The sequence below is a fragment of the Jaculus jaculus genome, chromosome 7 (assembly GCF_020740685.1).
Source record: "Jaculus jaculus isolate mJacJac1 chromosome 7, mJacJac1.mat.Y.cur, whole genome shotgun sequence".
NCBI lineage: Eukaryota > Metazoa > Chordata > Mammalia > Rodentia > Dipodidae > Jaculus > Jaculus jaculus.
The window spans coordinates 35,938,412-36,010,107 of NC_059108.1; the positions used below are offsets into that span (position 1 = coordinate 35,938,412).

Below are 71,696 nucleotides of genomic sequence, written 5' to 3' on the forward strand. Positions count from 1 at the left end.
ACATGTTAAGCATGCACTATGAAACTGAGATAATAACTGATACCCACAGAAATGCTTTTTAAAAATCTCTCTCCCTTGTCCTCTGTCTCGTGTATGGTGTGTGTATGCATGTTTGAATGTCTGTTCAAGTATATAAGGTGTACGTACCAGAGGTCAACACTGTGTGCCTTTCTCGGTTGCTCTCTATCTTACTTTGAGACAGGATGTCTCACTGACCCTAGAGCTCCCTGATTCAGCTAGACTTCCTCACCAGCTTGCTTCACAGACTCCCTGTCTCTGCTTCCTCAGTGCCAGGAATACAGACATGCATCACCACACCTGGCATTTTACATGAGTGCTCAGGGTTTGAACTCAGGTCTTCGTGCTTATGTGACAAGTACTTTTTATCCACTGAACCATTTTTTCCAGTCTCAACACTTTTCTTTTTGTTTTTGTTTATTTATTTGACAAAGAGGGGAAGAGAGAGAGAGAGAATAGGCACTCCAGGCCTCCAGCCACTCAAATGAACTCCAGATGCGTGCACATCCTTGTGCATCTGGTTGACATGGATTCTGGGGAATCAAATACGGGTCCTTTGGCTTTGCAGGCAAACACCTTAACCACTAAGCCATCCCTCCAGCCCTCAACGCTTTTCTTTTTAAAAATGATGATTACGGGCTGGAGGGATGGCTTAGCGGTTAAGCTCTTGCCTGTGAAGCCTAAGGACCCCGGTTCGAGGCTCGGTTCCCCAGGTCCCATGTTAGCCAGATGCACAAGGGGCGCACACGTCTGGAATTCATTTGCAGTGGCTGGAAGCCCTGGCGCGCCCATTCTCTCTCTCTCCCTCTATCTGTCTTTCTCCCTATGTCTGTTGCTCTCAAATAAATAAATAAAAAATGAATAACAACAAAAAAAATTAAATAAATAAAATAAAATAAAAATGATAATTAGGCCAGGCATAGTAACACATGCCTTTAATCCCAGCACTTAGGAGGCAGAAGTAGGAGGATTGCCATGAGATCGAGGCCACCCTGAGACTACATAGTGGATTCCAGGTCAGCATGGGCCAGAGTGAGACCGTACCTCAAAAAACAAAATAAAAAGAACATTAAAGCCAGAGAGATGCTTCAGCAGTTAAAGTCCTTGCCTGCAAAGCCTAACAAACCAAGTTTATTTCCCCAGTGCCCATGTAAAGCCAGAGTAGCACATGTATCTGGAGTTTGTTTGCAGTGACTAAATGTCCTGGGCACCCATTCATATTCTCTATCTATCTATCTATCTATCTATCTATCTATCTATCTATCTATCTATCTGCCTATCTATCTCTCCATGCAAATAAATAAGTAAAATTTTGAAAAAAAAAGATTAAAATCTGTGCCTGGTGTGGCCTTTAATCCCAGTACCCTGGAGGCAGAAGTAAGAGGATAGCCATGAGTTCCAAGGCCACTAGTTCTAGATCAGCCTGGGCTAGAGCAAGACCCCAATCTTCAAACCTTTCAAAGTATATGACAACAACAAAAAAAGAGAGGATTGCCGGGCATGATGGCACACGCCTTTAATACCAGCAATCAGGAGGAAGAGGTAGGAGAATCACTGTGAGTTCAAGGCCACCCTGAGACTACATCGTGAATTCCAGGTCAGCCTGAGCTAGGGTGAAAAGGGTCTGAAAAACCAAAGAGAGAGAGAGAGAGAGAGAGAGATATGACTAGTACCTTTTAGCTCAACCCCAATCTTCAAACTTTTCAGAGTATTACCTGGAAAACAGCCCTGTAGATCAAGGTCCCCCAAACAAAAAGCCTGCCTGTAGCAGACAGCTTCAGGTTCGCTGAGTCCAGGCACAGTTATGGAGGAAGGGAATTTATTGAAGCCTACAGATCCAGGGGAAGTTCCATAAATGGCAGAAGAAGCTGGCCTGCCTTCACAGGACCAAGCAGAGAGAGAGAAGTACAAGCCTAAAGGCCAAAAGCTACAGCATACTTCAGGAACTCCAGCTAGGCACACTTTGCATATCTTTAGATTGAAATCTGAAACCCACCACCACACCTTAAGATATACCCAGCAACACTGCTTCCAGCCAGGTGGCTACAAATGCAAACTACAAACAATAAAAAAAAACTGAATATATTGGGGGCTAGCTATTCAAACTACCATACTGCCCTTTCTGCCTAAACTCATTGATGAGTTTCCACTTCTTTTTCAAAATATTCACTGGAGTCTTTTAACTTTTTAAAAAATATTTATTTATTTGTTTGTTTGTTTGTTTGTTTATTTACTTGAGAGAGAGAGAATGGGCATGTCAGGGCCCCCAGCCACTGTAAGTAAACTCAAGACACATGCGCCACCTTTTGCATCTGCCTTACATGGGTAGTGGGGAATTGAACCTGGGTCCTTGGGCTTTACCAGCAAGTGGCTTAATCACTAAGCCATCTCTCCAGCCAGCCCTGGAGTCTTTTTTTTTTTTTTTTTTGGTTTTATGAGGTAGGGTCACACTCTAACTCAGGCTGACCTCTCAGGATGGTCTTGAACTAACAGCAATCCTCCTACCTCTGCCCCCTCCCCAAGTGCTGAGATTAAAGGCATGTGCCACCATGCCTGGCTCCCTGGAGTCTTTTAAAAGAAATTTTTTTCTGGACTAGACTGAGACCCTACCTCAAAAAAACAAAAAAAAATTATTTTTATTTGGCTGGGCATGGTGGCACACGCCTTTAATCCCAGAACTTAGGAGGAAGAGGTTGAAGGATCACCTTGAGCTTGAGGCCAGCCTGGGAATATAGAGTGAGTTCCAGATAAGTCTGGGCTAGAATGAGACACTACCTTAAAAAGAAAAAATAATATTTATTTGCAAGCAGAGAGAGAGAGAGAAAAAAAGAGAGAATGAGAATAGACACATCAAGTCCTCTTGCCACTGTGAATGGACTCCGGATGCATGTGCCACTTTGTGCATTTGGCTTTATGTGGGTACTGGGGAATCAAATCCAGGCTGTCAAGCTTTCCAAGCAGGCACCTTTAACTGCTGAGCCATCTACTTTTGTGTTTGTTTGCTTATTTTGTTTGTTCAAGGTAAGGTCTCAGTCTAGCCCAGGATGACCTGGAATTCACTATGTAGTCCCAGGTTGGCCTCAAACTCACAGTGATCCTCCTTCCTCTGCCTCCCAAGTGCTGGGATTAAAGACATGCGCCATCATTATTAGCCCTGGCTGCTTTTAAAAATAAAAATTATTCAAGGTTGAGCACCAAGGTTCTGCACCAGGGTAGATACCTTTCCAGGGCGCCTGCCTAGGAGGGAAGAAACCAGCAGAAAATGGCAAATACAGGAGAACCAAGATCCATTGACAAGACAAGAAGATGGCCAACTGCCCACATCAGATGTGCCATCTCTACCACATCTACCAGAGCCCAGGAAAAAGTGCAGGGGAAGTGGTGACATGAATACTCATGCTACAGCTAGCCTGACAGCCAGTTACAGGGTGATGGTGACAGATGCAGTGATTAATCGAAACCTATCAAAGCAGAAATCCAGAGGCTACAGAGAACTCAACATTTTATCAGACTGCCAACAGGCCTGCCATGGCTCAGGAAGCATTGCAGAAGAGGGAGTGGAAAGATTGTAAGAGCCATAGCATGGGTAGGAATATCCTGAGGCATGGTCCCCCATACCCTACATGTACTTACTGTGGCCTTCATGACCCCACAATGAATACCATAACCCTACTGAAGAGGGCCCTGAGGGTATAGGAGCTGGGGTGAGGGGATAAGAGAGTATAACCTGTTATAATTTATATAAAATAAAAAACTAGCCGGGCATCGTGGCGCACGCCTTTAATCCCAGCACTCGGGAGGCAGAGGTAGGAGGATCACCGTGAGTTGGAGGCCACCCAGAGACTACAGAGTGAATTCCACGTCAGCCTGGGCTACAGTGAGACACTACCTCAAAAAACAAAAACAAAAAACAAAAATAAATAAGTAAATAAAAATAAAAAATAGGGGTTGGAGGGAGGCCACCCTGAGTCTACATAGTGAATTCCAGGTCAGCCTGGGCTAGAGTAAGACTCTGCCACAAAAAAAAAACAACTAACTAAACAAAAATTCAAAAAATCGTTTCAGGTTTTAGCTAAATTATCACATTAAATCTTCCCAGAAACCATGAGTGTTGCATGTGTATGTATGAGTGTATGTGTATGTGTGTGATCTGTATGTACGTGTGTGGTGTGTGTATATGTATGCGTAAGTATGGTTGTGAATGTGTGTGTGTGTGTGTCTGTGTTGCTGAGAGTCCTGCTAGGCATACGTTCTGCTACTAAGCTGTATCCCCAGCCATGAAAACTTTGTTAGTTAAAGTTGCCAAAGTCATTTTCCAGCCTTCTCACAATAGACTTCCCCAGCCTCGCTGGCCTGGCGCATGTCAGCGCTGTGCCTTGCTGATGTGATGTTCTGGTAATGCTCACAGTGGGGAGCGAGGCAGGAGGAGGATCTATACCGACTGCTTCTGTACTTCTCACCACCAAGGCAGGTAAGTGTAGACTGTGATCAGGTGTGAAGTGTGCACCTTCACCTCAACACATATTACAGCACATGGGTACTAGAGATAGGAAACCTGCACATAGCCCAACTTTTATCCCTTGTCTAGGTGGATGGAATCTAGTAAGGGCTTGAGTTTGTCGCACATACCTCCTTTTCATCATTTCTGGTCCCCTTTTTACTCGTCATGTATTTTCTGATACCGACTAGGTGAGCCACAGGGGGAGAGAGAGAGACAAAATCGTTATGCACAAGGTCTGGTGAAAATAAAGATACGAGTTGGTCTTGCTGCAGGAAAGAAGACAAAGTAGGGAAGTAGTCACAAGCTTTTGGCATTGCACAGGCCTGGGGCAGTTTCCTGCCACTTGTTCACAGTGTGACTCTGGGTGATATACTTAACATCTGTGAGTTAACATCTGTGGGTTACTATACCGTGGGATGGTAGTGTGTGCTCGACTGGGTTGCTACTAGATGAACGAGGCAGAGCATTGTGCTATCACAGGGTGCTGCTCAGGCCCTTGGAGCTTAAGGCTGTGTTCAACAGAACAGGCCCAGAGAATGATAGTCACTGGAGGTGAGGGATCATTTGGAGGTGAGGGAGAGTGTATGGTCCTACAACCACTCCGTCAAGCCATGCATAACGGAATTCCACAGACACATGCCTCATGCATGCATGCAAGCATCAGGTCACCTGGGAACAAGGGAGCCGAGGTGCTATTGCAGAGTTGTTCTCTAGGACCCCTGTCCCCTTTCCCGACCCAAATTGCTCTCAGTTGCTGCTCCCTGAAGGGAGCAGTGGGGACAGCATTCTCAGAGAGGAGCCCCTGGGAGGTGGCAGTGTGTTTACTTGTTCTATTAAAAGTGCTGTCTCTCCCTTCGTCCTTATGGCTCACTTCATGCAGCCGTCTGCAGTGTGGAAAGCAGACACCTCAGCAGGGCCGAGTGGAACGCAATGTGACCAGAACCAGCTGACCTTACATAGTCTTTGCACGTGGCCAAATATTAATAGAACGCCTGTGACATGCCAGGCCAGGAGTCCTGCCCTGCTCTACAAATCTGGCATCGACGGTACAGATGCCAAACAGTACGGGTGTCTTGAGAGAGCACACAGGATTTGGAGTGAGGAGAGAGAAGGCAGAGGAACCGCATCCCACTGAAGGGCCTGAGGATGCCCCATGAAGCAGGTGGCTGCTGGGTGGGGAATGGGAAGAGAGAGGGTGTAGATGTGTGTAGATCACAGAAACTGGCTTGCTTTTCATTCCATTTCTGTTTCCTTCCATTTATTTTTTTAAATGTTTTATTTATTTACTTGAGAGAGTGAGCGAGGGAAAGGAAGAGGCAGATAGAGAGAGAGAATTGATGTGCTAGGGCCTCCAGCCACTGCAAACAAACTAGACACTTGTGCTACCATGTGCATCTGGCTTACATGGGTACTGGGGAATTGAACCTGGGTCCTTAGGCTTCGCAGGCAAGCGCCTTAACTGCTAAGCCATCTCTCCAGCCCTCCTTTTATTTTTTGAGACAGGATCTCATGTATCATAGGCTGCAAACTCGTTATATAGTTGAAGATGACCCTGGACTTCTTTATTTTTCATTTATTTGTTTTTGTTTTTGTTTTTTTCCCTTGGTAGGGTCTCACTCTAGCCCATGCTACCTAAAACTCACTGTGTAGTCTCAGGGTGGCCTAGAACTCACAGTGATCCTCCTACCTCTGCCTCCCAAATGCTGGGATTAAAGGTGTGTATCACTATACCCAGCCCTAAAAATTTATCTATTCATTTATGTGTGTGTGTGTGTGTGTGTGTGTGTATGCGCACACACACACACATTCATGCAGTCGCAAGCACATGGTTGCCAGGGTCTTGTGCTGCTACAAATGAACACCCATCTGGCTCTACATGGATGGTTAGGGAATTGAACCCAGGCCAACTAATTGCCTTTAACCACTGAGTCATTTTACCAGTTTCTGACTTTGAAGTTCTAATCCTCCTGCCTCCACCTTTCCAATGCTGGGATTACAGACATGTACATTACTACATCTGGTTTATGTGATGCTGGGGACTGAATCCAGAGCTTTGTGCATGCTAGGCAAGCCCACTGAACCTCAGCTCCATTCCCAGCTCTTGTTTGTATGCGTGACAAGTTCTCACTGTGTAGCCCAGGCAGGTCTCAAACTGGAGATCCCCTTGCCTTAGACTCCTGAGTGCTGGGATTAGAGGTGTGTTCCACCAGGCTGTTATTAGAGACTACTTTTTATTTTTTATTTTTTAATCTTTTTGAGAGAGAGAGAGAAGGCAGAGAGAGGGAGAGAGTGGGCACCAGGACCTTTCAGCCACTGTGAATGAACTCCAAATGTGTGCAACCTCTTGGGTGCATGTGTGACATTGCACACTTGCATCCCTGTGTGTCTGGCTACGTGGGACCTGGAGAGTTGAACATGCATTCTTAGGCTTCACAGGCAAGAGCCTTAAACGCTAAGCCATCTCTCCAGCCCAAGACTACTTTTTTAAACAGTTTAGCAAATAAAAGACAGAAAAGGACGGCTGTAGCCAGGAGGGAACAAACTCGGAGGGGGCTTGTTTTAACAGAGGGAAATGGATGTTCATGAAGCTGAGAGAGAGAGCAGAGATGGCTGAAGGAGCAAGCTCCCATGGGTGCAGTGAGAGGGTGGGGTGGCCATGAGACATGGGAGAAAGGGGATGGGTTATAAGTGTGGACAACAAGGGAGCAAAAGCATGTTGCTTGGGTCCTCAGAGCTACAGTATTCAGTTTGCGCAGTGACATCGGGTGTCAGTTCCTCAGAGAAGGAGGGTGGGTTGCAGGGCTTGAGGAAAGCAGGGACCTGTGCAAGCTTTGCACGAGGGGTGTCTGATTTGCAGTGACCCAGCTGTGGTTGGAAACAGAGGTTTGAATGAGGTCCAAGTCTTCACAGGGTGTGGTTTCTTTAGAGAGTAATAGAAACCTGGGCTGGTTAAAAGCACTTGGCTTGCAAAGCCTGATGGTGCAGGTTCAATTCCCTAGTACCCCTGTAAAACCAAATGCACAAGGTGGTGCATGTATCTGGAGTTTATTTGTAGCAGCAGGAGGCCCTGTTATACCCTTTTCTTTTTCTCTTCCTCTCTGTCTCTCTCCCCTTGCAAATAACAAATAAATCATAAGTAAATATAAATCAATTTGTTTGTTTGTTTAGTCTTCCAAGGTAGGGTTTCACTCTAGCCCAGGTTGGAATTCACTATGTAGTCTCAGGGTGGCCTGGAACTCACAGTGATCCTTCTACCTCTGCCTCCCAAGTGCTGGAATTAAAGGTGTGCATCATGGGTTGAAAGGATGGCTTAGCAGTTAAGGCATTTGCCTGCAAAGGTAAAGGACCCAGATTCGATTCCCCAGGACCCACATTAGTCAGATGTGCAAGGGGGCACACACACCTGGAGTTCATTTGCAGTGGCTGGAGGCCCTGGCGCACCCATTCTCTCTCTCTCTCTCTGCCTCTTTCTCTCTCTCTCTGTCACTCTCAAATAGATAAATAAAAACAAACCAAAAAAATAAAAATAAAAAGGTGTGCATCACAATGCCTAGCAATATATATATGTATGTATGTATGTATGTATGTATGTATGTATTTATATTTTTTAAGAAAAATGATAGAGGCCAGGTGTGGTGATACACATCTTTAATCCCAGTGCTCGAGAAGCAGAGGTAGGAGGATGACCATGAGTTTGAGGCCAGCCTGGGACTACAGAAAAAGTTCCAAGTCAGCCTGTGCTAGAGTGAGACCCTACCCCCAAAAAACAAAATAAGGGCTGGAGAGATGGCTTTGCAGTTAAGTGCTTGCTTGTGAAGCCTAAGGACCCCAGTTCTAGGCTCGAATCCCCAGGACCCACGTTAGCCAGATATACAAGGGGGCACATGCGTCTGAAGTTCATTTGCAGTGGCTGGAGGCCCTTGCGCACCCATTCTCTCTCTATCTGTCTCTTTCTCTATGGCTGTTGCTCCCAAATAAATAAATAAAAATAAACAAAATAATAAAAATAAAACAGAAACAAAATAAATAAGTAATCAAGAATGTAGCCGGGCGTGGTGGCGCATGCCTTTAATCCCAGCACTCGGGAGGCAGAGGTAGGAGGATCGCCGTGAGTTCGAGGCCACTCTGAGAATACAGAGTGAATTCCAGGTCAGCCTGGGCTAGAGCGAGACCCTAACTCAAAAAAACAAAAACAAAAAAAAAAAAAAAAAGAAAAAAAAATGTAGAGACACAGAGAGGCAAGAATGCCACATACAGAGGTGGATATCAAAGCATCCCACAGTACTCTTTCATATATATGTATGTATGTGTATGTATGTATATATGTATGTGTGTGTGTGTGTATATATATATATATGAAATGTGATATATATATATATATCATCATTATATCTTAAAAGTAGGTAAAAAAAAAAAGCCAGGCATGATGGCACATACCTTTAATCCCAGCACTTGGGAAGTTAAGGTAGAAAGATCACTGAGTTTAAGCCAGTCTGGAACTACATGGTAAGTTCCAGGTCAGCTTGAGCTAGAGTGAGACCCTACCTTAAAAAAAGAGGAAGGACTGGAGAGATAGCTTAGTGATTAAGGCTCTTGCCTATAAAACCTAAGGATCCAGGTTCAATTCCCCAGTACCCACGAAAGCCAAATGCACAAAGTGGTACATGCATCTGTAGTTTGATTTCAGTGGCTAGAGGCCCTGATGTGCCCATTCTCTCTTTCTCTCAAATAAATAAATAAAATATAAAAAGAGGAGCTGGCTGGAGAGATGGCTTAGTGTTTAAGCACTTGCCTGTGAAGTCTAAAGACCCCTGGTTCAAGGCTCGATTCCCCAGTACCCACATAAGCCAGATGCACAAGGGGGCGCATGCATCTGGAGTTCGTTTGCAGTGGCTGGAGGCCCTGGTGTGCCCATTCTCTCTCTCTCTGCCTTTTTCTCTCTATATCTGTCACTCTCAAATAAATAAATTTAAAAAGAAAAAGAAGAAAGAGGGCTTGAGAGATGGCTTAGTGGTTAAGGTGCTTGCTTGTAAAGTGTAAGGACCCAGGTTCAATTCCCCAGTCCCCACATAAGCTAGATAGATGCACAACATGCACATGCATCTGGAGTTCCTTTGCAGTGGCTAGAGGCCCTGGTGCACTAATTCTCAGTCTCCCTCAAATAAGTAAAATATTTTAAGAAAGAAAAGTAGATAAGAAATTAATATTTTTTGCTAAAAACAAAAAGACAGGTAAATATTGGAATAAAACATCTATGTGAGTCAAACACTAAAAGATTGTCCACAGCTTCCTGAAACTAAGAGGAAAGTGTGGAATCTCAGGGTCCCCAGAAGGAACCAACTGAGCCCACACTCCGATTTGAGTCTTCTCTGCCCAGAACTGTGAGAGCAAGAAGAGAATACATGTCTGTTGTTCTAAGCTCTCAATTTGTGCCGGGTGTGGTGGCGCACGCCTTTAATCCCAGCACTTGGGAGGCAGAGGTATGAGGCTGTGAGTTCAAGGCCAGCCTGGGACTACATATTGAGTTCCAGGTCAGCCTGGGCTAGAGTGAGACTCTACCTCGAAAAAAACCAAAAAAAAAAAAAAAAAAAAAGTGCTAAATCTCATAAGCTCTCAATTTGTGGTGCTGTCTATTCCACCCTAGGAAAGGAAGAGTCATCAAAGAGGTGGCAGTTGGAGCGCTGAGGTTGAGGGCGGTGGTAGATTGTCTTGTGTGCTCTGAGGCTAGCAACGTGAGGACTCAGCGCCTGATGTGACACCAGGGCTGCTTGGGGAGGGGATGCACACACAAGGAGCAAAGATGACACCGAGGTTCCTCGCAACCGCAGAATGACAGGCCACCTGGCTCCTGGTTTCATGAGGGCACTCTCCCTGTCCCCAAGGAGGATTCAGTCAGAGTTGTTGCAATGCTTGTCTTCTTAGGAAGGGAGTGTAGGTAGGTAGCCACGCCAGTGTTTGTAGAGTAAACAGAGGTAGTTAGAGATGAACGTGTGGATGAGGGCCAGAAGGAGGCATGTTCTTTGTGTGCAGGTGTGGTTTAGCTGCTGAAGGGCAATCGCGGGCTCAAATGCTCTCAAGTTTTGCGATGTAATCCTGGTGATTACAGCCTTCTACCCGAGTCTTAAAAACTAACAGTGAAATACAAGTGGAAGGAGGCTCGAAGGAAGGGATGCATGCCTGTGTGTGTGAGACAGAGAGGTGGAGGTGGAGAGTACTTGGAAACTGTCTTAGGACAGGGTTATTGCATAGTGGTAGAGTGTGTGCTTACCCATGCACAAGGCTGAATTCAATCCCCAGAACCCCAAAGACACTGGGCAGCGCCCTTTGTGGCACTCCTGCCATGGTCTCTCCATGGTGGCTCCCATCCCTACTCCCCGTCTCTGGAAGTGTGACCGCAGAGGTTTGCCTTCAGAAAGTCTCAGACTGGGCTCTCCTCTGGTCAGCGGGGTCTGCAGCTGCAGGGAAGTGGATTAAGCATGCGAAGGGAACACCTGGTCTCCTGTCTCTAGCTCACCTCCATGCTGGGCTGGCTGACCCCAGCAGTAGTTTGTTATTGTTCTTTCTTTCTCGGTATGACCCTTTGGCCTCCACGCTTGGCACAGATGTAGCTGGCTAGTTTTAATGAAGCCCTGATGATCAAAGCCAGAGGATCAAGGCAAACAGCTCCCTTCCAAGAGCCTGAAAGGCATTTTCCTTCCCGCACAATTTTGATGTTCCGCCTCCTCTGTTTGTTCAGATAACCCCGAGCTGTAGCAGAACCCTCTTGCTCCAATTGCAGCCAAATGCAGAGAGACAATGCATGCTTATTTATTAACCTTTACAAAGACCAGGGTGAAAAAAGATTAACAGAATTAAATCAGAGGCTTGGATATTTTACCATCACCCACATAGCCCGGGTTTGCGGACTGAGAAAGGCGAAGAGAAAAAGATTGAAGGAGAGTGAGTAGGACCAGGGAAATGGTGAAAGGGAAGGAAGGCTTCTTGGCTGAAGCGCTTGTAGAGTCTGCGCTGTGCTGACAATCTTTAATGACATTAGAGCTCTGCAAGAGGATAGAAGAAATGCAGTTTTCTTTTTTTTAGCACTTGATGCATGGAGCATGTTGCAGTCAGCTTTGCGTTGCTGGCAGACAACACCCAATGAAGAGCACCTTGTGGGAGGAAAGGGTTGAATTTGGCTTATAGACTTGAGGGGAAACTCCATGATGGCAGGGGAAACAATGGCATGAGGAGGAGAGTGCAAATCACCTCCTGGGCAACACCAGGTGGTCTACAGCAGCAGCAGTGCGCCAAACACTGGCAAGGAGAAGCTGGCTGTGACACCCATAGGCCCGTGCTCCACAATACACTGCCTCCAGTTCCTAAATTGGCACCAGCTGGGGACCTAGCATTCGGAACACATAGGTTTAAGGGGGACACCTAAATCACAGCACTGCAGAGCACCTACTGACTGTGCAAGGAAGGCTGTGGGGATGTGCAGGAGAGTAGGGTACAATCCCAGCACTTGAGTAGTCAGCTCACACACAGGTTAAGGACAGAGGCCTGCACACAGCAGGAGCAAGCTGCAGACACCTGGGGAAGTGGGGGAGACTTCTGGTAACCCTGGGAAGGTGAGTAGGAGGTCATTAAGTGCGGAACACAGCATGCACAAAAGCTGGGCGCCCTAGAGAACATGCTGTTTGGGGATCATTAAGAAACTCAAGACCTGTATCCTCTGATCACTGGGATATAACCAGACTGGCAGGCTGGGAATAGACTGCCACACAACAACTTTGGATTTTATCATGCAAATGCAGCCTGGCTGCTCCATGTAGTTAAGTAGGTAGCTGCTTAATCATGTTTTCTTTGTAAGTAAATCGGACTAAAGGCTGAAGGCTGATGGGCACAGGGTATGTACAGGAGAGCTGCCAGAGCACAGGGAGGGAGTCAAGATGAGTATCAAGATCCCAGCTGGGTGGCTCAGTGGGCGGCAGCACCATTAAGAGACACGGTAAGTACAAGGAGAGCAGCAGGTGTGCCGGAGCAGCCACCGTTCTAGACAGTTTGATGTCCCTGGGGGCTCGCCAGCAGATGCCCAGCAGGCAGAGACTTTATTGCCAGGCAGTTCCAGCTTGTGTTCTCAGTGCTAGGGATGGATGGGAGCCAGAGACTCACCCACGCTGTTCAAGTGTGTTGTTCCCTGGCAGTGACGATAGAGGCACAGGTAGAGGGTAAGGAAGGACATCTAGCACAGGTGGGGACACACCCATACACGAGAGACAAAACCGACACTATCAAATACTACACATGAATAGGATTTGCTTTTTTCCTCCCGAGGTAGGGTCTCGCTCTAGCTCAGGCTGACCTGGAATTCACTATGTAGTCTCAAGGTAGCATCGAACTCAGTGATCCTCCTACCTCTGCCTCCCAAGTGCTGGGATTAAAGGTGTGCGTTACTACGCCTGGCGAATATGGAATTTTGAATGCCCTCCAGAAAAAAGTTAAAGTGGGCAACTGAAGAGACGGGAGCAGGGGGGACGGAGATATTTGAGCAGGCACACCTACTTCTCCCATATTGGGCACCCATGGGGAAAGTGAAGTCCTTCAGGTGGAAGGCAACTGTTCTCCTTCCTGGATGTTGCTGTTGGCCTCTGCTCATTTCTTACAGCCTCTTTTCTGATCCAGTTAAAACCCTCCCAGTGTCTGCATTCGTTCCCAATTGATGCAATCCAGCAAAGAAAGTGATGTCGTTCTTTTTTTTTTTTTTTACTATTACAAAATAAAATATATAAAAGGAAATTTGGAAATATATATTTTTAATATTTTTATTTGAGAGAGAAAGCAGAGAGAGCAGTAGATAATAGGCACACCCAGGCCTCCAGCCACTGCATATGAACTCCAGACACATGCGCCACCTTGTGCATCTGGCTTACATGGATGCTGGGGAATCAAACCTGGGTCCTCTGGCTTTGCGGGCAAGTGCTTTAACAATAAGCCATTTCTCCAGCCCAAAAATATTTTAAAAGGGGGAAAGAACAAAAGACCCAGACCTGGCAGTTTATATCTGTAATCCCAGTACTTGGGAGGCTGAGGCAAGATAGCCATGAATTTAAGAGCAGCTTGAACTATAGTGTGAGACCCTTTCTCAAAACAAAGAAACAAAACCTACCTATAGTCTTAGCAACCACTATTTGCCTTATGGTATATTGCTCATAAGCCATTGTACTATATGCCTAATTAGATTTATTGTTGTTACTTTTGTTGTACATACATAATGTATTAAGTTACATTATCTTGAGAGGTGGCTCAGCAGTTAAGAGCTCTTCCTGTGCAAGCACCAAGGCCTGAGAGACCATTCCAGTTTGATCCCCAGGTCCCACATGGTTGGCCATGACCATGCAGATCTGTAAACCAGTCCTGTGGGGAGCAGAGACCAGAGAATAACTGGGGCTTGTGAAAGAAGCAGCCAGCTCAAATAATAGGTGGAACAGCGATAGAGGGGGACACCTGAAGTTTCTCTCCCATGACCACAGGTGAGCACACATCACTGCAGGCAAACACACAGGCACCACATGGGCACATATATGTTGTATACATCACATACATATGCATGCACTCATGTGCAAAAAAATATATAATTACATGTTGTAGAAATACTACTTTTAGGGCTGGAGAGATGGCTTAGTGGTTAAGTGCTTGCCTGTGAAGCCTAAGGACTCCGGTTCAAGGCTTGGTTCCCCAGGTCCCACGTTAGCCAGATGCACAAGGGGGCGCACACGTCTGGAGTTTGTTTGCAGTGGCTGGAAGCCCTGGCTCGCCCATTCTCTCTCTCTCCCTCTATCTGTCTTTCTCTCTGTGTCTGTCACTCTCAAATAAATAAATAAAAATGAAATACTACTTTTAGGGGCACAGGCAGGTTATTGCATGTAAATGATTTTAAAAGTGCCAAATACCTAAGTACTCACGCAAAGCATCTTGTCTGGGTGTGCTGGCACACACCTGTGCTTTCAGAAGCTGCACACTGATGCAGGAAGATCATCTGAGCCCAGGAACCTTGCCTATATAGCAAGACTCGATTTCAAAAAAGAGGGGGTGCTGGAGAGATGGTTTAGTGGTTAAGGCACTTGCCTGAGAAGCTGAAGGACCTAAATTCAAGTCCCCCAGAACCCCACAAGCCAGATGCACAGGGTGGCACATGCATCTGGAGTTCATTTGCAGGGGCTGGAGGCCCTGGTGTGCCCATTCTCTCCCTCCCCTACTATCTGCCTCTTTCTCTCTCAAATAATTAAAAAAAAAAAAGGAAAAAAGCAAACATTTCCCATTCCCTGCCTCCCTTCTACCTAGCTCTCAAGCATTGTACTTCATGGTTTCCAGGCTGCTGGTCTATTTGCTGTTCCAGATATATTCTGTTTATAAACGTGCAAATATTCTGCTTTCTCCCCCTACTGGTAGCAATGGCACATACTTCTGCACCTTGTTTGTTTTTTTGCCAATATAATTGTTTCTTGGAGCTTATTCCATATTGCCAAATCCATGCTACTGCCTTTTTTAAGCTTTTTATTTGTTTTAATAATGAATTCTGCAAGAACTGAAGGGAAAGTCTAACCTCAAGGCTAGAAGACCTGTACCATCCTATCTGATCACATTTACATATCCAATTTAGTTTATGTATTGACAGAGGCAGATGGAGAAATGGATACACCGGGGCCTTCAGCAAACGAAATCCAGAAACATCTGCCACTTTGTGCATCTGGCTTTATGTGGGTACCAGGGAATCAAACCCAGGTCTCAGGCTTTTCAGGCAAGCCACTTAACAGTTGAGCCATCTCTCCAGGCCCCTATTTTGTTTCATTTTTATTTTTTATTCATTTGTTTATTTGAGAGCAACAAAGAGGCAGAGAGAGAGAATGGGTACACCAGGACCTCTAGCCACAGCGAATGAACTCCAGATACACGTGCCACCTTGTGCATCTGGCTTGCGAAGTACTGGGGATTTGAGCCTCAAACCAGGGTTCTCAGGCTTCACAAGCAAGCGCTTAACCACTAAGCCATCTCTCCAGCCTGAGGCCCCTACTTTACATATTTATTTATTTGCTAAAGAGAGATAGAAAGAGGCAGAGAGAAGAGAGAATAGGCACGTCAGGGCCTCTAGTCACTGAGAACTCCAGAAGCATGTGTGCTACCTTGAGAAACAGAGATAGACACACAGAGGGAGAGAGAGAATGGACATGGAAAAGGCCCTTTGCCACTGCAAACACACTTCTGACACATGTGTCACGTTGTGCATCTGGGTTTACCTGAGTACTGGGAAACAACCTGGCTAGCAGGCTTTGCAAACAAGCACCTGTAATTTCTTAGCCATCTTCCCAGCTCCAGATATTTGAAAAAAGAAAGAGAAAAAAAAACAAAAAAAAAAAAAAACAAAACAAAACAAAAAAAAAAAACAACCCTGGGCCAGACACGATGGCATAAACCTTTAATTTCAGCACTTGAGAGACAGAGCGAGGTCAACCTCCATGAGTTCAAGGCTAGCCTGGACTAAAAACCAAGTTCCAAGGTCTTCCTGGGCTAGAATGGAACTTGCCTGAAATAAAATAAATCCCAGCACTCGGGAGGCAGAGGTAGGAGGATCGCTGTGAGCTCAAGGCCACCATGAGACTACACGAATTCCAGGTCAGCCTGAGCTACAGCAAGACCCTACCTTGAAACAAACAAACAAACAAACAAAAGAATAATAAAAAAAAAAAATCCCAATTGTTGTGGAAGTCCCCCACTCTCAGTCATCCAATGAAGAGGAGGTGACACCCCCCTGGCAAGGAGGATCCCATCATGAAGAAAACAGTGCAAAGATTCAACACAGCAGTCAAAATGCTGCTTTAAACTAAATACTAGTTCACTATCATCCATAACAATACGTGATAAATTACATTATGACATATAACCTGGCTGTGGCACACTCCTGTACTACTAGCACTTCGAAAGCTGATGCAGGAGGATTCTTCCAAAATTGAAGTCACTGTGGGCTAGTGAATCCTAGACCAGCCTGGGTTACAATGTTGTATACCCTATCTTAACAGCCAGCCCCACCTTAAAAAGCACAAACAAAAAAAGTAAGATCCTATAAGTAATTTACAGATCAGCAATTCCCTCATGTAAACAGACCACAATAAAACTGCAATTGTTAGCTAAGCTCCATTTTTTTTTTTCCAGGTAGGGGTCTTGCTATAACCCAGGCTGACCTGGATTTAACTCTGTAGTCTCAGGCTGGCCTCAAACACACAGCGATCCTCCTACCTCTGCCTCCTGAGTGCTGAGATTAAAGGCGTGGGCCACCGCACCTGCCCTCCCCTCATTAATTTTTTTTAATTCTCTTAGACGTCTCCTTGTCTTCTGTCTTCTCCGCAGGCCGCTTCTTTAATCCCTTCATTTTCCTCGTTTGTAATTTGCTCAGGTCTTGCTTCTGCATGTGGATTCGTCCATAAGTTGTACCAAAAGTATCCTGAGAGATGTTCTTCTTCTTCTTTGGCTGTAAAACAAGAGGGAAATGTATTTGTGTGTGTATGTATGATTAAAAAAAAAAGATTTTATTATTATTTGTTTTTGAGAGAGAGAATGGGTGTGCCAGGGCCTCCAGGCACTGCAAATGAACTCCAGACACATGCACCAATGTGTATCTGGCTTATGTGTGTACTGGAGAATCAAACCTAGGTCTTTAGGCTTCGCAGGGAAGCACCTTAACAACTAAGCCATTTATTTCTCCAGCCCTGTATGTATGATTTTGTTTTAAAAAATGACCTCGGGCTGAAGAGATGGCTTAGTGGTTAAACGCTTGCCTGTGAAGCCTAAGGACCCCGGTTCGAGGCTTGATTCTCCAGGTCCCACATTAGCCAGATGCACAAGGGGCGCATGCGTCTGGATTTTGTTTGCAGTGGCTGGAGGCCCTGGCGCACCCATTCTCTCTATCTCTATCTGCCTCTTTCTTTCTCTATCACTCTCAAATAAATAAATAAAAAAATGAACAAAATAAATTTAAAAAAAATGATCTCTTACTATCAAGAACTGGTGAAAACCTGACATACAACTCTCAAATTTCCATAGTGAGGATTTCCTCAATGACATGAAGTGGACAGCCTTATAAACATATCTTTCTTCTCACGATGCATGCCAATCCCTAAGAACCTCGTTAAAGCAGATTCTGAAAGGGGGTGGGAGGGCACTATTACTGCTCTATACTGGTAACAATTCTCAGGTAAATTGTCACACCACTGGGGAGAAGCAAGACTACATTAACCACTGTCATGTATCAAAAGAATTTCCTGTGCTGAGCTTAGCTTAGCTTCAAGAACTGTCCTCACTTCAAGCTCTACTAGCACTGCAGAGTTAACATCTCTACTAGTTTTTAAAAACCACTTAAGAGCTAGAGAGAAAGCTTAGCAGTTAAGGCGTTTGCCTGCAAAGACTAAGACACCAGGTTCGATTCCCCAGTACCTACATAAGCCAGATGCATAAGGCGATGCATGCATCTGGAGTTGGTTTACAGTGGTTAGAGGCCCAGCGTGCCCATTCTCTATGTCACAAATAAATTAATAAATTTTTGTCGTTGTTTTTTCAAGATAGTCTCACTCTAGTCTAGGCTGACGCAGAATTCATTATGCAGTCTCAGGGTTGCCTTGAACTCATGACAATCTTCCTACCTCTGCCTCCCAAGTGCTGGGATTAAAGGCGTGCACCAACACACCTGGCTTTAATATAATTGTTTTTGGGTTGGAGAGATAGTTCAGTGATTAAGGCACTTGCATGCGAAGCCTAAAGACCCATGTTCGCCAGGCATGGTAGCACACACCTTTAATCCCAGCACCTTGGAGGCAGAGAGAGGAGGACTGCCGTGAGTTTGAAGGCAACCTGAGATTACACAGAGAGGATGCAAATAAATCATATGAAATCCTCCAGTTTTGGACAATGGAACACTCAGGAGCCATAGATTGTTGTTAGAAAAGTTTCAGTGCCAGGGATGGGACACCTACAGTGAGTTGTTGGCAAAGAGGTCCCTGATGTCCCCAAAACATTATAGGCCATTGTCAAGGCCCTTGGTTTCCCACCAGGAATAGATGGTAAGACCCTATTGCTGAAGACTCCACATACTTGGATTGCAACGCCACTGAGAAATCCTGCTGGAACTAAGCTGAAAACCTCCTCCATGTAGACCAGCTGACTGACAGATGGAAGAAGCCATTCTACATGTAGTTCAATGGGAGAAAGAGATACTACCAGTGAAGATACTCAACAGTGGACACTGCAAGCCTTATAATTGGCCAGCCAGGCCAAATAAGCCAACGGGTGCAATAGTGGCACTTCTGTCATGGTGGAAACCAACTGCCTTCCAATTGGACTGGAGGCCCACTCCATGGGGGGGGAATACATCCCTGATACTGAAAACTTAAAACGGGTAGTCATGAGCCCTACAGGTGTAACATCTGCTGATGTCTGGAAAAATGTATATACTATGCTTATCAAACTGCCCATTAAGCACTTTTCTTAATATTCATACCCTTAAATTAACGCTACTGTCACTTTGAGTAGAGAATCTTCTCTTTTCAGATGACAATAACCTTGGGATGACTCAGAAGGTATCATAGTGCTGGAAAGAAGTGACTGGAGTACTGAGTAACATCTCGATTACACCTTCCAAGGCTCAGGGTCTAATGCGGAAGAGGTGGCGGAAAGAATGTAAGAGCCAAAGGCAGGGTAGGGCTCCTTACAACATGCTCCTCCAGACACAAAATGGCCTGGATATCCATGACCTCACTGTGCCTGACACTACCTACACAAGACCATCATAAGAGGAGGGAAAGATCATGACATCAAAATAAAAGAGAAACTGATTGAGATGGGGAGGGGATATCATGGAGAATGGAATTTAAAAGGAAAAAGGGGGGGAGGATATTACCATGGGATATTTTTTTATAATAATGGAGAATGTTAATAAAAATTGAGGAAAAAAAATGTATATATTTGTTGTAAAAACATGCCAGGCGTGGTGGTGCATGCCTTTAATCCCAGCACTTGGGAGGCAGAGGTAGGAGGATCTGAGTCTGCAGCCACACTGAGATTACACTGTGAATTCCAGGTCATCCTGGGCTATAGCAGGACTCCTCCTCAAAAGACAAAGAGAAAACAAACAAACAACAACAACAAAAAAAAAAAAAAAAAAAAAAAAAAAAACAGAAAATGTGAAAACCTGGCTGGAGAGATGGCTCAACAGTTAAAGGCACTTGCTTGCAAAGCCTACCAGCCTGGTCTCAACTGCCTAGTGCTCGCACAAAGCCAGATACACAAACGGGCATATTGTCTAGAGTTCACTGCAGTGGCAAGAGGCCCTGGTACACCTTACTCCTCTCTGCCCCCACCCTTCTCTTTCATATAAATACATACTTAATGTACATATTGTCTACATACAGTGCTCTAACTCCGCCTTCACAATGTGTAAGCTATTCATTTTTTCCTGATGGATATCAGCACACCCTCAGCCTGACCTGACACCTGGACTCTGACTCCATGTACTCTGTGGCTCTGCAGGCTCCTTTCCCAGCCCTGAGCCTAATTTATTTCATTGATCTCTTCTGTACCTCTAATACCACAGATCCTTTCTGGAAAGACAGGTGAAGCTCAGAAAAATACAGTGCCATGCTACGGGGTGTGTACCTTGAGAGCTTTAGGCATTTTCATAGATAACTTGTACAAGTCATCTGATGCTAGGTGTGTCCTCCTAAGAACCAGATCCAAGGAAGGTCCCATCTCCTCCAACTCAATCCGTGGTGTCCTGCAACCAGACTTCTTCAACAGCAACCTTTAGAAACAGGAAAAGGGAAATATTGGTGTGATCATTTTGAAAGTTCTCCCTGCAAAACATTCTTCTTGGGGGGATTACTGTTTCCAATAGTGACAGAGTTACAAGGGCCAAGCTTCTTAAACATTTCACAGATTCATACCAAATGCGTCCTTAAAAAATCAAAATTCGCCGGGTGTGGTGGCGCACGCCTTTAATCCCAGCACTCGGGAGGCAGAGGTAGGAGGATCGCCATGAGTTCGAGGCCACCCTGAGATGACAGAGTTAATTCCAGGTCAGCCTGGACTAGAGTGAGACCTTACCTTGAAAAACCAAAAAAAAAAAAATAAATAAAAAATAAAAATTCCAGGGCAGGAGATGGCTTTGCAGTTAAGTGCTTGCCTGTGAAGCCTAAGGACCCCGGTTCAAGGCTCGACGCCCCATGATCCATGTTAGCCAAATGCACAACAGGGTGCACGCATCTGGAGTTCGTTTGCAGTGGCTAGAGGCCCTGGTATGCCCGTTCTCTTTTTATCTGCCTGCCTCTTTCTCTCTGTCACTCTCAAATAAATAAATAAATAAAATACCCAAGCCAGGAACTTAGCCTTTAAAAAAAAAAAAAATCAAAATCCCAGGAATAGATGGTAAGACCCTGTTGCTAAAGACTCCACATACTTGGGTTTTAAGGCCATTGATAAATCCTGCTGGAACTGAGCTGATAACCTCCTCCATGTAGACCAGCTAACAGAAAGCTGGAAGAAGCCATTCTGCATGCAGTTCAATGGGAGAAAGAGAAATCACCAGTGAAGATACTCAACAGTGGACACTGCAAGCCTTATATTTGGCCAACCAGGCCAAATGAGCCAACAGGTACAATAGTGGCACGTCTGTCATGGTGGAGAACAAATGCACTGTAACTGGATTAGAGGCCCACTCCATGGGAGGGAATACATCCCTGATACTGAAAACTTAAAACAGGGTTAGGCATGAGCCTTAGGGGTGTGAACGTCTGCTGCTGTCTAGCTAAATGTATATACTATGCTTATCAAACTGCCCACTAAGCACTTCTCTTTATGTTCATACCCTTATATTAATGCTACTCTCACTCTTGGTAGAGAATCTTCTCTGTTTAGATGGCGTTGACCTTGGGATGACTCAGAAGACATCATGGGACTGGAAAGAAATGACAAGAGTATTCAGCACTGCAATATCTCTATCACACCTTCCAAGGCTCAGGGTCTATTGCAGAAGAGGTGGCGGAAAGAATGTAAGAGCCAAAGGAAGGGTAGGACTCCTTACAACATGCTTCTGCCAGACACAAAATGGCCCGGATATCCATGACGTCACAGTGCCTGACACTACCTACATAGGACCATCATAATAGCAGGATAAGACAATGAATCAAAATAGAGACTGATTGAGAGGGGGAGGGGATATGGAGAATGGAGTTTTAAAGGAGAAAGTGGGGGGGAGGGAGGGCATTACCATGGGATATTTTTTTTCTCAATTTTTACTAACATTTTCCATGATTATAAAAAATATTGCATGGTAATACCCACCGACCACTTTCCCCTTTGAAATTCCATTCTCTATGATATCCCCTCCCCATCTCAATCAGTCTCTCTTTTATTTTGATGTCATGATCTTTTCCTCCTTTTATGATGGTCTTGTGTAGGTAGTGTCAGGCACAGTGAGGTCATGGATATCCAGGCCATTTTGTGTCTGGAGGGAGCAAGTTGTAAGGAGTCCTACCCTTCCTTTGGCTCTTACATTCTTTCCACCACCTTTTCCGCATTAGACCCTGAGCCTTGGAAGGTGTGATCGAGATGTTACTCAGTACTCCAGTCACTTCTTTCCAGCACTATGGTACCTTCTGAGTCATCCCAAGGTCACTGCCATCTGAAAAGAAGATTTTCTATCCAAAGTGAGAGTAGCGTTAATATAAGGGTATGAATATTAAGAGAAGTGCTTACTGGGCAGTTTGATAAGCATTGTATATACATTTAGCCAGACATCAGCAGATGTTACACCCCTAGGGCTCATGACTACCCCTGTTTTAAGTTTTCAGTATCAGGGATGTATTCCACCCCATGGAGTGGTCCTCCAGACCAATTGGAGGGCAGTTGGTTTCCACCATGACAGAACCATGGGATGTTTTTTATAATCATGGAAGGTGTTAATAAAAAAATTTTTTGAAGAAAAAAAATAATCAAAAATACCTGGTTTATTATGTATAATTATGGAACTTGTAAAAAAATTACAAACAAAAAATAAAATATTTTTTAAATTCAAAATTAGAATCTGAGCTGGACGTGGTAGCGCACACCTTTAATCTCAGCACTCAGGAGACAGAAATAGGAGAATGGCTGTAAGTTCAAGGCCACCCTGAGACTACATATTGAATTCCAGGTCAGCCTGGGCTAGAGTGAGACTCTACTTTGAAAAACAAAAAAGAGCTGGAGAGATGGCTTAGCACTTGCCTGCAAAGCCGAAGGATCCAGTGTTGATTCTCCAGGTCCCACGTAAGCCAGATGCACAAGGTGGTGGATGCATCTGGAATTCATTTGCAGTGGCTAGAGGCCCTGGCATACCCATTCTCACTCTCACTCTCTCCCCCACCTCTATGTCTCTAGTAAATAAATAAAGATAAATCTAAAAAATAACATGAAATCTAGAACTGGGCATAGTACTGCACAAATTTAATTCTAGCACTCCAGAGGCAGAAGTAGGAGGATTGCTGTGAGTTCGAGGCCACCCTGAGACTACATAGTGAATTCCAGGTCAGCCTGGACCAGAGTGAGACCCTACCTCAAAAAAACAAATACAACAACAAAAAACAGAAGGACATAATTTAAGAATGTATATGTCTCTAAGTTTGAAAACCTGAAAGTAATAGATGATTTCCTTGATTCATATGACCTACCTAAATTAAACCTATATGAGATTAATCACTTTAATAGACCTATAACAAGTATGGAAATCCAAGCAAAAATAAAAAATCTCCCAACTGAAAAAAGTCCAGGGTCAGATGGAATCACTGGTAAACTGTACCACACCTTCATGGAAGAACTAACATTAACACTTCTTAAACTTTTCCATAAAATAGAAAAGAAAGTAATTATATACAACATCTACAAAGCTAGCATCACCCTAATACCAAAACCAAAGACAACAAAAAGGAAAGCTGCAAACCAATCTCCCTCATGAGCATAGATGCCAAAATAATCGGGCTGAAAAGATGGCTTAGCATTAATGTGTTTGCTTGCAAGGCCAAAGGACCAAGCTCAGTTCAATTCCCCAGGATCCATGTAAGAAAGTTGCAAAAGGTGGCCCCTGAGTCTAGAGTTCCTTTGCAGTGGTTGAATGTCATGGCTTGTCCATTCTCTCTTCTCCCTCTCTCTCAAATAAATACATAAAAATAAAAAAAAAATTAGGGCTGGGGAGATGGCTTAGCGGTTAAGCGCTTGCCTGTGAAGCCTAAGGACCCCGGTTTGAGGCTTGACTCCCCAGGACCCACGTTAGCCAGATGCACAAGGGGGCGCATGCATGTGGAGTTCGTTTGCAGTGGCTGGAGGCCCTGGCGTGCCCATTTTCTCTTTCTCTCTCTCTCTGCCTCTCTCTGTGTCTGTCGCTCTCAAATAAATAAATAAATAAATAAAATAAAAATTTTTTAAAATTCTCAACAAACCTGGGTGTGGTGGGGCACGCCTTTAATCCCAGCTGTGGGGAGGCAGAGGTAGGAGAACTGCAGCGAGTTCAAGGCTACCCTGAGACTACTTAGTGATTTCCAGGTCAGCCTGAGCTAGAGTGAGACCCTACCTCAGGGAAAAAAAATATATATATACCAACAAAATATTGGCAAAAAGTAAGACTTTATCCCGGAGAAGCCGGGATGGTTCAACATATGCAAGTTGATAAATGTAATACACTATATCAATGGACTGAAGGACAAAAATCACATGGTCATCTCAATAGATGCAGAAAAGCCATTCTACAAAACCCAACATCCCCTTCATGATAAAAGTCCTACAAAGAATGGGGATAGAAGGAACATATCTCAACATAATAAAGGCTATTTTACAGCCAACATAATACTAAATGGGGAAAAACTTGAAGTTTTTCCACCAAATTCAGGAACAAGACAAGGTTATCCACTGTCCCCACTTTGGAAGTCTTAGCCTATAGCAATAAGGCAAGAGACACATATAACAGGGATACAAATTGGAAAGGAAGAGATCAAATTATCATTATTTCAGATGATAGGATTCTGTAAAAAAAAAAAAAAAAAAAAAAGGACTCCAAAGATTCTGCAGACAGCACTGATAAACACTTTTAGCAACATAGCAAGATACAAAATAAACACAGAGAAATCTGTAACCTTCCTATCTACTAACAACAAACATGCTGAGGATGAAATCAGAGAATCACTCTGTGGTAGTTTTAATAGATGCCCCCAATATATTCAGTGTTTTATTAGTTTGTAGTTTGCATCTGCAGCCACGTGGCTGGAGGCGGTGTCACTGGGCGGATCTTAGGGTCCAGCCCTAAGGTGTGGTGGTGGACTTAAAATTCCAATCTAAACATATGCAAAGTGCCTAGTTCCACCTGGAGTGCCTGAAGTGTGCTTTCTGGTGTGACTTTTGGCTCTCTGTCTATTTGGTCCTGTGAAAGCAGGCCAGCTTCTTCTGCCATTATAGAACTTTCCCTGGATCTGTAAGCTTCAATAAATATCCCTTCACAACTGTGTCTGGTCTGCAAGTTCATCTCAGTGAACCTGAAACTGTCTGCTACACACTACCATTCACAACTGCCTCCAGATAAAAGAAAAATAAGCTGGGCTGGGCATGGTGGTGCACACCTTTAATCCCAGCACACAGGTGGCAGAGATCACTATGAGTTTGAGGCCACCCTAATCATGAATTTCAGGTCAGCCAGGGCTAGAGTGAAACTCTACCTCAGAAAAGCCAAAAATTAATAAATAAATAAAAATAAAATGGTCTGGAGAGATGGCTTAGCGGTTAGGTGCTTGCCTGTGAAGCCTAAGGACCCCCAGTTCAAGGTTCAATTCCCCAGGACCATGTAAGCCAGATGCACAAGGTAGCGCATGAATATGGAGTTCATTAGCAGTGGCTGGAGGCCCTGGTGTGCCCATTCTCTCTATCTGCCTCTGTCTCTATCACTCTCAAGTAAATGAAAGTAAACAAAACAAAACAAAATACTTTGAAATAAACCTAACTGAGGAAATGAAGGATCTCTACAATGAAAAACACTCAAGACAGAAATTAAATAAGACACCAGAAAATGGCCCCATGTTGTTGGATTGAAAGAACCAATACTGTGAAAATGTCAATCTTACCAAAAGCAACCTATACATTTAATGCAATCCCCATCAAAATTCCAATGGTATTCGTCATAGAAATAAAAAAAATCCTAAAATTTATTTGAAAGCATAAAAAAACCTTGAATATCCAAAACAATTTTGAACAAAAACAAGGTTGGTGGTATCACCATACCTGATTTTAACCTGTATTACAGAGCCAGAGAAACAAAAACAGCATGGTATAGGCACAAAAACAGACACACAGCTCAATGGAACAGAACAGAGGACCCAGATTTAAGTCTGGGCAGCTACAGCTACCTGATCTTTGACAAAAATGCCAAAAAATACCCACTGGAGAAAAGACAGCCTCTTCAACAAATGGTTCTGGGAAAACTGGTTATCTATGTGTGGAAGGATGAACATAGAATAGATCCTTATGTCTCTCCATGCACAAGAATTAAGTCCAGGGCTGGAGAGGTGGCTTAGCAGTTAAGGTAATTGCCTACAAAGCCAAAGGACCCAGGTTTGATACCCCAGGACCCATGTAAACCAGATGAGGTGTATGCATCTGGAGTTCATTTGCAGTGGCTGGAAGCCCTGGCCCACTCATTCATTCATTCATTCATTCATTCTCTCTTTCTCTCCCTCACTCCTTCCCTTCTATCTCCTTCCTCCCTCCCTGAAATAAATTAAAATAAAAAAGAAGACAAAAAAGAATTAAGTCCAAATGGATCAAAGACCTTAATATCAGACCCAAGTGCTAGAGGAAAAAGTATGAGAAACCATTCAACATACTGGTATAGGCAATGACTTTCTGAATATAACCCCTAGTTGCTGAGGAAATAAAACCACTAATCAACCACTGGGACCTCATGAAATTACAAAGCTTTTGTACAGCAAAGGACACTGAATAGAGCAAAGAGGCAACCTACAGAATGGGTGAAAATCTTTCCCAGATATTCATTTGACAGAGGATTAATTTCCAGAATATACCAAAAAAAAAAAAAACACTCAAAAACTAAATAATAAGAAATCAAACAACCCAATTAAAAATTGGGCTATGGCTGGGTGTGGTGGTGCACGCCTTTAATCCCAGCACTCGGGAGGCAGAGGTAAGAGGTTTGCCATGAGTTTGAGGCCACCCTGAGACTCCATAGTGAATTCCAGGTCAGCCTGGGCTGGAGTAAGACCCTACCTCGAAAAACTAAAAAAAAAAAAAAAAAAAAAAAAATTTGGGCTATGTCAGGCTGGGCATGGTGGTGCATACCTTTGATCCCAGCAATAAGGAAGTAGAGTTGGAGGCTGGCCATTGAGTCCCAGGCCACCCTGAGACTATACAGTATATCCCAGGTCAGCCTGGGCTAGAGACACACTACCTAGAAAAAACAAAAAGAAACAAAAAAAAAAAAGAGTGGGGGGGGAGATATTTCAATGCCCCAACCAAAAGACACAGGTTTGCAGACAGGGTTAAAAAGCAGGATCCTTCAATTTGTTGTCTCTAAAAAAAAAAAAAAAAAAAAAAAAAAAGGGCTATGAAAATAGAGTTCTCAAAAGAAGAAATGCAGATGGCCTCTAAACATCTAAAAATGTTTTACGACCTTAGCAATCAGGAAAATGCAAATTAAAACTACTTTGAGATTCCATCTCACTCCTGCCAAAATGGCTACCATCATAAAAACAAGTGACAATAAACATAGGCGAGGATGTGGAAAAAGAGGAACCCGTCTACACTGCTGGTGGGAATATAACCTGGGACAGCCATTGTGAAAATCTGTGCGGAGGTTCCTGAGACAGCTAAAAATAGCTTTACCGTGTGCCCCAGCTATGCCACTCCTAGGCATAGATCCTAAGACTCATCTCACTACCTCAGAGATACTTGCACATCCATGTTTATTTCTGCTCTTTTCACAATAACTAGGAAATGGAACCAGTCTAGAGAGAGAGCAGCTTTAATTTGGGCCATATAGGCCAGGTTCAATAGTGGCATGTCTGTTATGGGGGAAACCAACCGCTCTCTACCTGGACTGGCAGCCCACTCTATATGAGGGAGTACACGCCTGATACTGAAAACCTATGACAGGGGAAACCATGAGCCCTAGAGATGTAATGTCTGCTGATAGCTGGCTAAATGCACATTTTATGCTCACCAAAGTGCCTGGTAAGTGCTTTTCTTAATGTTCATACCTAATGCTACTATCACTTTTGGTTAGAGAAGCAACAGAGGAGTGCTCAACACTGAAAGTAAGGGAGAGAGAAGGAGCACGAAAGAAACAAAAACAAAGGAATGCTATGCCGAGAGTGGGGTAAATGGCTGTGAGTGTGGTGGTCTGAGTCAGGTTTCTCCCATAATCTCAGGTGCTCTGGATGCTAGGTTCCCCAGACGATGGCAAATGGAAATTAAAGCCTCCTGGAGGCAGTGTATTGTTGCGGGGGGGGGGGGTTGGGTGTTACAGCCAGTCTCCCCTTGTCAGTGTTTGGCACACTATCCTGTTGTCTACTTGATGTTGGCCAGGGGGTGATATCCACCCTCTGCTCATGCCATCATTTTCCCTGCCATCATGGAGCTTCCCCTTCGAGCATATAAGCCAAAATAAGCCTCTGTTTTCCCACAAGCTGTTCTTGGTTGGGTGATTTCTACCAGCAATGTGAACCTAAACAGACAGGAAAGTGAATAAAGCAGACATTGGTACTTGTTAATTCCTTTTAGACTGTTTTCAAATCAAGAATTGTGAGGTTTGCTCTGCTGATCTGATTTGTGGCTTGGTGCTGTAATCCAGTCATGAACAATGAAGAGACACTACATGAAGTTGGGCAGAGGGGTCCTCACTGAGTTACATTCCAGAGTGACCAGCAGAGCTACTGCCATCATACAAGTTCTCCAAATCTGCAGAAAGACTCCAGTTTGAAGCGTGAGTGAGCTCTAGAAAACTGTCAGGCTACAGTGCTAGCCCTGACGACTGTAAACAACCCACTAGGAGAGAGCCACTTACTTATAGCTTCGGAAGTAAACTTTCCCGTTCAATGCAGTGAAGTGCAGGACATACTCCAACCCAGCCAGTCGAACATTTGGTACTGTGGGGCCTCTGAAAAAATCTAAAAACACATATTGTTGCTTATTTAAAAACAAAACTGAATACGTTTCAATACTGAGCTAGAAAGAGTCACAGGGGCTAGGTGATGGCTCTGGTGGCAAACCACTTACCACGCAAGCATGGGGGCCTTGAGAGTTTGGACCACTAGCACCCATAAAAACACTAGGCGTGGCAGCACAGGTTTGGAATGCCAGCAGGGGAGGAGGGAAAGAAGAGACAGGATCCCTAGCTAGACCAGCCAAACTGGTGGGCTCTGGATTCAGTGAGACCCTATCTCAAAACATAAGGTAGAAAGTGACTAAGGCTAGGTGTGGTGGTGCACACCTTTAATCCCAGAGGAGGTAGAGGTAGGAGGATTACTGTGAGTTCAAGGCCACTGTGAGAATACATAATGAATTCCAGGTCTGCCTGTGCTAGAGTGAGACCCTACCTCAAAAAATAGAAGAAAGAAAAAAAGGTGACTGGGGAAGAAAGACATACAACATGGACCTCTGGCCTCCACATGCACTCATGTGCACCACATATAAATGAAAACGCATACGCACCAGCAGCACAATCAGTGTGCAGTACTTGTACAAGAAATAAACACAGGGCTATACGGATGGCTTAGCGGATAAGGCACTTGCCTGCGAAGTCAAAGGACCCAGGTTCAGGCTGGAGAGATGGCTTAGCGGTTAAGTGCTAGCCTGTGAAGCCTAAGGACCCTGGTTCGAGGCTTGATTCCCCAGGACCCACGTTAGCCAGATGCACAAGGGGGCGCACGTGTCTCGAGTTTGTTTCCAGTGGCTGGAGGCCCTGGCGTGCCCATTCTCTCTCCGCCTCTCTGTCTCTCTCTCTCCTTTCTCTGTCACTTTCAAATACATCAATAAAGATAAACAAAAAAAATTTTTTTTAAAGGACCCAGGTTCAATTCCCCAGGACCCACGTAAGCCAGATGAACAAGGTAGCACATGGTTCTGGAGTCCATTTTCAGCAGATGAATGCTCTAGTGCACCCATTCTCTCTCTTTCTCTGACCCCCTCAAATAAATTAAAGAGGAGGCACAGAATAAAAGAAAGAAAGAAACACACACACAAGAGCTTCATTTTTAAAAAAATTTTTTTGGCACTTTTGAGAGTGGGTCTCATATACCAAAGTCTAACCTCAAATTTGCTATATAGCTAAAGATGACCGTGAACTCCTAATCTTCCTGCCTCTACCTCCCAAGTTATAGGCACACCAACATAAACCCATTCTTTTTTATTACTTTTTAATTATTTATTATCATTATTATTATTATTATTATTTTGCTTTTCCAAGGTAGGGTCTTGCTCTATTGCAAGCAGGCCTGGAATTCACTATGTAGTCTCAGGGTGGCCTCAAACTCACAGCAATCCTCCTACCTCTGCCTCCCGAGTGCTGGTATTACAGGTGTGTACCACTACACCTGGCTATATTTTAATTTTTATGGCTACTGCTTTGATGTGACAATTTCTTTTATTATCAAGATCATAATAAATCAAGAATGGGTTTGAAAACGGGCTGGTGACACATGCCTTGAATCCCAGCACTCCAGAGACAGAGGTAGGAGGATTACTGTGAGTTTGAGGCCAGCCTGGGATAAAGTGAGACCCTATCTTGAAAAAAAAAAAAAGTCAGATACAAATGCTGTAGAGATGGCTCTGCAGATGCCTGCAAAGCGGACACAGGTTTGACAGGACCCACATAAGCCAGATGCACAAGGTGGTGCATGCTTCTGGAGTTTGTTTGCAGTGGCTAGAGACCCTGGTGTGCCCATTCTCTCTCTCTCAAATAAATAATAATTTTTAAAAAATTAGGATAAAAGCTAGTAATGGTGGTACATGCCTTTAATCCCAGCACTTGCAAGGCTGAAGTAAAGGGGGCATGGTGAGTTCAAGGCCAGCCTAGACTACTGAGTAAGCTCCAATTTAGCCTGGACTAGAGTGAAATCCTGCCTCAAGCAAACAGGGTTTGAAAAGATGGTTTAGTGGTTAAGGTGCTTACCTGTGAAACCTAAGGACCTAGGTTTGACTCCCCAGAACCCACATAAGCTGGTGGCACACACATCTAGATTTCATTTGCAGCAGCTGGAGGCCCTGGCACACCCATTCTCCTTCTCTCTCCCTCCCTTCCTTCCTCTCTCTCTCCACATCTGCCTTGCTCTATACATCTAAAAAAACAATAAAACACCTAGGATACATGCGGCTTTGACCTTTTAGGGAGAATGCGCTGGGTATATTGCCCAGACAGAACTGCAATTAAAATGGGGGGGAGGGGTACGACTGGCGAGATGGCTCAGTAGTTAAAGTACTTGCCTGCAAAGCCTAATGACCCATGCTCAATTCTCTGGCACCCACAAAAAGCCAGATGCACAATGTGGCGCATGCATCTGGAGTTCGTTTGCAGTGGCTGGAGGCCCTGACATGCCCATTCTCACTTTCTCTTGGTCTGTCACTCTTCTCTCTCTCTCTGTGTGCAAATAAATCAATAATATTTAAAAAGAAAAAAACAGAAAATAGGGCTGGAGAGATGGCTTAGCCATTATAACGCCTCTCTCTCTCTCTCTCTCTCAAATAAATAAATTAGAGGAAATAGAATAAGAAAATACACCTCAAATAGTTATAAAATGTAATACTGGGTTGGCGAGATGGCTCAGTAGCTAAAAGCACTTGCCTGCAAAGCCTTATGGCCCATGTTCGATTCCCTAGTTCCTACATAAAAGTAGATGCACAAAGTGGCACATGTATCTAGAGTTTATTTGCAGTGGCAGGAAGCCCTGGCACACAAATTCTCTTCATCCCTCCATTCCCCTCCTTAAAAATAATTAATTAAGCCGGGCGTGGTGGCGCACGCCTTTAATCCCAGCACTCGGGAGGCAGAGGTAGGAGGATCGCCATGAGTTCAAGGCCACCCTGAGATGACAGAGTTAATTCCAGGTCAGCCTGGACCAGAGTGAGACCTTACCTTGAAAAACCAAAAAACAAACAAAAAAAAATAATTAAGTCAAGGGGAAAGAAAACCTAATGTTTAATCAACCAAAGGAGCTTCTTCATACAGAGAGGAAAGCCCTTCAGGAATTTCTACTTGCTCTTATGTCACACGGTGCAATACCACATGACTAGCCCCTAAGAGTAGACCTAGTTATGACACAACCACTCTGCTTGTAAATATGCTCACACACTTATGAAATCATGTAAGGACATATTTTCTAGAGATGAACAAGGAATCCTTTTATCTCTCTTTTTTTTTTTTTTTTAAAAGCATATCCTTTCCAATTTTATTTCACCATAGAATTTTAACTCCATGAAGGAAGGCAGAATTAACAACTAGTTAATGACATTCTCTATACGTGATTCAGGAAATTTTAGACTGGTCATAATTTTGACAATTTCATACATGTATAATCTGTGTTCTGATCATGCTCATTCCACTGCCCTTCTTATCTCCCTCCTCCTCCCGCAGTACCTCTTCTTTCCAACTAGTCTCCTCCTACTCCCATGCCTTTGTGTGCCACAGAGTTTAATTAGGGCTGCCTGCATGAGCATGGGAAGGGCTACTGACTGGAGCATGGAGCATGGGCAACTAACCATTGGCCATACCACTGAAAAATATGATGCCCACCTCAGAAATGCCAACTTTTCAGAACATAAGCCTATACTCCCATGATATATGACTGGATTTTATTTGAACCAAACATAAACCAAGCAATTGCCTTACTTATTTATACTGAAAACCTAACCTCCCTTGGTGACCACTGATCTTCCTTCCACATTCTTCTACCTTCTGCTCCTATCAGATTCCCCCGACAGTTTGCTCCCTTTCCTTCCCATGTCACTACATTATCTGTTCTTGTACACCACCTAGTGGAAGCACACGCAATCAGAAGTTAAGTTTATAAAAACTAGACAACTGTAGGTGGAGATGGCTCACTCAGTTGGGAGTACTCTCCTTATAAGCCTGAGGACTGGAGTTCAATCCCCAGAACCCACATAAAAATGCTGGATATGGTTGTGTGTATTTGTAATCCCAGTGTTGGGGAGCTGACAAGTAGATCCCTGGGGTCAGGTGGCCAGCCAGCCTAGTCTGGTGATCTCAGAACCAATCAGAGATACAGTCTCCAAAAAAGAAAAGGTGGAGGGCTGAAGAGATGGCTTAGTGGTTAAGGCTCTTGCCTGCAAAGCCTAAGGATCCAGGTTTGATTCTCCAGTTCTCACATAGGCCATCTATATAGGATGGCACATGCATCTGGAGTTCATTTGTTTGCAGTGGCTGAAGGCCCTGGTGCACCCATTTTCTCTCTCCTCCTCTCCCTCTGTAGCTAATAAAAAAAAATTGGGGCTGGAGAGATGGCTTAGTGGTTAAGCGCTTGCCTGTGAAGTCTAAGGACCCCGGTTCGAGGCTCGGTTCCCCAGGTCCCACGTTAGCCAGATGCACAAGGGGGCGCACGCATCTGAAGTTCGTTTGCAGTGGCTGGAAGCCCTGGCGCGCCCATTCTCTCTCTCTCCCTCTATCTGTCTGTCTCTCTGTGTCTGTCACTCTCAAATAAATAAATAAAAAATGAACAAAAAATTAAAAAAAAATAAATAAATAAAATTTTTTTAAGGTGGACATACATGTGCATAGGTACACACACACACATCAAACCTGGTATGGTGGCGTAGGTGTGTAATCTCAGCATTTAGGAGACTGAGGTAGAAATATTAGAGTCTAGTCTGGGTTACAAAAGCTGTAAGAAACCACATTATCTACCCCACCCCCTGAAAAAAAAAATCTACAACAAGGCAAGGATGAACTCGCTGTACTTACTCGACACTAGAAGTCTTAACTACAGCACGAAGGTGACAGAGAAATAAAAGGCATACAATCAGGAAGAAGTCATGGTTTGTAGAAGACATTTGTATTATTTGCAGAACACATGAAAACAGATAATGATAAGTAAGCTTTAAGGTGGACGTGGTGACGCACACCTTTAATCCCAGCACCCAGGAAGCAGAGGTAGGAGGATCGCTTGAGTCTGAGGCTACCCTGAGACTATATAGTGAATTGAGGCCCTACCTCGGGGAGAAAAAAAAGGTAGGCTGGGGAGATGGCTTAGTAGGTAGAAGTGCTTGTTACACAAGGACTTAAGTTTGATCCCCAGCATCCACCAAAAAAAAAAAAAAAAAGACAAACACAGCCACACTGTAAACCCAGCAATAAGTGGAAGACACCTCCCCAATTTCCTCCTCTGGCCTCCATACATGTGCACACACACATGCATACACCACACAAACCACATATGCCAAGCCCCCCAATAGTAACAAAAAACATTAATGGGATGAGGGGGGCAAGGAGATTCAAAAAAATTATACAACCAGTGTTAAATGGCAAAGTGCCATCACTAAGTCTTAGACTGCCTACCTCAATCTATTTTGCATACTGAATGTCAAAGTACTTACCAATAAGAAGATTTTTTAGTCTTCTATAGTCTTCTGTTACATCAAAATCATCACCAGCAAATATTAACAAGGGTTTTGTTCCCTCAGGACACTTACTATTCTATAAGATGAAAAATAACATTGCAATTAGATAATTATTAAAATCTAAGCTACATATATGGTAATTTTAAGGCAGCTAATATTTGTTACAATAATCTGATTTCTACTTTTATTAACTGCAGGCTGGGAGATGACTTAGCAGTTAAAGGCACTTGCTTACAAAATCTGTTGGTCCACATTCAATTCCCACAGTAAGTGGCCCACGTGTCTGGTGTTCATGTACAGCATTATACCCTGCCACGCCTCCCCACATATATGCAAGTAAAATTTTTTTTAAAATATTTTAACATTGACCTTTATAGAAAATACAGTTAGGTCTAGAGAGATGACTTAGAGGTTAAGCAGTTTGCTTGCAAAGGACCTCAGTTCAATTTCCCAGGATGCACAGAAGCCAGATGCACAAGGTGGTGCAAGCATCTGGAGTTCATCTGCAGTGGTTGGAGGCCCTGGCATGCCCATTCTCTCCCTCCTTCCCTCCCTCTCTCTTCAATCAATCAATCAATAAATAAATAATATAAATGGGTATGGTGGTGCATGCCTTTAATGCCAGCACGTGTGAGGCAGAGGTAGGAGGATCACCAAGAGTTTGAGGCCATCCTGAGACTACATAATGAATTCCACATCAGCCTAAACTAGAATGACACCTTATCTTGAAAAAACAAAATTAAAATAAAAGAAAAATGTTAAAAAATAAAAAAAAAAACCAAATGCAATTAAAAGTTTATACTTAGCCAGGCATGATGGTGCATGCCTTTAATCCCAGCACTCAGGAGACAGAGGTAGGAGGATTGCCATGAGTTCAAGGCCACCCTGAGACTCCATGGTGAATTCCAGGTCAGCCTACTTCGAAAAACAAAACAAAAAAGCTATACTTGCCAAAAAGAAAATCTATGGCTCATGCCTTTAATCCCAGCACTCAGGAAGCGAAGGTAGGAGAATCTAGGAGAATCACTGTGAGTCTGAGACCAACCTGAGGCTACACAGTGAATTCCAGGTCAACCTGGACTAAAGAGACCCTACCTTGAAAAAACAAACAAACAAAAAACTGTAGCAGCCAGCATCCCAGAATCAAGATAAACTTATTTGGGGCCTGGAGAGATGGCTTAACAGTTTAAGGCATTTCCCTGCAAAGCCAAGTGACCTAGGTTCAATTCCCTAGGGCCCATGTAAGCCACATGCACAGGGGCACATGTATTTGGAGTTCGTTTGCAGTGGCTGGAGGCTCTGGTGTGCCCATTCTCTGTCTCTTCTCTCTCTGCTTATAAATAAATAAACAGACAAAAATTATGAAAAAAAGATAAATTTATTGGTAATTTCTTTGAATTATTTTACCATTGTGTTTTCACTACTGTAACACATAAAGAATATTTAAAACTTTTTCAAGTGATTGATTGACTTGGCATTCCACTATTCCCATGGGAAACAATGTAATTTTAAATAAGCTGTAAAAAGTATGGGCCAACTCATATCCAGTAGTGTTGAAGGTATATAAAAAGTACTTTGGGGCTGAAGAGATGGTTTAGCAGTCAAGGTGTTTGCCTGCCAAGCCTAAGGACCCAGGTTAGATTCCCCAGAACCCATGTAAGCCACATTCACAAGGTGACATGTGTGCATACTGGTGGCTCATGTGCACAAGGTGGTACACACGTTTATAGTTGGTTTTCAGTGGCTAAGGCCTTGGCACACCAATTCTCTCTCTTGCTCACTCTCTTATATAAAAAATAAAATGAGCACACCAGTGTCTCTTGCCGCAGTAAATAAACTCCAGATGTATGTACCATTTTGTGCATCTGACTTGATGTGGACACTGGGGAAGTAAACCCAGGCCAGCAAGTTTGGAGGCAAGTGCCTTTAACACTGGGATTCGCTGCTTTGAAAATGAAATGGCACAAGCAGACAGTGCTTACATCCACTAGGTGGTGAAGGACCCAGTAGCGTGTGAAATGAAGGCAAGCTGCTCATGTCTAGGTACTTGCACACACTCCTAAAGAGTGGATGCTGAGAAATCCTGCTGGAACAGAGCTGAAAACCTCCTCCAAGTAGACCAGCTGACAGAAAGCTGGAAGAAGCCATTCTGCATGCAGTTCAATGGGAGAGAGAAATCACCAGTGAAGATACTCAACAGTGGATACTGCAAGCCTTGTATTTTGCCAGCCAGGCCAAATGAGCCAACTGGTGCAATAGTGGCACATCTGTCATGGTGGAAACCAACTGCCCTCTATTTGGACCAGAGGCCTGTTCCATGGGAGGGAATACATCCCTGATACTGAAAACTTAAAGCAGGGGTAGTCATGAGCCCTCAGGGTGTAACATCTGCCGTTGTCTGGCTAAATGTGTATACTATGCTCATCAAACTGCCCAGTAAGCACTACTGTTAATGTTCATACCCATATATTAATGCTACTCTCACTATTGGTAGAGAAACTTCTCTTTTCAGATGACTCAGAAGGCATCGTGATGCAGGGAAGAAGTGACAGGAGAGCTCAGCACTGCAATATCTCTACCACACTTTCCAAGGCTCAGGGTCATTGTGGAAGAGGTGGCAGAAAGAATGTAAAAGCCAAAGGAAGGGTAGGACTCCTTACCACATGCTCCTCCAGACACAAAATGGCCTGGCTATCCATGACCTCAAAGTGCCTGACACTACCTACACAAGACCATCATAATAGGAGGAAATGATCATGACATCAAAAGACTGATTGAGAGGGGGAGAGGATATGACAGGGAGGGGGAGGACATTACCATGGGATATTGTTTATAATCATGGAAGCTGTTAAATAATAGTAATAATAAACTTCATATAAAAATAGCTTATTATAAAAAAAAATAAGTGGGGCTGGAGAGATGGCTTAGCGGTTAAGCGCTTGCCTGTGAAGCCTAAGGACCCCGGTTCGAGGCTCAATTCTCCAGGACCCACGTTAGCCAGATGCACAAGGGGGCGCACGCGTCTGGAGTTCGTTTGCAGTGGCTGGAAGCCCTGGCGCGCCCATTCTCTCCCTCTCTCTCTCTCTATCTCCTTCTTTCTGTCTCTGTCACTCTCAAATAAATAAAAATGAAGAAAAAAAAAAATAAGTGGATGGGGGCAAAGAGGCAGGGAATGGAACCAACACATGATTTGTTTATGTAGCAAAGTTTCTAATTAATAGATTTTGCTGGGTATGGTGGGGTATACCTTGAATCCCAGCACTTAGGAGGCAGAGGTAGGAGGATTTCTGAGAGTTAGAGGCAACCCTAAGACTACATAGTGAATTCCAGGTCAGCCTGGCCAAGAACGACACCTGACCTCCAAAAAAAAGGAAAAACCAAAATAAATAATTTATTTTTTAAATACATGATAGTACATATTAGTTTCTACCACAATCAAGCAGCACAGGTCATATACTGTACAAAGCACTTTTAATACAATACTTTCACTGATAACATTCCCCTGTGTTATCTCATCTGATATTGTTCCAGTAATCTACTTTTTATTCTTGACTGCAATTGAGATCAAGAAAAATCATGATTTGATAGACTATAAATATTACTGAAATTGGAAGACAGGCCTCAAACCCACAAGTTCTGCCTCTCCCCTCCAGTCCATGGCCACTGTTCTCAGCTGTGCCTGAGAAAGCTGGGGCGTCTGACTAAATGAGGATCTTATCACAACTTTTTTCAAACCCACAGCACAAGAATATTTAGCCAGGTGTGGGGGCACATGCCTTTAATCCCAAGCTGAGATAGGAGGAATGCTGTGAATTGGAGGCTAGCTTGGAACTACAGAGTAAGTTCCAGGTTAGCCTGGACTAGAGTGAGACCATGCCTCAAAACAGAAAAACAAATAAAAACAGTAATAAATAAAATAGAACTGGGAGATGGCCCCACAGTTAAAGGTATTTACTTGCAAAGCCTGATGTCCTGGGTTCAAGTCCCCACTCCCCACATAAAATCAGATGCGCAAAGTGGCATGTGTGACGAGTTCATTTGCAGTGGGAGGAGGCCCTGAAGCACCCATGCTCACTCTTGTCCCTCTCTCAAGTAAATAAATAAAAACATTTAAGCTGCGCATGATGGCACATGCCTTTAATCCCAGCACTCGGGAGGCAGAGGTAGGATAATCGCCATGAGCTTTAGGTCATCCTAAGTCTAATTCTAGGTCAGCCTGGGCTAGACTGAGACCAATCTTGAAAAATCAAAATAAATTAATTAAATAGAAAATATTTACCTTAGGAATTCTATTTATTTATTTATTTTTATTTATTTATTTATTTTGCTTTTTCAATGTAGGATCTTAGTCTCAGGGTGGCCTCAAACTCATGACAATCCTCCTACCTCTACAACCCAAGTGCTGGGATTAAAGGCATGCACCACCATGCCAGGCTTTATCTTAGGAATTCTACTAAACCTGGAAAGTCTTTACCTTTCTTAGAGGAAGCCTGAAGAAGTACGGACTTCCTGACCACAACGTGCCTCTACTGACCAAGAACATTAACAAAATACTTCCTATGACCAGTTTCTTACCTTAATATCTTTTAGAGACACAAATTTCTCAATGCCTAATTCAATCATATCCAGCACATGGTAGTCATACATACGACCTGGAAGAAAATGTGTTTTACTTGTACATTTTCCCAAAGAACCACTTTATAGGTACCCATTCACCTACCCATCAAATCGTCCTCTATTTATGCTTATGCCCATAGATTAGAGTTGCTCACACCTTTGGTCAGAGAAGCTTCTTTTTGCAGATGGCAGTGGCTACTGAAGACTCAAAACTAGTCTAAGTGCTCAGAAGAAGTGACAGTGGAGTGTTCAGCACTAAATGAATCATCTCTGCCACACTCTACAAGGCTCAGGGTCCATTGCAAAAGAGGTGGTAGAGGGGCTGGAGAGATGGCTTAGCAGTTAATGCACCTGCCTGCGAAGCCAAAGGACCTCAGTTCAATTCCCCAGGACCCACAGAAGATGCACAAGGTGGAGCGTGCATCTGGAGTTCGTTTGCAGTGGCTGTAGACCCTGGTATGTCCATTCTCCTTCTCTCTCTCAAATAAATAATAAATGCATCTTTAAAAAATAAAATATAAAAAATAGAGGTGGTAGAAAGAATATAAGAGTCAAAGGATGAGAAGTACTTTCCATCTTCAGAACATGAAGTGGCCGTGTTACCAACCCAAGACCTGCATAATGTTGGGCCCATCAATATGTCATCACAGATGACAGAAGAGAACAAAAAGAAAAAAGACATCAAAAGACAAAGAGGAGCTCCAAGCACAGAAGTACATGCCTTTAATCCCAGCTTTCAGAAAGCAGAGGTAGGAAGATCGCTGTGATTTCAAAGTCAGCTTGGGCTAGAGTGAGACCCTACTTCAAAAATAAATAAATAAATAAATAAATAAATAAAAGCAGAAAGAGGGACTAGTTGGAAAAGAAGGAGTTCAATGGAAGGGAAGGGGAACAAAAGAAATGAGGGATTAATAAAGGAGGGCTGGAGGAACGGCTTTAGTGGTTAAGGCACTTGCCTGCAAAGCCAAAGGACCTACTTCTATTCCCCAGGACCCACGTTAGTCAGATGCACAAGGGGACACATGCATCTGGAGTTCATTTGCAGTGGCTGGAGGCTCTGGCGCAGCCACTCTCTCCCTCTTTCTCTGTAGCTCTCAAATAAATAAAAATAAACAACAACAAAAAAAAAACAACAAAAAAAAACAAGAATAATGAAGGAAAGCCAGGCATGGTGGCACATGCCTTTAATCCCAGCACTTGGGATGCAGAGGTAGGAGGATCACTGTGAGTTGGAGGCCACCCTGAGACTCCATAGTGAATTCCAGGTCAGCCTGGGCTAGAGTGAAGCCCTACCTCGAAAAAGCAATAAATAAATTAAAAAATAACGATGATAATGAAGGACACTGCTAGCACAGGACTCCACACTTCCTGTTTTTTTTTTTTTAATTTATTTATTTATTTGAGAGCGACAGACACAGGGAGAAAGACAGATAGAGGGAGAGAGATAGAATGGGCGCGCCAGGGCTTCCAGCCTCTGCAAACGAACTCCAGACGCGTGCGCCCCCTTGTGCATCTGGCTAACGTGGGACCTGGGGAACCGAGCCTCGAACCAGGGTCCTTAGGCTTCACAGGCAAGCGCTTAACCGCTAAGCCATCTCTCCAGCCCAACACTTCCTGTTTTAAGCAGAACTCTTTCCAGAGACAGAGCTGTGTTCTAAGAAGAATTAACCACCAAGGAACTCTTTGCTTTGAGTGTGAGCTACGCGTATGCACGTGTGTACAGATGAGCAGAATGTTTGCTGTATGGTGTATAGATGAGCTAAAGCCAGAGGATGTCCTTCTCTTAGCAGTTATCTGCATATTTCTTTCTTTGAAAGAAAGTCTCTTCCTCAACCTAGATCTGTTGTCCACTAGCAAGCCCCAGTGATTCTTCAGTCTACAGTTCTGTTGTCTCAGCCTCCCTCCCCCCCAAAAAAAAATAACCCCACAGACTGGTCTTACAGATGCACATGGCCACACAGAGCCTTATTTCAATGTGGGTTCTGGGGAGATAAACTTGGTGGTCTGCAGCGAAGGGCCCTCATGATCAGCATCAAGTGCTCCCAACCACGTAAACCCAGCTGCACAAGGAGGCACATGCATCTGACATTCGATTGCAATGGCGAGAGACCCGGCACACCCATTCTCTCTCTTTCTCTCCCTCTCTCTCTCAAAAAATAAGTAAATAAATAAAGACCAAAACGAGAGGCTGGAGAGATGGCTCAGAATTTAAGATGCTGCCTACAAGGTCCAACAACCAGGGTTCAATTCCCCCAGTACCCAAATAAAGTCAAAGGCACAAAATGGCGCATGTATCTGAAGTTCATTTGCAGCAGCTGGAGGTCCTGTTGTACTCATTCTCTCTGTATGTCTTCTGTCTCTCTCTGCTTGCAAATTGAGTAAATAAAAAGTATTTATAAAAAGGAAAAAAAAAGGGGGGCTGGAGAGATGGCTTAGCGGTTAAGCGCTTGCCTGTGAAGCCTAAGGACCCCGGTTCAAGGCTTGGTTCCCCAGGTCCCACGTTAGCCAGATGCATAAGGGGGCACACGCATCTGGAGTTCGTTTGCAGAGGCTGGAAGCCCTGGTGCGCCCATTCTCTCTCTCTCCCTCTATCTGTCTTTCTCTCTGTGTCTGTCACTCTCAAATAAATAAATTTAAAAAAAAAAGGAAAAAAAAAAGCTGGGCATAGTGACACACACCTTTAATCCCAGCAGTAGGGTGAAAGAGATGGGAGGATTGCCATGAGTTCAAGGACACCCTGAAATTACACAGGGAATTTCAGGCCAGCCTGAGCTAGAGCAAGACCCTGCCTTGAAAAACCAAAAGAATTAAAAGCCAATGATACTTACCTATTACTAGATTATTTGGACGTTTCTTATTATGAGAACCAAACATGAATAAAGAGCAATCTGACTTCTTTGAGAAGAATTCCTTTAAAATCAAGCAAACAAAAAACCAAAACATTTACCTCTGGTAGGGTTACCTCACACCTGAGAGATTAAGACAGGAAGACTGGGCTGGAGAGATAGCTCAGCAGCCGCTGGCCTGTGATGTCTAATGACCCTGGTTTAATTCTCCAGTACCCATGTAAAGCCAGATGCACAAAGGGTGAATACAACTGGAGTTCATTTACAGTGCATAAGGCCCTGGCGCACTCTTCTTTCCCACTGTCTTTCTCCTTCCTTCCCTCCCTCCACATGCAAATAATAAAATAAGGAGCTGCAGAGATGGCTTAGCAGTTAAGTGCTTGCCTGTGAAGCCTAAGGATTCTGGTTCAAGGCTCGATTCCCCAGGACCCACATAAGCCAGATGTACAAGGTGGCACATGCATCTGGAGTTTGTTTGCAGTGGCTGGAGGCCCTGGTGCACCCATTTTCTATCTACCTCTTTGTCTGTCACTCTCAAATAAATAAATAAAAACAAAAAACTATTCAAAAATAAATAAAATAAAATACAGGAAGATTACTAAGAGTTCAAGGCCAGCATGGATGTGTACAGTGAGTGCCAGACCAGCCAAAGCTACACAGCAAGACCCAATCTTTAAAAAAAAAAAAAAAAAAAAAGCCAAGCATGGTAGTGCATGGCTTTAATCCCAGCACTCAGGAGGCAGAGGTAGGAGGATGATTGCCATGAGTCTGAGGCTGCCGTGGGAACACATAGTGCATTCCAGGTTAGCCTGGACTACAGCGAGACCCTACCTCAAAAAAAGTTACCACCCACCCAGATTATGTATGCTTTCTTGAAGTAGAAAGATTTTCATACTTACCAGTGATGTCTGATCCTCAAATGGTCTTGTAATATTTTTCCTAAGAATATTTGAAAAAGTAATTTTGATTTTATAGTAATTTTTTAAAAATAACATACTCCCCAGTGACTGTTGCTCCAATTACTCACTTGAAAAGAACAAATCCCGTCAGCCTGAGCTAGAGACCCTACCTTGAAAAACAAACGAAAAAAAAAAAAAAAAAAAAAAAAAAAAGGAAGGAAGAAAAAGAAAAGAACAAAATCTGGCCTGTCCTACACTTCCTCATTACACAATACTGGAAATGAACACTGCGAACATTAAAATACTAACTCCTCAGTGTCTACCTGTACCATCATACTGCTTCAAAGCTTGAAGCATTTGTCAGACAGCATGCAAATATGCACTTATGAAAATGCTCATTATCCCCTACATCAAGACAGTGAGCCAAAACACAATGTCTGAACAGGTAAATAAGCAGCACACTAACAGATGATAATAACCTAGATAAGTAAGCTCAATTAAATGATATATTGAGTAAAAGATAACTTTATATTCAAAATGGAAACTCATTCATGTATTTATTTAGTGCTAGGTACCATTTTCTAGAAATTAGAGACACTTCACCAAAATTAGACACTGGTCTCACAATACTAACATGCTTAGTGGAAAATTAAATTTAAAAAGCATTAACTGGGCTGTAGAGATGGTTTAGCAGTTAAGCACTTGCCTGTGAAGCCTAAGGATGCTGGTTCGAGGCTCAATACTCCAGGACCCACGTTAGCCAGATACACAAGGGGGCGCACGTGTCTGGAGTTTGTTTGCAGTGGCTGGAGGCCCTGATGCAGTCAGTGCCCCCCCCCGTGTGTGTGTGTGTGTGTGTGTGTGTGTGTGTGTGTGTGTGTGTCTGTCTGTCTCTCTCTCTCTCTCTCTATATATATGCCTCCTTTTCTCTCTGTCTGCCACTCTCAAATAAATAAATAAAAATACACAAAAATAAAAATAAAAGGCATTAACTGAGTATGGGCAGAGCCTTGGGTTTCCTCTCCAGCATCACACACAGCTTCTGAGACACACATAATGCACTGTCAGACAACTCCAGCAATAGAGACAAGTGTCATGGGAACTTAGTGAGCAAAGGGACAGTGGTATGGAGGGCAGGAGTTTAGAGATGTAGACTGAAATGGTAGAGTGGTGCACACACCTGTAAACCCCAGCACTTAGGAAGGGAAGACAGGAGGATCAAGAGTTCAAAGCTAGCCAGGCGTGCAGTGCACACCTTTAGCCCCAGCCCTTGGGAGACAGAGGTAGGAGGACTGCCACAAGTTCAAGGCCACTGGGGTGAGTTTACCCGGAGTGAATTCCAGGTCAGTCTGGGTTAGAGCAAGACCCTACCTCATAAAAAAACAAAAACAAACAAACCAAGGAAAAAAAAAAAAGAGTTCAAAGCTAGCTTCAGGGACATAGCAAGTTCAAGGCAAGCATGGGCTCTAAGAGATCTTGTCTCTTGGAAGCCTGGCATGGTGGCACACTCTTTTAATTCTAGTGCTCAAAAGGCAGACATAGGAAGATCGGTGAATTCGAGGCCACCCTGAGACTACATAGTGAATTCCAGGTCAGCCTGCGCTCACTAGAGACCCGACCTCAAAGAAAAAGAGATCCTGTCTCAAAACAGAACAAACTGGGTGCAGTGGCATACACCTTTAATCCCAACACTCACATGTAGAAGGATCATTGATCACTGTGAGTTTGGGACCAACGTGAGACTGCAGACTGTGTTCCAGGTCAGCCTGGGCTAGAGTGAGACCTTACCTCAAAAAATCCAGAAAAGGCCAGGCGTGGTGGCGCACGCCTTTAATCCCAGCACTTGGGAGGCAGAGGCAGGAAGATTGCTGTGAGTTCAAGGCCACCCTGAAACTCCACAGTGAATTCCAGGTCAGCCTGGGCCAGAGTGAGACCCTACCTCAAAAAAAAAAAAAAAAAAAAATCCAGAAAAGGGGGCTGGAGAATGGCTTAGAAGCTAAGGACCCAGGTTTGATTCTCCAGGTCCCACGTAAGCCAGATGCACAAGGTAGTGCATACATCTGGAGTTTGTTTGTAATGTCTAGAGGCCCTGGTGCACCCATTCTCTATCTCTCCTCCTCTCTCTGTCTCAATTAAAAACAAATAAATTAGGGCTGGATTGATGGCTTAGTGGTTAAGCACTTGCGTGTGAAGCCTGAGGACCCCAGTTCAAGGCTCAATTCTCCAGGACCCACATTAGCCAGATGCACAAGGGGCACATGTCTGGAGTTCATTTGCAGTGGCTGGTGGCCCTGGCGTTGCCATTCTCTCTATCTGCCTCTTTATCTCTGTGTCGCTCTCAAATAAATAAAGAAAAATAAACAAAAAAATTTTCAAAAAAAAAGTCAATTTTTAAAAATCCAGAAAAGGTCTAGAGATGTGAGTTTGAGGTCACCCTGAGACTACATAGTGAATTCCAGGTCAGCTTGGGATACAGTGAGACCCTACCTCGAAAAACCAAAAAAAAAGATCTGGAGAGATGGCTTAGCAGTTAAGGCACTTGCCTGCAAAGCCAAAGGACCCAGGTTTAATTCCTCAGGACCAATGTAAGCCAGACACAAAAGGTGGCATACTCACCCTCTCCCTCCCTCTCTAATAAATAAATAAATCCAGGGCACATGTGCATATGGTGGCATAAACATATGGAGTTCATTTGCAGTGGCTAGAGGCCCTGGCATGCCCATTCTCTCTCTCTCTTTGTCTCTAGTAAAGAAATAAAATAATTTTTTTTTTCTTTTAAAAATCCAGAAAAAAAGTGTCCTGGGGACATTCTAAGAAGTGGCTGACAGAGTGGAGTAGAATGAAGCTGGGTGAGATAGGTGATAAGCCTTTTCTGGATTTTTTGAGGTAAGGTCTCACTCTAGCCCAGGCTGACCTGGAACACACTCTGCATTCCCAGATTGGTCCCAAACTCACAGTGATCAATGATCCTCCTACGTGTGACTGTTGGGATTCTTAATTTTTTTCAGTTATTTTCAAGGCAGGGTCTTACTATAGCCCAGGGTGACCTGTAATCTACTCTGTAGGCCCAGGCTGGCCTGGAACTTGGAGGCATTTTCCTACCTTAGCTTCCTGAGTGCTGGGATTATAGGCTTGGGTCATCACACCCAGCAAGATATCTATATCTTGACCATTTATTCTAAAAACAGCATTCAAAGCAGGAAATACAAAGCACATTTAATTTCAGAGGTTGGGAAGCTGAGACCAGAGTTCCACTAGTTTTGGGCCAGCCTGTGGTATGTAACAACATCCTGCCTCAAATGAAAAAAAAAAGAGAAAAAAGAACAAAAATCTAGAAAAAAACATTCTAATACTTGTATATGAGAAATTACAGGGTCTTAAAACAAAACTAGTTTTTTTCATATCTTCCATAATTTACAAGCAAGCCCTTTAACCACTGAGCATCCTCTGCAACCCAGAACAAAGTAATTTAAAAGAAAACAAAGTGACTTACTTTTTATACAGAACCCCATATGGCTTCTTCAGTGCATACTGTAAAACATTAAATTTAAAGCTTTTAAAACAAAACATAATGCTTTCTTTGGTCATTTACAGGAATTTGTAAGATTAGCTTAATATCTTAAAGCGGACTGTTCTAATTACAGGTTTCCCTGCCCTTTCAACATATGCCACAGAAGTGATTCCCACCCTTCTTTTTGTCTGAGGCAAGATCATGCTATGTAGCCCGGGCTGGCCTTGAAGTTGTGGCAATCCTCTTGCCTTACCTCTCAAATGGCCACCAGCTAGTTTATATTTCCCAGATGGGGTCTGAATATATAGCCCAAGGTGGACTGGAACTGTCAACCATTCTGTCTGGGATTACAGGCCTGCACCATGTTAAGTGCCCCACCAAGGAAGCACGCATATGCGCACACATACTTACCATATCTCTGAGGACTTGCATCACAGTGGCATTTGCGTTTCCCCCTTTAATCAGCATGGCATTTTTAATATTTTCACTGAGTTTTGGTTCTCTCTTTTCAAGAAATCGTTTGGCCCTTTTTGTTTTGGGTTTTCTGTCCAGAAAAGCACAATTCATAACAATTTAAACATAGCTTACAACCATTATTGACAAATGATCAAATTCTTGAAGTCAACACATACTACATTCACACTTATTAATTAGGATTCCGTCATTCAACAAAATCTCACTTTAAGAGAGTTCCAGGCACACCTTGAATCCCAGCACTTGGGAGGCGGTGTGAATCAGGCTTACGTGGGATCTGCAGAGTTGAACATGGGTCCTTAGTCTTTGCAGACAAGCACCTTATCCACTAAACCATCTCTCCAGGCATTATTACTGTTAAAGCTCTCATTTTGATATTCCTAATGTTGTCTTAGTACTGGTTTTTCCTGGACCCTTTAATTAAAAATCAAAGTACTCCTCCTGCACACCTTTAATCGCAGCAATTGGGAGGCAGAAGTAGGAGGATCGCCATGCGTTCAAGGCCACCCTGAGACTACATAGTGAATTCTAGGTCAGCCTGAGCTAGTGAGACTCTACCTCAACCTCCCCCCATCAAATAAAATGCCTGATACTTCTATAAACTAATTCTATTAAGGGTTAATCTTAGTATGATGGCTCATGCCTATAATCCCAGTACTCAGGAGGCTGAGGCAGGAAGATTGCTACCTATGAGTTCTAAACTATTCTGGGCTACATAGTAAGACCATGACACAAACCAAAATAAGGAACAAGAGGTAAAAGCTATGAAACAGGTACAATTGTTGCTTTTACTTTACTGACTAGGCAAGTAAGACTAGAGAAGAAATATTCCCAAGGTCCACACTGTTAGTATGCAGACTAATATTCAAAATGAGCTAGGTCCAAAAGTCCTAACCAGAGCCGGGCGTGGTGGTACACGCCTTTAATCCCAGCACTCAGGAGGCAGAGGTAGGAGGATCACTGAGACTTCCAGGCCAGCCTGAGACTACATAGTGAAGTACAGGTCAGCCTGCTGGAGACCCTACATTGAAAAAAAAAAAAGGGGGGGGGGAATCCTAACCATTGGGCTGGAGAGAAAGCTTAGCGGTTACCGCTTGCCTGTGAAGCCTAAGGACCCTGGTTCGAGGCTCAGATCCCCAGGATCCACGTTTGCCAGATGCACAAGGAGGCGCACACGTCTGGAGTTCGTTTGCAGAGCCCATTCTCTCTCTCTCTCTGCCCTTTACTCTCTGTCTGTCACTTTCAAACAAGTAAATAAAAAAAAATAAACAAAAAAAGTATTAAAAAAAGATTTAAAAAAAATCCTAACCATTCTGTAGAAGATTAAGGAAAAACCAAGTTCTGATTTTATGATGAGATAGTGGATACAGCACGTTAATATACATTTCTGTTCATAAAGAAAACCTTCACCTTTGCATCCTGTAGTGAAGTGTGCTTTTCACAATTCTCTGCCATCTATTAACAGAATGTTTCCTCACTTAAATAAATATATCCCTCCCTCTTCCAGTCTTAGGAACAGGTAGGAAAGGAAAAGGAAAAAAGAGCTGGGTGTGGTGGCGCAGGCCTTTAATCCCAGCACTGGGGAGGGAAGCACAGGTAGGAGGATCACCATGAGTTCAAGGCCACCCTGAGACTACATACTGAATTCCAGGTCAGCCTGAGCTAGAGATCCTACCTTGAAAAAAAGATACACATTATTTATTAAATGAAATCAAGATATGCACTTTGCCTTGCACAGTAATAACTGCTATGTGCATTATAGCCCATACCTTTTTTTAACCTCCCACTAACCAGCAATGAATGTAAACAGCATCTTACATATTTCTTTAGCCTCTTAATAAACTACTCTTATCTTTGCAGTCCCAACACATAGGAGGCACAGAATATTACTGCACCAATGACTCAACGGAAGCTGTCACTTACAATATACATTTACCCAGGTAAACTGCAGGAAAAACGTACTAGGTGTATTTAGGAACTCAGTAAATACTTCTTAAGCACCACAGAACAATTTGTCCAAGATGGAAGGAAAATAAAATTTTAATGAACGTTTTGTGCGCGCACAACTCACACCTCTACTGATTCATAACTACTCTGCTAGCTAGTCAACAGACTTAGGGACAGTCAAAAAGTCAAAAAACTTTTAAGTGGGCGCGCCCGGGCTGTCACCTAGCTCTTGGCCCATCCCGGGGCCTGTACTCTTACCCTGTCTCCCACCTCAGAAGTCAGTGCTAGGGGCTGGGATGAAAGCAGCCTTCGGAAGGCTGAGGTCGGAGGATGGCCGTGAGTTCGAGGCCAGCCAGGGCTACAGAGTTCCAGCCCCTCCTCCCCGACACCACGAGAAAGGTGACAGTGACAGGAGGAGACAGGCAGGCCGCACGCGCTCACGGGAGACCCTCTCCCACACTTACACAACCCGATCCAAGGCGTCCATCTCGGCCGCAACCCGGACCCCAGCCAGGAGGACGCACGTGCGCCGGGCGGCGGCTGCGTCAGAGCGCGCCGGTGGGCGGGGCGGGAGCTGCGTGACGCAACTTCCGGGACCGGGCGCGCGGGCGGCCCCTTAGGGTGGGGCCAGCGTCCAGTTCCCTCTGGTTTCGGGTGCTTGTTCCCGCTCTTTCCGGGGAGGAGAGGGAACACATTGCTTTTGTGAAGGATATCTACCCGGAGCGAGGTCTTCCAGGACCTAGTGTTCTTAAGGGAGGCCTAAGATGTTAAGATTAGAACTCATGTAGTTTCGAGAACCCCCCCCTCCACACACACACACACGTGTGGGGGCTGGGGAGATGGCTCAGCCGTAGAGTTCGATTCCCCGGTTCTCACGAAAAGTTAGATGCATAATGTGTTGCATTGAGCTTGCATGTTCGTTTGCAGCAGCAGGAGGCCCTGGAGCGCCCGTGCTGTCTGAAATAAACATATTTTTAAAAATATTAATGTGGGCCGGGCGTGGTGGCGCACGCCTTTAATCCCAGCACTTGGGAGGCAGAGGTAGGAGGATCGCCATGAGTTCGAGGCCACCCTGAGACTTCATAGTGAATTCCAGGTCAGCCTGGGCTAGAGTGAGACCCTACCTCGAAAATCAAAAAAAAAAAAAAAAAAAAAAAAATTAATGTGGGGCTGGAGAAATGGCTGATCCGTTAAGGCGCATGCCTGCAAAGTCTGCGGACCCAGGTTCACTTCTCCAGTACCCACATAAACCAGATGTACATGGTAGCGCATGCAACAGTAGTTCGTTTGCAATGGCTAGAGACCCTGGTGTGCCCATTCTCTCCCTCCCTCCCTCTCATAAATAAAAATAAGGAATATTGAAAATAAATAATGTGAAGCCAGGCATGGCATCGCACGTCTTTAATCCCAGCACTCTGGAGGCATAGGCAGGAGGATCACCTAGTGAATTCCAGGTCAACCTGAATAAAAGTGACACCCTACCTCGAAAAAAACCAAAACATTAAAGACATGTACTACCACACTATGAGGTTTGAATTTTTGTGGAACACGATAAATGATGGTTGGGGCTCCTCAAGTTATGGGGCTAGTTGCTTAGGGAAACAAAAAACAAAATGATTAGAAGATCGGAGGTGAGGCAGGAGAACCAGGTGAAAGTCATTCTCCACTCTATAGGGAGTTTTTTTTTTTTTAAATATGTTTTATTTATTTATTTTGAGAGAAAGAAAGCAGCAGAGAGAGAGAGAATGGGCTTGCCAGGGTCTCCAGCCACTGCAAACAAACCCCAGATGCCTGTGCCACCTTGTGCATCTGACGTATGTGGGTCCTGGAGACTCCAACCGGGATCATTTGGCTTTGCAGGCAAACACCTTATCCACTAAGCCATCTCTCCAGCCCCTATAGGAAGTATGATACCAGCTTGGGCTACATGGGATCCTGTATCAAAAACACAACCATTGCCGGGCGTGGTGGCGCACGCCTTTAATCCCAGCACTCGGGAGGCAGAGGTAGGAGGATTACCGTGAGTTCGAGGCCACCCAGAAACTCCATAGTGAATTCCAGGTCAGCCTGGGCTAGAGTGAGACCCTACCTTACAAAAAAAAAAAAAAAACGAAAAAAAAAAAAAACACAACCATTAGCTGGGCATGGTGGTGCATGCCTTTAATCCTAGCACTTGGGAGGCAGATGTAGGAGGGTAACAGTGAGTTCAAGGCCACCCCGAAACTACATAGTGAATTCCAGGTCAGCCTGTTTTAAAGTGAAACCCTACCTCAATAAATAAATAAATAATGTATTTATGGCTGGTAATATAGCTCAGTGGTAGAGTTCTTGCCTAGAATACCCAACGTCCTGGGGTCCTCCACAGTATGGAGGGGAATAGGGAAGACAGACACATGTTTAGTGACTCTGGTCAAAGACACGTTTGAACATTTGAATCTTGTTAGCTATTTTTCAGCCGAAGTCTATGAAGTAATCAATTTTAAAATCAGTATGTTACTTCTCAGTTACTTTTTTTTTTTTTTTTTTTTGAGGTAAGGTTTTACTCTAGTCTAGGCTGACCTGGAATTCACTATGTAGTCTCAGGGTGGCCGCATGGTGATTCTCCTACCTCTGCCTCATGGGTACTGGGATTAAAGATGTGCACCACCAGCCAGCCTCAGTTACAATTATATAATTAAATTTTATTTTTCTTAAAAGTATCACTGTTAGGGCTAGAGAGATTGCTCAGTGTTTAAGGTACTTACCCGCAAAGCCTAACAACCTGGGTTCTATTCCCAGTACCCATGTAAAGCCAGATGCACAAAGTGGCACATGCATCTGGAGTTTGGTTGCGATGGCAGAAGGCCCTGGCATACCCGTTCTCCTTCTCTCTCTCAAGTAAACATGTAAGATTTTTGTTGTTGTTGTTGTTTTGGTTTTTCAAGGTAGTGTCTCGCTGTAACCTAGAATGATCGGAATTCACTATGTAGTCTCAGAGTGGTCTTGAACTCATGGCAATCCACCTACCTCTGCCTCCCAAGTGCTGGGACTAATGGCATGAGCCACCACACTGGGCTATTTATTATTTTTTGTCTGTTTTGTTTTTGAGATAGGCTCTCACTTAGTTCAGGCTGACCTGGAATTCACCATGTAGTCTCAGCGTGGCCTCGAACTCATGGTGATCCCCTTACATTTGCCTCCCCAAGTGCTGGGATGAAAGGCGTGTGCCACCACTATTCAACGTTCATCTTTCAAAGATTCAATTTAGAGCTGCATCTGGGCTAATGTTTGCAAATCTCAGCACAATGATGTATCAAGAGCTCTCTGCATCATGCCTATGGATGATGATGTCATACTCATCTAAAATTCCACCAAAAATTTCATGTAGGTGTCTGAGAACAAATGTTTCTGGAGGGAGGATTCAGATTAAACAGTGAAGAAAAGGGACTTTAAAATCATTTAAGACATATTTTAAAAATTTTAATTTATGGTTGGTCCTGAATAATTCTAGTATACTAAGTTGTGCTATAAATGGAAATCCGTGTATAGCCAACAATAACAATAAAATAGTGAGCCAACTATGTAACACAGTAAATTCTTACATATCCCCTTAAAGTTCACAACTAGTTATACCAAGAAATATTTCATCTAGGAGTGATTTCAAAGGCAGCATCTTCAGTTTCCATAAAAACGGCTCTTCCTGCCTCAGAAGGGGTGTCAATAGAAGAAATAGACTCCTCTGGTTCCAAGTGCAGGGATTGCTCCTCTGCATAGCTCACACTTTCACGGTCTTTCATTTGACTCTCTTGGGCCTCCAATTCCAAAGGTTTACCAGAGGCTGCTGCTGCAACTTCATCTTCATGCATAAAGCTACAAATCATGGTGGGTCTATAGGCGAAGTCATTATCCTTCAATTGCAGCCATTCTACCCCATCTGATGGAGGAGGAGAGAGAAGCAAGAAAGAAACATCAAAACGAAGTTTTACTTAAGTATATTTCTATTAATGATCAGCAACAAATGCTGCCAAGGATGGAGAGAAAGAGGAGCCTTTATCCAGAGCAGCCACTGTGGAAATCAGTGTGGAGGTTTGTGGTGGTTTGATTCAGGTGTTCCCCTATAAGCTTAGGGATTCTGAATGCTAGTCTCCCCAGCTGACAGCAATTGGAAATTAAAGCCTTCTGGAGGTGGTGTATTGTTGGGGGCGGGCTTATGCGTGTTATAGCCAGTTTCCCCATGCCAGTGTTTGGCACACGCTCCTATTGCTGTTGTCCACCTGATGTTGGCGAGGGGGTGATGTCCACCCTCTGCTCATGTCGTTTTTCCTGCCATCGTGAAGCTTCCCCTAGAGTCTGTAAGCCAAAATAAACCTTATTTTCCCCCACAAGCTGCTCAAGATCGGGTGATTTCTGCCAGCAAAGCGAACCTGACTGTAACAAGGTTCTTCAAAAAGTTAAAAATAGCCAGGCATGGTGGTGCACACCTTTAATCCCAGCACTTGGGAGGCTGAGGTAGGTGGATTGTTGAGTTCATGGCCACCCTGAGGCTATACAGTAAATTCCAGGTCAGTCTGGGCTAGAGCAAGACCCCACATTAAAAAAAAAAAAAAAAAATTAAAAATAGAAAAATGGGGAGGGGGGCTGGAGAGTTCAGCAGTTACAGTTACGCACATGCCTACAAAACCTAATGACCTAGGTTCAATTCCTCAGTACCCATGTAAAGCCAGGTGCACAAAGTAGCTCATGTATCTGGAGTTCCTTTGCAGTGACTAGAGGCCCTGGGCACACCCATTCATTCTCATTCATATTCATTCCCTCTCTCCCTCCCTCTTTCCCTCTCTTTATCTCTCTCTCCCTCTCTCCCTCCCTCGGAAGAGCAGAGGTAGGAAGATTGCTGTGAAATTGAGGCCAGCCTGAGACTACATAATGAATTCCGACCAGGTCAGCCTGGGCCACAGTGAGATACTACCTCAAAAACAAATTATGACATATGTAGGAAAACTGATGTAACTAGAGACCATTATCCTAAGTGACATAAGCCAGATTCAGAAAGACAAACACATCCCAGCCCAAGATCATCCATGAAGTGAACAAACCTATGTTTTCCTCTCCTTCCTTCTTTTCTGTCAGCAGAGTTCTGGTCATGCTAAGTTTCTTCATGGTATGGCACTTGTATTTCAGCATTGTTTTATCAGTGCCCTCAGCATCCACTAGGACATAAAATGAGCGTAGTATTACATTGCTTAATGCCCAAATAAACGATAATTCCAAGCCATGTAACTCAGCTTGGGAAGTCAGGCTAAACTACTTGTATCAGAATAGCACTGCAGATTCAAAGCATCATTCATCCTTCCCTTGTCAAATGCACAGAAATGGCAGACAACATATTCCTGTGAAAGTACACCAGGACTCAAAACAGCAAGCATCTCCAAGCAACAGAAACACTGAGCAAACTTGACAAAACAGGGACATTTGAAATAAATAGGCAGTGAGCACATGAGGTACCTAACATTAATATTTGCTAAATATGGTATATTTGAACCCAGGTATAGGGGTGTTTGCCTCTAATCTCAGAACTTGGGAGTCTGAGGCAGGAGTTCAAAGCCAGCCTGAGCCTGTCTCAAAGAAAACAAAAACGACCGGGCATGGTGGTGCATGCCTTTTATCCCAGCTGAGGTAAGAGGATCACCATGAGTTCCAGGCCACCCTGAGACTACACAGTGAATTCCAGGTTGCCTGGACTACAGTGAGACCCTATTTCAAAAAAAGAAAAAACAAAAAACAAAACCCACTAAGGGCTGGGGAGATGACTCAGTGGGCAAAGCCAGATGCACAAAGTAGCGTCTGGAGTTCATTTGAGTGGTAGGAGGCCCCAACACACTCATTCTCTGCATCTCAAATGAATAAAAAATACAAACAGAGGGCTGGAAAGATGGCTTAGCTGTTAAGTGCTTGCCTGTGAAGCCTGAGGACCCGGGTTCGAGGCTCAATTCCCCAGGACCCACGTTACCCAGATGCACAAGGGGGCGCATGTGTCTGGAATTTGTTTGCAGTGCCCATTCTCTCTATCTTCCTCCCTCTTTTCTCTCTCTGTCTGTTGCTCATAAATAAATAAATAAAAAACAAGCCAGGCTTGGTGGCGCACACCTTTAATCCCAGCACTCGGAAGGCAGAGGTAGGAGGATTGCTGTGAGTTTGAGGCCACCCTGAGACTCCATAGTGAATTCCAGGTCAGCCTGGTCTAGAGTGAGACCCTACTTCGAAAAACAAAAACAAAAAACAAAACAAAACAAAATATATATATACAAAAAAAAATACAAACAGATTTTAAGGACTAGACAGATGACTCAGTTAAGGTGTTTGGCTGCAAAGCCTACAAACCAGGGTTGGATTCTCCAGTACCCACATAAAGGCAAATGCACAAGGTGGTGCACGCCTCTGGGGTTTGTACACAGTGGGCTGGAGGCCCTGGGGTGCCCATTCTCTCTAACTGCTTTCCTCTCTCAAATAAATAAATAACAATAAATTAAAAAAAATAAGCCAGGCATGGTGGTGCATGCCTTTTGACCAGCACTTGGGAAGCAGAGGTAGAAGGAGTGCTGTGAAGTCAAGGCATAGTGAACTCCAGGTCAGCCTGAGCTATAGCAAGACCTTACTTCATAAAACCAAAATAAGAAGCCAATGCACACCCCACCAACACTAAAATACACAGTATGCTTGAAATAGTTCACAGAAAAAAAGTTGATCTGGCATAGCAATTACTTACCATGTTCAATATTTTCTTCAAATATAACAGAGGTCCCAAGAGTATCTACAGAAAAATATGAAGGCAAATTATAAAAGATAACGGAGCGAATTCCCTGAAAAGCATATTTAAAAGTTTCATACTTGATATCCTACCTTCATATTCCCCAGCAAAGACATAGCTGTCCACTTGCAGAATAGGCCTCTCAGTATCAATTCCCTACAGTAGATTAAAGGGTCATTAAATATCATTATGAATGCTGGGCGTGATGGCACACACCTTTAATCCCAGCACTCAAGAGGCAGAGATAGGAGGATCACCATGAGTTAGAGGCCACCTGAGACTACATAGTAAATTCCGGGTCAGCCTGGGTTAGAGCAGAGACCCTACCTTGAAAATCCACACACAAAAAAACAAACAAACAAAAGAGGGGGAAACACACACACAGACATACACACACACACACACAAACACAAGGTCCATTCCTAAATGTAGCCCAGTGCTACCATATTACATAGGAGATCCTTGGTTCAATCTCAAGCAATGCATCCCCCAAGAAGTAATCATGATGCCATAACTAGTCAAGAGCAACATGTCTCTGAAACTGTTTTGAGAGGGAATCATGGGCCTTAGTCCATAATCCTGGTACCCACTGAAAGTACATGGAGAATGTCTTCGCTCCATTATCAGCAACGATTGAACTCTACCTCTCCTTTATTCTTTTTATTTTTAATCATTTTATTTATGTATTTATTAGATATGGAAGGGGGGGGGAGAATGGGCACGCCAGGGCCTCTAGCCACTGCAAACAAACTCCAGACACATACACCACGATGTGCATTTGGCTAATGTGGGACCTGGAGAATAGAACCTGGATCTTTAGGCTTTGCAGGCAAGCACCTTAACTGTAAGCCATCTCTCCAACCCTATTCTTTTTTTAATTAATTAATTAATTAATTAATTAATTAATTTATTTGAGAGCGACAGACACAGAGAGAAAGACAGATAGAGGGAGAGAGAGAGAGAATGGGCGCGCCAGGACTTCCAGCCTCTGCAAACGAACTCCAGACTTGTGCATCTGGCTAACGTGGGACCTGGGGAACCGAGCCTCGAACTGGCGTCCTTAGGCTTCACAGGCAAGCGCTTAACCGCTACGCCATCTCTCCAGCCCTCCAACCCTATTCTTTTTATTTTAAGTTATTTTATTTACTAGAGAGACAGAGTGGGACACACACACAGAGAGAGAGAATGGGTGCACCAGGGCCTCCAGCTGCTGCAAGCCAACTGTGCGTCTCAAATGAATAAAAAAATACAAACAGAGGGCTGGAGAGATGGCTTAGCGGTCTCCACCAGGTATACTCCACCTTGTGCACGTGGGTCCTGGGAATTGAAACTGGGTCCTTTGGCTTTCCAGACAAGTGCCTTAAGTGCTAAACCATCCCTCCAGCCCTCCTTAGTCCTTTTTATTTTTTTTCCGAGGTAGGGTCTCAGTCTAGCCCAGGCTGACCTGGAATTCACTCTGTAGTCTTAGGATGGCCTTGAACTCACAGTGATCCTCCTACCTCTGCCTCCTGAGTGCTGGGATTAAAGGCGTGCGCCACCATGCCCGGCCCTCCTTTATTCTTATTAAAGGGAGGTACAGGGTGGCACCATGAGGTCTCCAAAAACAAAATAGCTGCTGGTCTGTATCTTGAAGAAGAAAAATATCTCTCAAGACTTAAGGAAGAGAGCTCTTTGTGTACAGGCATGTTACCATTCATTCTTGCTTTAACTTCAGAAAAATCTACCATCTCCCAATTCCAGAGGACTCACCAAAATCTTGCATTTATTTTCACATTTTGAGAGAAAATCCGAATCGATAATTCCCGACAATTCCACCAGAACAAACTGCTCCTGAGGGAAGTCAGAAGAGTTAACATGCTACACGGCCAGATTTGCAACAGACAGGAGAGCGAAGCCCGCCAAGGCAGGATGGCACCCTTGTGGACACTGGGTGTTTCCAACCAGAGGCAGCAGCCGAATCTGCGGACCCTCCCAGGCGGTGTTTGCTCTTTGCACGGGTGACCAGGACGGAGTGCAGACGTCCACGGCTTCCCGCGCCCCCGGGGCCAGAGCCGGGGAGCTGCCGGGATTCCCACCGCGGCCCACACCATCACCGCCCGCTATGCGCGCGCTTACTACCTCCTCCTCCTCGTCGTCGTCGTCCTCCTCCTCCTCGTCCTCCTGTTCCTCCTCCTCGTCCTCCTCCTCCTGGTCCTCGTCCTCGTCCTCCTCCACTTCGTCCCCCCAGCTGGGCTCCTCGGCCGCCGCCATGGCTCCCGCGAGCGTCCTCGGAGACTCCGTCAATGGCCACGCCCCCCAGAGCCGCCATCTTGACTGCGGGCAGCAGCGCCAGGCGCTCTGGTCCTTCTCTGGGCATGACGCAAAATGTTCTTGCCAGAACCCAAGATGGCGACCTGTCTTACCCGGGGCGCGTAATTTGCGCGCAGCCTCACACAGGCTGGGTTTGGAAATTCAGAATACTAGAGGCCCGGTCGTGCTCATTCATTCATTCTCTCTCTCTTTCTCCTCCCTCCCTCCCCCCCCCCTCTCGTTCGCTCTCATAAAGACAGGGGTGAAAATTCAGAATCGTTTTGTTTTTGTTTTGTTTGAGGTAGGGTTTCAGTCTAGAACAGGCTGACCTGGAATTCACTATATAGTCTGAGTGGCCTTGAACTAATGGCGATCCTCCTACCTCCGCCTCCCAAGCGCTGAGATTAAAGGCCTGCACCACCACTCCCGGTTTAGAATCTTTTTTTTTTTTTTTTAAACTATTTTGTTATTTTACTTAAGAGAGAGAGAAATAGGTAGGTAGGTAGGTTGGTTGGTAGGTAGGTAGGTAGACAGACAGACAGATAGATACATAGACAGACAGACAGATAGATAAATAGATAGATAAAGGAAAGTGTAAGAGAAAAGCAAAACAGATAGTTTATTAGAGAAAACAGCCAGGGGCTCAGCTTTCCCACAGGATGAAGACTGAAGCACTGAGTAAGGCTAGGGTATAAGCTTGTAAGGAGTATCCTAAGAAAAACAGACTGGACAGATGCAGTTCATAAGAAAATTGTAGTGACTTGTGTCCTTGTTCAGAATAGACTTCTTTGTCAGGAACGTCTAAGAGAGGATATTCAGATGGTCTCTGGTCCTTCAAGGCCATCTAGGCTAAGGGGAGTACATCAATCAGGGAAGGGTGCCACTCTTCAGTTCCCTTTAGTTTTCAAGGAAGGCTATTTGCAGACAGGTGCCTTAATCGCCAAGCATTTCTCCAGCCCTCTTTTTTAAAAAAAAATCTATCGATCGATCTATATATATGATGTATAATGTATATTGCCAGGCATAGTGGCACACATCTTTTTTTAATATATATTTTCTTTCTTTTTATTTATTTATTTATTGGTTTTTCGAGGTAGGGTCTCACTCTAGCCCATGCTGACCTGAAATTCACTATGGAGTCCCAGGGTGGTTTCAAACTCATGGCAATCCTCCTACCTCTGCCTCCCGAATGCTGGGATTAAAGGCATGTGACACCACACCCAGCAATATATATATATTTTTATTGACAGCTTCTATACTTACAGACAACAAACCATGGTGTTTCCCTCCCCTCCCCCACTTTCCTGCTCTCTGTCATATCCCCTCCCTCTTCCCATTAGTATCTCTTTTAATTTGATGTCATCAGCTTTTTCTCCTATTATGAGGGTCTTGTGTGGGTATTACTAGGAACTGTGAGGTCTTGGATATCGAAGCTAAATTCTGTCCAGACAGTTGCGTTCTAAGGAGTGATACCTTAACTTTGGCTCTTACATTCTTTCTGCCACCTCTTCTGCAATGGACCCTGAGCCTTGGAAGGTATGAAATGTTTCAGTGCTAGACAGTCCTCCATCCCTTCTTCTCAGCACTATGTTGCCTTGTGGGTCATCCCAGTGGTCATCGCCATCTGCAAAGAGAAGCTTCTCTAAACCAGAAGTGAGAGTAGTATTAATATATGAGTGTGAACATTAAGTGAAGTGATTTCAGGGCAATTTGGTGAGAGTAATATATGCATTTATCCAGACAAGAACAGGCTTTTTACTCCTAAGGCTCATGACCTCCCCTGCCATAGGCTTTTGATTAGGTTTTCAGTAACAAGCATGTATTGCCTCCTATAGAGTGGCCCTTCAGTCCAATTAGAGAGCAGTTGGTTTCCCCCAAAGCAGATATGCCACTATTGCACTCATTCAATCATTTGGCCTGTCTGGCCAAACTTGAAGTTTCCAGTGTCCACTGTTTTCACCACTGATTACTTCTGTTTCCCATAAGACTGCATACAATGCAGCTTTTTCCAGCTTTCAGTTGGCTGGGCTACAGGGAGAAGGTTTTCTGCTCAGCACCATCCCTGGCTAACCACTCACTGGAAGGTATCCCATCCCAGGCGCTGAAAATGATCTAGTAACAATATATGACTTCTGGAGGTGCCATTATCCAAAAAAGTAGATTTTCATATATCTTATTCAGAATATCTTGAATTTTTATTGACCCTCTCCCATTGCCCTTCTTTTCTACAATCTCTTCCCCTGACCTCGCTTAGGCCTTTCCCCTCCCTGTAATCCATTCTTCTACTTACATATATATATATACAATACCATCCTCTTAAGACCTTCCCTCTCCTCCCTCCCTTACAGACTTTTTCTAGATTATGGGCCTCTGCTACTGATTTTTGGCTCCAGACCACACACAAGTCTATACATTTGTAGCTAGGATCCGCATATAAGAGAACATGCTCTCTCTCATATGTGGGTCCTAGCTACAGATGATTGGACTTCTGTGTGAATAGGAAGAAAACTCAGTATCAAAGACCAGTAGGCTAGAAAAGAGATATAAAAGGAAGACAAAGGAAGGGAGGGGGGTACTTAGTAGGATGGTATTGTATATATGTAAGTAGAAGAATAGATTAATGGGGTGAAAAGGCCCAAGTGAGGTCAGGGGAAGAGATTGAGTAAAGGAAAGGTGGAGGGAGGGCTAATCAAAAATCTAAGAGGATATAAATAAATCATATGGAAACCTACTTTTTGGGGCAATGGAACACTCAGGAGCCATAGATTGTTCCTAGAAAATTTTAAGTGCCAGGGATAAGATACCTTCCAGCGAGTTGTTGGCCAGGGAGGTCCCTGATGCCCCAAAAACATTATAGGCCATTGCCAAGGCCCTTGGCTTCCCACCAGGAATAGATGGTAAGACCCTATTGCTGAAGACTCCACATACTTGGGCTGCAAGGCCACTAAGAAATCCTGCTGGAACTGAGCTGATAACCTCCTCCATGTAGACCAGCTATCAGAAAGCTAGAAGAAGCCATTCTACATGTAGTTCAATGGGAGAAGGAAAAATCATCAGTAAAGATACTCAACAGTAGACACTGCAAGCCTTATAATTGGCCAGCCAGGCCAAATGAGCCAATGGATGCAATAGTGGCATGTCTATCACGGTGGAAACCAACTGCCCTCTAATTGGACTGGAGGCCCACTCCATGGTAGGGAATACATCCCTGATACTGAAAACTTAAAACAGGGGTCGTCATGAGTCCTCAGGGTGTAACATCTGCTGATGTCTGGATAAGTGTATATACTATGCTTATCAAACTGCCCAGTAAGCACTTCTCTTAATATCCATATCCTTATATTAATGCTACTCTTACTTTGGGTAGAGAATCTTCTCTTTTCAGATGGCAGTGACCTTGGGATGACTCAGAAGGTATCATAGTGCTGGAAAGAAGTGACTGGAGTACTGAGTAACATCTCGATCACACCTTCTAAGGCTCAGGGTCTAATGCAGAAGAGGTGGTGGAAAGAATGTAAGAGCCAAAGGAAGTGTAGGACTCCTTACAACGTGCTCCCTCCAGGCATAAAATGGCCTGGATATCCATGACTTCATAGTGCCTGACACTACCTACACAAGACCATCATAAGTGGAGGAAAAGATCATGACATCAAAATAAAGAGAGACTGATTGAGATGGGGAGGGGATATGATGGAGAATGGAATTTCAAAAGGGAAAGTTGGGGGAGAGAGAGTATTACCATGGGATATATTTTATAATCATGGAAAATGTTAATAAAAACTGAGGGAAAAAAGAGAGAGAAAACATGTGATGTTTGGCTTTCTGGGCCTCAATGACCTCACTTAGTATAATCCTTTCCAGATGCATCCATATCCTTGAAAATTTCATAATTTCATTTTTCTGTACCGCTGAATAGAACTCCATTGTGTAGATATACCACATCTTTATTATCCATTCATCTGTGGATGGACATCTAGGTGGTTCCGTTTCCTAGCTATTGTGAACAGAGCAGCAAGAAATATGGTTGTGCAAGTATCTCTAAGGTAGTGAGAAGAGTCATTAGGATATATGCCTAGGAGTGCTATAGCTGGATCATATAACAAATCTATTTTTAGCTGTCTCAAGAACCTCCACACTGATTTCCACAACGGCTATACCAGATTACTTTCCCACCAACCAATAGTGCAGAAGGGTTCCCCTTTTACCACATCCTCACCAACATTTATTGTCATTTGTTTTCTTGATGACAGCCATTCCGAAGGGAGAGAGATGAAATCTCAAGGTAGTTTTAATTTGCAGTTCCCTGGGGGGTAAGGATGTAGAACACTTTTTAGATATGTATATGCCATCTATATTTCTTCTGATGAGAATTCTCTATTTAGTTCCTTAGCCCTTTTTTTTTTTTTTTGTAATTTGAGCCATTTCCTTAGTGTATTTTGTTTTCAAAAATTTTTTATTAAAAACTTCCATGATTATAAAAAAAAAATCCCATTGGGATGCCGGGTGTGGTGGTGCACGCCTTTAATCCCATCACTCAGGAGGCAGAGGTAGGAGGATCGCCATGAGTTCGAGGCCAGCCTGAGACCACATAGTGAATTCCAGGTCAGCCTGGGCTAGAGTAAGACCCTACCTCAAAAAACCAAAAAAAAAAAAAAAAAAAATCCCACTGGTGGGTAGAGGGATGGCTTAGCGGTTAAGCAATTGCCTGTGAAGCCTAAGGACCCAAGTTCAAGGCTTGATTCCCCAGGACCCAGGTTAGCCAGATGCACAAGGGGCGCATGCATCTGGAGTTTGTTTGCAGTGGCTGGAGGCCCTGGCGTGCGCATTCTCTCTCTCTCTCTCTCTTTCTCTCTCTCTCTCTCCCTCCCTTTTTCTCTGTCTGTCACTCTCAAATAAGTAAATAAAAATAAACAAACAAACAAAAAAATCCCATGGTAACGCCGTCCCTCCCCCCACTTTCCCCTTTGAAACTCCACTCTCCATCATATTCACTCCCTCTCTCAATCAGTATCTCTTTTATTTTGATGTCATGATCTTTTCCTATTATGATGGTCTTGTGTAGGTAGTGTCAGGCACTGTGAAGTCATGGATATCCAGGCCATTTTGTGTCTGGGGGAAGTACGTTGTAAGGAGTCCTACCCTTCCTTTGGCTCTTACATTCTTTCTGCCACATCTTCTGCAATAGACCTTAAGCCTTTGAAGGTATGATAGAGATATTGCAGTGCTGAGAACTCCTGCTACTTCTTTCCAGCCTTATGATGCCTTCTGAGTCATCCCTAGATCACTGTCATATGAAAAGAGAACACTCTCTACCAAAAATGAGAGTAGCATTAATATAAGGGTACGGACATTAAGAGAAGTGCTTACTTGACAGTTTGATAAGCATAGTATATTCATTTAGCCAGACAGCAGCAGACATTATACCCCTAGGGCTCATGACGACCCCTGTTTTAAGTTTTCAGTATCAGGGATGTATTCCCTACCATGGAGTGGGCCTCCAGTCCAATTAGAGGGCAATTGGTTTCCACCATAACAGACATACCACTATTGCACCCGTTGGCTCATTTGGCCTTGTTATTTTTATTTATTTGAGAGTGACAGAGAGAGAAAGAGGCAGATAGGGAGAGGGAGAGAGAGAGTGGGTGCTCCACGGCCTCCTGCCACTGCAAACGAACTCCAGATGCGTGCACCCCCATATACATCTGGCTAACGTGGGTCCTGGGGAACCGAGCCTCAAACCGGGGTCCTTAGGCTTCATAGGCAAGCGCTTAACTGCTAAGCCATCCCTCCAGCCTGATACTCTTAGATTTTGATTAGCCCTCCCTCCACTTTCCTTTACTCAATCTCTTCGCCTGACCTCACTTGGGCCTTTTCACCCCGTTAATCTGTTCTTCTACTTACATATATACAATACCATTCTACTAAGTACCCCCTCCCTTCCTTTCTCTTCCCTTTATATCTCTTTTCTAGCTTACTGGCCATTGCTACTGAGTTTTCTTCCTATTCACACAGAAGTCCAATCATCTGTAGCTAGGATCCACATATGAGAGAACATGTGATGTTTGGCTTTCTGGGCCTGGGTTAACTCACTTAGTATAATCCTTTCCAGATCCACCCATTTTCCTGCAAATTTCATAATTTCTTTTTAATCCCAGCACTTGGGAGGCAGAGGTAGGAGGGTCACCATGAGTTTGAGGCCACCCTGAGATTACATAGTAACTATGTCAGTCTGGGCTAGAGCGAGATCCTACCTCAAAAAAACAAAAATAGGGCTGGAGAGATGGCTTAGCGGTTAAGCGCTTGCCTGTGAAGCCTAAGGACCCCGGTTCGAGGCTCGGTTCCCCAGGACCCACGTTAGCCAGATGCACAAGGGGGCGCACGCGTCTGGAGTTCGTTTGCAGAGGCTGGAAGCCCTGGTGCGCCTATTCTCTCTCTCTCTCCCTCTATCTGTCTTTCTCTATGTGTCTGTCACTCTCAAATAAATAAAAAATATTAAAAAAAAATAGCCAGGGGTAGTGGCCTGTGCCTTTAATCCCAACACTTGGGACTCAGAGGTAGGAGGATTACTGTGAGTTTGAAGCCACCCTGAGACTACACAGAGAATTCCAGGTTATCCTAGGCTAGAGTGAGGCTTTACCTTCAAATACCAAAACAAACAAACAAATAAAAAAGAGCCATGTATGAGACAAAGTATGTTGACACATTGGAGCTATTGGAGCAGGGAGAGCTCTGTGTAATTTTGTGGGGAAAACGATAATTAACTTTAAGCTTGGTAAATAAAAGGAATCAGGAGACAACATCCAAAGTACATCTGACAACTCTTAAGTGGGGTGTTGGGCTCAGTATCAAAAACTTGCCACTAGGAGGAGACAAATAAATTTAAAATTGTCTAATCTGCTCTTCCTCTAGAACTAAATTCAGACAAGGTTCTATGAGAAATATATATAGTAGCAGAATTCTAATAAAAGAGCCTTCAGTATTACCACCTTGTTTTAGAAATGAACATTTTGCACTTACATATTTATATATGTAGAACACTAAAGTCTTTTTGAAATCTATATCTTGTTTTGTTTTGGATCTGAAAATAAAAGGGTGGGTTGGGGATAGAGCTCAGTGATGGAGCACTTGTAAGCATGTGCCAGAGCCTGTTTAATCTAGCTGGGCATAGTGGCGCACACCTTTAATCCCAGAATTTGGGAGGCAGAGGTAGGAGCATCGCCATGAGTTCCAGGCCACCCTGAGACTCCATAGTTAATTCCAGGTCAGCCTGGATCAGACTGAGACCCTTGCTAGAAAAAACAAAGCAAAAATAAATAAATGAATAAATAAATAAAAGCCTCTGTTTAATCTCCAGTAAGAGACAGAGAGTCGGGGAGAGGAGATGAGGGATGTGAGGAAGGGAGGAAGAGAGCAGGTGAGAAGAGAGGAGAGGAGAGGAGAGGAGAAAAGAAGAAAAACTCAAAAACCCAAGTGCAACATTACCCTAGTTTCTCAGACTTCAGCTGCACAGGCATGAGCTGAAGTACTCTCTCTACACAACCGATTTTCAAGCCCTTCCTGCAGCTTCTGAGCCAGCAGAGACGGTAAAGGATGGACAGTGGATTTTTTTTTTTTTTTTGCTTGTTTGTTTGTTTTCTCCAGACCATTCTGAGTACAGAATGAGTACCAACCAGATCAGCCTGGAACTAGGACAGAATGAGACCCTTCCTCGTGCGGAGTGGGGATTTGTTACCTATGCAGTTGGAAGCTACTAAAATCATGTTTTTGGCAGTGGTGAAATAAAATGGCCCACAGAAAAATGAAGTTAGGTTACCGGGGGAGATGGCTCAGAGGTTAAAGGTGTTTGCTTGCCAAGTATAGAGTTCATTTGCAATGGCAAGAGACCCTAGAATGCCCATTGTCTCTCCTAAGTAAGTAAATAAAAATATTTTTAGCTGGGCGTGGCGGCACACACCTTTAATCCCAGCACTTGGGAGGCAGAGGTACAAGGATCACCATGAGTTTGAGGCCACCCTGAGACGACATAGTGAATTCCAGGTCAGCCTGGACTAGAGTGAGACCCTACCTCAAAAAACAAAAACAACAAAAAATTATATATATATATATATATATATTTTTTTTTTCAGGTCTGGTGAAATGGCTTAGCGGTTAAGGCATTTGCCTGCAAAACCTAAGGACCCTGGTTTGATTCCCCAGGACCCACGTAAGCCAGATGCACAAGGGGACACATGTATCTGGAGTTTGTTTGCAGTGGTTAAAGGCCCTGGTGCACCCATTCTCTCACTTTCTCTCTGTGCCTCTCTTCCTTTAATCCCAGCACTTGGGAGGCAGAGGTAGGAGGATTGCCATAAGTTTGAGGCCACCTTGAGACTCCATAGTGAATTCAGGTCAGCCTGGGCTAGAGTGAAACCCTACCTCAAAAAACCAAAAACAAAAAGTAAATAAAATATTTTTAAAAACTTTAAAAAATATATTATTTTTCAAATTGGGAATGATGGTGAACACCTTTAATCTCAGCACTTGAGAGGTAGAGGTAGGAGGATTACTATGAGTTCAAGGCCACCCTAGACTACATAGTAAATTCCAAGTCAGCCTGGGCTACAGTGAGACCCTACTTTGAAAAAAAGAAAACAAAAAAGACTGGAGAAATGGTTTAGAGCTATTAAGGCACTTGCTGGTGAAGCCTAAGTGTCCAGATTTGATTCCCCAGTGCCCATATAAGCCAGATATACAAGGTGGAAAATGCATCTAGAGTTTATTTGCAGTGGCTGGAGGCCCTAGTGCATCCATTCTCTCTCTGTGTGTGTGTTTTGTCTGTGTGTGTGTGTGTGTGTGTGTGTGTGTGTGTGCTTCTTTTTCACTCTCTCTCTCTCAAATAAAATAAAATAAATTTTAAAAATTAGGGCTGCAAATGGTGTTGGGAAAACTGGATATGTATCTGTAGAAGGATGAAAAGAGATTCTTCTCTCTCTCCATGCACAAATGGATTAAAGACTTTAACATCAGACCGGAAACTCTAAAACTGCTCAAGGAAAAAATAGGGGAAACCCTTCAACATATTGGTCTTGGCAAAGACTTTCTGAATACAACCCCAATTGCTCAGGCAATAAAACCACAGATTAATCACTGGGACCTCATGAAGTTACAGAGATTTTGCACTGCAAAGGACACAGTGAAAAAAGCAAAGGGGCAACCTACAGAATGGGAAAAAATCTTTGCCAGCTATATATCTGATAGAGGATTAATATCTAGGATATACAAAGAACTCAAAAAGTTAAATAATAAGGAATCAAACAAGCCAATCAAAAAATGGGCTATGGAGCTAAATAGAGAGTTCTCAAAGGAAGAAATATGAATGGCATATAAGCATCTAAAAAATGTTCTACATCGCTAGTCATCAGGGAAATGCAGATTAAAACTACATTGAAATTCCATCTCACTCCTGTCAGATTGGCTACCATCATGAAAACAAATGATCATAAATGTTGGCGGGGATGTGGAAAAAGAGGAACCCTTCTACACTGTTGGAAGTTAGTGTGGAGGTTCCTAAAACAGCTAAAGATTGATCTACCATATGACCCAGCTATAGCACTCCTAGGCATATATCCGAAGGAATCATCTCATTTCCTTAGAAGTACATGCTCAACCATGTTTATTGCTGCTCAATTTATAATAGCTGGGAAATGGAACCAGCCTAGAGGTACCTCAACTGATGAGTGGATAATGAAGATGTGGCACATTTATACAATGGAGTTCTACTCAGTGGTAAAGAAAAATGAAGTTATGAAATTTGCAGGAAAATGGATGGATCTGGAAAGGATTATACTAAGTGAGGTAACCCAGGCCCAGAAAGCCAAGCACCACATGTTCTCTCTCATATGTGGATCCTAGCTACAGATGATTGGGCTTCTGTATGAGAATGAAGAAACTCAGTAGCAGAGGCCAGTAAGTTAAAAAGAAAGGGAAGAGAAAGGAAGGGTGGAGGGTACTTAATAGGTTGGTATTGTATATATGTAAGTAGAATGATTGAGATGGGGAGGTAATATGATGGAGAATGGAATTTCAAAGGGGAAAGTGGGGGGAAGGGAGAGTATTACCATGGGATATTTTTTATAATCATGGAAAATGTTAATAAAGATTGAGAAAAAAAATTAGGGCTGCAGCTGGGCTTGGTGGTGCATGCCTTAGGAGGATCACGGTAAATTTGAGGCCACCCTGAGACAACATAGTGAATTCTGAGTCAGCCTGGGCTAGAATGAGACCATACCTCAAAAAAAAAAAAAAAGAAGAAGAAGAAGAAGGCTAGAGAAGTGGTTTAGCAGTTATGGAACTTGCCTGTAAAGCCTAAGAACTCATATTTGAATCTCCAGGTCCCACATAGCCAGATGCACAGTGATGCAAGCATGCAATGTCACACATGCACACAAGGGGGTGCATGCATCTGGCGTTCATTTGCAGCAGCTGAAGGCACTGGCGTGAATATTCTCTCCCTCTCTCTCTCTCAAAATAAATAACAAAAAAATAATTAAATAGAGAGAGAGACAGAAATATGTGTATAAGACTCTATCTCAAAAAAAAATTTTTGTTTTTGGCCTTTAGGTCTTTAGATGTAGGTTCTCACTCCAGCCCAGGCTGACCTGAAATTAATCTCAGGCTAGCCTTGAATTTATAGCAATCCTCCTACCTCAGCCTCACAAGTGCTGGAATTAAAGTCATGCGGCACCACACCTGGCTTAAATACCTTTTTAAAGTAAGGCGATTGAGGCAGTTCAGAATTAACACTTTGAGTGAGGCTAGTTTAGAGCTTCACAGTGAGTTCCAGGTCAGCCTGGGATAGAGTGAGATCTTGCCTCAAAAAAAACAAAACAGGAGGACTGGAGAGCAGTTAAAGGGCTTGCCTATGAAGCCATAGGACCCAGGTTTGATTCCCCAGTACCCATGTAAACCAGATGCACATGGTGGCGCACGCATCTGGAGTTCATTTGCAGTGGCTAGAGGCCCTGGCGTGCATCAGTCATTCTCTTTCTCTTATATAAATAAAATAAAATAAAATAAAATACTTTTTTTTAAAAACAGCAGGCTGGGATATATATTAGAATGATTACCAAGTATGTGCAAGGTTCCAGGTTCAATCTCTAGCACAATAAAAACAGTCTACATTACTAGAATCAGAGTGGAAAACTCAGCCGGGCATGGTGGCGCACGCCTCCCAGCACTCGGGAGGCAGAGGTAGGAGGATCGCCGTGAGTTCGAGGCCACCCTGAGACTACATGGTGAATTCCAGGTCAGTCAGGGCTAGCGTGAGACCCTACCTCAAAAAAACAACAACAAAAAAAAAAAGAGTGGAAAACTAGTTAAACATTTATTTGGTTGTTTGGCTTTGATTTTTTTGATGCAGGGTGTTACTTTATTCCAGGCTGACCTGGAACTTCCTTTAGCCCAGGCTGGCCTTGAACTCACAGTAGTCCTCTTACCTCATTCTAGTTAAGTGCTGGGACTAAAGGCTTATGCTACCATGCCCAGCTTGGTTAAACATTTTATTTTTCGTTTTTCAAGGCAGGGTCTCACTCTAGGCCACGCTGACATGGAACTCATTCTGTAGTCAGTCCCAGGCTGGCCCCAAACTCACATTTTAAAACTTTTTTTTTTTTTTTTCAGGAAGGATCTCATGTAGCTGGGCACGGTGGCACATGCCTTTAATCCAGTACTTGGTAGACAGAGGTAGGAAAATCAAGGCTAGCCTGGGACTACACAGTGAGTTCCAGCTTAGCCTAGGCTAGAGTGAAACCCTCCCTTGGGGAAAAAAAAAAAAGGGAGGGTTGGAGAGATGGCTTAGTGGTTAAGGCACTTGCCTACAAAGCCTAAGGACCGAGATTCTATTCCCCAGTACCCACTAAAGCCAGATGCACATGGTGACACATGTGTCTGGAGTTTGTTTGCAATGGTTGGAGGCCCTGGAATGCCCATTCTCTCTCTCTTTCCCTCCCTCCCTCTTTCTTCCTTTCCTCCTTCTCTCTCTCTCTCTCGCTTTACAAATAAATATCTTTTTTAAAATGTGGCCGGGTGTGGAGGGGCTCACTTTTAATCTCAGCACTCTGGAGGCAGCGGTAGGAAGATCGCCATGAGTTTGAGGCCACCCTGAGACTACATAGAAAATTACAGGTCAGCCTGGGCTAGAGTGAGACCCTACTTTGAAAAAAAAACTGGAGCTGGAGCTAGAGAGATGGCTCAGCAGTTAAAGGTGCTTGCTTGCAAAGCCTGAGAGCTCAGGTTCAATTCCCCAATACCCACATAAAGCCAGATGCACAAAGTAACACATGCATCTGGTGTTTGTGTGCAGTGGCAAGAGTCCCTGGTGTGTTCCTACTCACTCTCTCCCTTTCTCCCTTCTCACAACTAAATAAATACAATTATTTTTTTTTAAAGAAAGAGTAGAGGGCAATCAGTGGGACAGACAATTTGGCAGCTGTGTGCACTGAGTGGCTAAGAACAGGAAGCTGTTCTGAAGATAGATAAGCCTGGGAGATGAGACCCTGGATAATAAAGAAAAGGAAAGGTTGTAAGATTTGGGTGACTGCCTAGATGAGGATGCCAGTAAGGGAAGGAAGTTGAAAAAAAAATCTCCAATTATGAGTTGGAGAGTCATTTCAGGCTTATGGTATTGGAACATGAGGTAGCTTGCCCCAGTTGCTCTGTCCAAACATATAAAAGCAGGATTAACCAGACCAGGGATTCTCAAGGTTGGTTCCCAGGGTGCTGTATCAAGTGATAGCTGGGATTTGGTAAAAAAACAAACAAACAAAAAAAACACACACACACACAATTTTCGGGCTGGAGAGATTGCTTAGTGGTTAAAGCACTTGCCTGCAAAGCCTAAGGACCCAGGTTTAATTCCCCAGTACCCACGTAAGCCAGATGCACAAGGCACATTTGTCTGGAGTTTATTTGTAGTGGCTGGAGGCTCTAGCATACCCATTCTCTCTCTCTCTCTCTGCCTCTTTCTCATAAATAAATAAATATAAGCAAAATATTTTTTTAAAACTGCAAATTTAGGGCTGGAGTGATGGCTTGTGATTAAAGCACTTGCCTGCAAAGCCTAAGGACACATGTTCAACTCTCCAGATCCCACATAAGCCAGACACACAAGGGTGAGGCAAGCACAAGGTTGCACATGCCCAGTAGGTGGCGCACGTGTCTGGAGTTTGATTTCAGTGGCTAAAGCTCTGGTGCACCAATTCTGTCTCTAAAAAATATAAATTTAAAAAATGCAAATTTAGCCAGCCTGCGGGGCTGCATGCCTTTGATCCCAGCACTCAGGAGGCAGAGGTAGGAAGATGGCTGTGAATTTGAGCCCAGCCTGAGACTACAAAGTGGGTTCCAGGTCAACCTTGGCTAGAGTGAGACCCTACCCCATAGAAACAAAAACAAAACAAAACAAAACCCTCTGGAATGGCCCAATAATTTGTGCTCTAAGCTCTCCAAGACCTTCTGATGGACATTTAAGTTTGAAAATTCAGCAAGGCCCTTCAGTTTTGTTTTGTTTTTTTCTCCTGTCAAGAATTTGAACTGGGACATAGTGAATCAGTCAGAATGAGATTATGGGTAAACTGGAATTATGAGGTAGTCAGCTCACAGTCACAAATACAGAGGAATGGTGACATACCATCATGGTAGGGAGTGCCACATGCCCGCACCAGCCAAATGTCACACATAAACCCTCTCTCTAAGTGTGCATGGAATTCTACTTCAATGTGCACTTTCTCACCCAACCACATGGCTTTTCTTGGGTTTCTATGACGGTCTTAGCGCCTCCTTTATTTTCATGTATAGCTTTACATTTTATGAGGTGGCCTGAGCTGAGTGAATCAATATGAACAAATGATACAGTTCCAAAGTAGAAGTTTAAATTAATTTAAAAAATTATTTTGCTTTGTTTGTTTGAAGTAGGGTTTCACTCAAGCCCCAACTGACCTGGAACTCACTCTGTAGTCTCGAACTCACTCTGTAGTCTTGAACTCACATCAATGCTCCTACCTCTGCCTCCCTAAATTAAAGGCATGTACCACCATGCCTGGCTCAAGAATTAGTTGTTGTTTTTAGAAATATTTTATGTATTTATTTGAAAGAGAGAGAG

The 71,696-nt window shown here is 43.8% G+C and overlaps 2 protein-coding genes across 3 annotated transcripts; both read right to left on the minus strand.

The window, feature by feature from the left end:
* Positions 1-16,249: 16,249 nt before the first annotated feature.
* On the minus strand, positions 16,250-49,041 carry Rpf2 (ribosome production factor 2 homolog). Its single transcript, XM_045154712.1, has 10 exons — positions 48,954-49,041; positions 46,480-46,612; positions 46,051-46,088; positions 42,558-42,597; positions 41,641-41,722; positions 38,771-38,847; positions 34,172-34,271; positions 28,632-28,734; positions 20,198-20,342; positions 16,250-17,021 (listed from the first exon to the last, which is right to left on the minus strand). The coding sequence occupies exons 1-10, from the start codon at positions 48,974-48,976 to the stop codon at positions 16,848-16,850; spliced, it is 915 nt and encodes a 304-aa protein (XP_045010647.1). The 5' UTR covers positions 48,977-49,041; the 3' UTR covers positions 16,250-16,847.
* Positions 49,042-51,926: 2,885 nt separating this feature from the next.
* Gtf3c6 (general transcription factor IIIC subunit 6) lies at positions 51,927-57,552 on the minus strand. Of its 2 annotated transcripts, none has more exons than XM_045154864.1 (6): positions 57,392-57,552; positions 57,023-57,100; positions 55,366-55,429; positions 55,232-55,276; positions 53,562-53,675; positions 51,927-52,402 (listed from the first exon to the last, which is right to left on the minus strand). In XM_045154864.1, exons 1-6 carry the CDS (start codon positions 57,521-57,523, stop codon positions 52,113-52,115), a joined length of 723 nt encoding a protein of 240 aa, XP_045010799.1. In that variant the 5' UTR covers positions 57,524-57,552; the 3' UTR covers positions 51,927-52,112. The 2 variants fall into 2 exon arrangements, with proteins under 2 accessions (XP_045010799.1, XP_045010798.1); XM_045154863.1 differs by having other exon boundaries at positions 57,023-57,103.
* Between the last annotated feature and the right edge of the window lie 14,144 nt (positions 57,553-71,696).

Coding starts and splice junctions, on each gene's coding strand:
- Gtf3c6 (XM_045154863.1), bottom strand. CDS start 57,523: ATGGCGGCGGCCGAGGAGCCCAGCTGGGGGGACGAAGTGGAGGAGGAC. Junction 55,430..57,022: donor AAAATAAATGCAAGATTTTG/GTGAGTCCTCTG, acceptor AATCTACTGTAG/GGAATTGATACTGAGAGGCC. Junction 52,403..53,561: donor GGAAGGAGAGGAAAACATAG/GTTTGTTCACTT, acceptor CTCCTCCATCAG/ATGGGGTAGAATGGCTGCAA.
- Rpf2 (XM_045154712.1), bottom strand. CDS start 48,976: ATGGACGCCTTGGATCGGGTTGT. Junction 46,613..48,953: donor GACGCCTTGGATCGGGTTGT/GTAAGTGTGGGA, acceptor TTTTCTGGACAG/AAAACCCAAAACAAAAAGGG. Junction 38,848..41,640: donor TCCAAATAATCTAGTAATAG/GTAAGTATCATT, acceptor ATTTTCTTCCAG/GTCGTATGTATGACTACCAT.